The sequence below is a fragment of the Ursus maritimus genome, unplaced genomic scaffold (assembly GCF_017311325.1).
Source record: "Ursus maritimus isolate PB19 unplaced genomic scaffold, ASM1731132v1 scaffold_35, whole genome shotgun sequence".
NCBI classification, from domain to species: Eukaryota; Metazoa; Chordata; class Mammalia; order Carnivora; family Ursidae; genus Ursus; species Ursus maritimus.
In genome coordinates this window covers 1,284,403-1,356,491 of record NW_024426119.1, presented here as the reverse complement: position 1 = coordinate 1,356,491, position 72,089 = coordinate 1,284,403, and the positions used below count along the sequence as shown (strand labels likewise).

The following is a 72,089-nucleotide window of genomic DNA, read 5'->3' as shown; positions in this document are numbered from 1 at the left end:
TTCATACGACAAGTTGTGTGGACTGATGAATCACTGAACTCTACCTCTGAAGCTGATAGTACACTATAGGTTGATTAATTGACTTTAAATAAATAAATAAATAAATAAATAAATAAATAACTAGAAGTTGTGTGGCTTGAATTTCTATTTGAGCCCTACAGTCACTCTGTGAAGCAGATGTGACAGATATCATTGTCATAACACACACAGTGAGGCTAAAGGAGACCAGAAAGTTTAAGGTGACCTGCCCCTGATCACACAACTAGTGAGCAGTATAAATGAGACTCAAACCCAGGTTTCTGGACTCTCAGTTTGGTGCTTTTTCTACTATCCCACTATAGCTGACAGTCATTTTTTAAATGAAGAAGACTAAAGAAAAAAAAAAAAACACGCCATAGCAACATTTATAGTTGGATAGAACTTTAAATGCAATGTGGTACTATACAGAGTAAAGCAAGTGGGCTCAAAGCCATGCCTTGGTAAAGGTCTCTCGTTTAAATATGAGTTTTAGATTTCTATGTTTGGTTAAATATTCAGGATCCTACATGGGACTATAACTTACAGGCAATGGGTCTGCAAGGCATGTCTGCTTCCTCTTTGCTTCTGCCTGTTCTTATGGAGGGAGACCATACTGGTGTTAGATATTCACAAACTCACGTTTACCATGGGGATCAAAGAAGGCCCTACTCAGCTCAATTAAGTGTCAGTTCATAAAATCTGCCAAAAAGGTTAGTCATTTTGAGATGTTTTTTGCACAATACCAGTAACTCTAAATACAGTGATCCTTCTTTTCTTTTTTAAAATATATTTTATTTATTTATTTGAGAGAGAGAGAGAGAGAGAAAGAGAGAAAGCACGAGCACAAGCTGGGGTAGGCAGAGGGAGAAGCAGACTCCCCACTGAGCAGGGAGCCTGATGTAGGGCTCCCTCCCAGGACCCTGGTATTGTGACCTGAGCCGAAGGCAGACGCTTAACCGACTGAGCCACCCAGGAGCCCCTAACTGCAGTGATCTTTCAACAAGGACCTCCCAAGAAAGGGATAGAGTAGCTCAGCAAATGCATTCCAACCCAGTTCATGTCTGTTTCAGCACAGACAGCTGGGATCACCACTGCTGTCTGGCAGGCTCCTTTTCCTTAGTTCACCAATGATGAGGCAGGAAGTTAACAATTTGGGGACAGTCAAAATCCATAAAAATTAAAGACAGAGGAGTGCTAATAAAATAGGCGGATTCATACCTGGTTGAGAAGGAAGAAGAAGAAGAATGAGAACAGGAGGAGTACATAGATATTGGCTGACATCTTAATCAGTTCTTCATCAGTGCTAGGCTCTAGGCTAAGTGCTTCCTATGCCTCAGTCACTGATTCTCATTGTCTTATGAGATGGGCACTAGTAATTTTCCCATTTTACCCATGAGAACCATATAAGCTCAGAGAGGTTAAGCAGCTTGCCCAAAGTCACAAAGCTATCAAGTCACAGAACTGAAATTTGAATCCAAGTCTGTCTTAAAAGTCTGCACGTCGAAGCTACGAAACACTGCATTTCCTAACACTCTAGGGAGAGATCATGAATCCGTTATGGGAGACCCTCAAGAGAGCTCTAACATCTCTATATAAGGATTATTTATCTTCTCTTCAGAAAAATACAGTTAACAGATTGTGGCTATTAAGCAAGTACATCATGGTCTGGGTGCCCCTTAGCCAGAATTTAAATTATCCGTCTGGCAGCAAAGAAAAAGATCTAATTCTTGCAAAATTCCTGGTATGAATTCCTCTTTGTCCTGAAAAACACTAGTGCTCATGGCTTAATATTTCTGTTAGGACCTAAAGATTTGTCCCACAAATGCCCCAGAGGAGATAAGAAAGGTTAAACTGGACATTAGCATTACATTTGCCTCAAGTTAAGTAAGAATTATGATTGAATGTCAGTAAGTTTCTACCTCCGGAGATGTAATAAAAAGTGTCAACCCTGTCCATTCCCCACCCCCACGCGGACTCCGAGGCAGTCCTCTCTGTGCTCAGGAGCTAGGCTGTGGGTATGGACCCTTGGAATCCTGTTGGCTCAAACATTTAAACCAATCCCACCTTGGACAGAAGGCTGGAAGCTGTACAGAGAATATCTAAACGACATCTAACTAGTCTCCATCTTTTGACATCTGAATTTAAAAGAAAGTCTCAGCCACAGAGGGTAATTATTTTATCCCTAATTTCAGCAGCTTTTAAGACACAGACCCTTTATACCATTGTGGCTGCAGACCCCGAACAAAGGAAACAGTACCACCTTGGACTCAAAACACATCTTCCTTTAATAAACTGAGCGGCTCTGAGAATTCCCCATGTGATTGCCACTTACAATTTCACTACTTTATGCAATAATATCGTGTCCACAATTCCTACAGCATGATACGTCACACGGAAGATGTCTAACAGTTCTTTCATACCATTTACATATGATTTTAAAAGCATTTTCAGATGATTCCACAAGCTCATTCTCAACAATTAACTGATCTCAACTAAAAGGCAAAAACATAAAAAGGCTATTACTGTATCAGAAATAAAAAATCCCAGCTATCCATATGGCAGGCTTGGAAAGAATAAAGGTGAAGGTAAGTATATGCATGTATGAAACCGATGGAAAAGCCAAATTTTTTAGTTACAGATGGTTGCCCTGGATAACTTGTTATAGCAGCCTCATGTTACTTCTAGAACTCTCTTATGTTCCCAGGATTCAAAACATAAAAAAATTCCTTTGAAAAACATAACACAATTAAATAAAAACACTTCAGAATCTGAGATTGCTAAAACTGCTAGGTAGACAGAAGAAAAATATGCATAATAAAAAACTGATAATGAATTTGGAGGCAAATGGCTGTTGTTTTGATTCCTAAAGTAAAGAATGGTAGGTCTCTCCCTCTTAACAGCACACAAGAGAACCTCTGGGAACTAAAGGGCTCTGAGCACAGTTCTGATATCAGGAAAATTTTACACTGCCTGTGGCAAGCTTCAAAGGTAGTTTGAAATAAAAGCAAGTAAGTACTAAGTACAGCAAATGGATCTGTGATGGAAGAATGCAGAAGAAAAGGAAACTGAGGTCTAGGTTTCCGTAACTTTTTACAGCCTTTTATGAAAAGTTGGAATTGGCACAAATTTCTGTCTCACAAATAGCAAAGTAAATCTGTGAATCAGATGAGGCCACTAGGGAACACACTATCAAGCGCACTTGTCATCAGATGTTCCCTAAAGTGAACTTGTACTGCGTGATATATCAACCTTCCATTCGGGAGGAATCTGAGTGATTAAGAGATCAGGATTCACCAAGGAAATCCTTCTTCTTTTTTTTTTTTTTTCCAGAGAGGGAGGTGGAGGAAGGGGCAGAGGGAGAAGGAAAGAGAGAATCCAGCCGAAATCCAGAGTCGAATGCTTAACTGACTGAGCCACCCAGGTGCCCTACCAAGAAAATCCTTCCTTCTTAAAGGGCCTGACATCATCAGAAGAAACACCATTTGGTTGTGTTGGGGGCCTGTTTGAGCCAAAAAATCTACAACATACAAATCATTCTTCTAAGAAGAATGTTTCAAAATATGAAATATTTGAGTAAATAACATTTTATAACATAAATAATTTCAAGGCACGCAAATTTAATTCAACCAATCATTCCTGGAATTTAATTATTCACGGAGGAAAAATGATCCATGGGGTTTTCTTAAATCTCGATGTTGGAAGACGGGATACAAATTTCCCCACTCCTTCTCTTCAATCTCAATTGCTTTGCCAGAACCCAAGAACTACTAATATACCCATAACCACAGCTAGTTACTCTTCAATCCTAAAATGTTTCAGTAAAAGGTACACAAGAATACTGAGTTCACAAATGGAATTAGAAATGTGGTCATTCGGGGCGCCTGGGTGGCACAGCGGTTAAAGCGTCTGCCTTCGGCTCAGGGCGTGATCCCGGCGTTCCGGGTTCGAGCCCCACGTCAGGCTCCTCCTCTATGAGCCTGCTTCTTCCTCTCCCACTCCCCCTGCTTGTGTTCCCTCTCTCGCTAGCTGTCTCTATCTCTGTCAAATAAATAAATAAAAAATCTTTAAAAAAAAAAAAAAAAAAAAAAGAAATGTGGTCATTCATACAACCATTTGTTAATATCACTAGCTGCCATCATGATGCATGGTGTGTAAAACAATCATTCAGGGGCACCTGGGTGGCTTAGTCAGTTAAGCATCTGCCTTTAGCTCAGGTCATGATCCCAGGGTCTTGGGATCTGCGTTGGGCTCCCTGCTGGGTGGGACTCTGTTGGTTTTTCTCCCTCTGCCCCTCCCCCAACTCATGCTTTCTCACTCGCTCTCAAATAAACAAATAAAATCTTTTAAAAAACACACACAATGATTCAAATGGGAGACCTGTATTCTACAACTAAGATACAGATTTTATAGTTATTAGTGGAAATCTGACACCATTACAAAGAGGTACAAAGAGGTGGAACATGTAGATTTATGACTAAATCATCAACCCTCATGCTAACTCAAGGTTCCATGATGAACTTGATGCCAGGGCCACTGGTAATCTGAGTGACCTGGAAGAAGGATGACCAGACAAGGAAAGGTACAATCCATGATGCAGGAGTGTTACGTGGATCTGCATGCAGTGATGAACCACAGCCAGTTGTACAACTAAGTGCAACTTGTCACCAAGAGATGAGACAAAAAAGGGAACAAGGAGGGGTGATTGACTCTGGTTATGTGGTTTGACACTGAGTTAGAAATGCTACAACTGTTAACTCATTTAATTCTAGGAGTTATGTTTTTTTTTTTTTAAGATTTTATTTATTTATTTGACAGAGATAGAGACAGCCAGCGAAAGAGGGAACACAAGCAGGGGGAGTGGGAGAGGAAGAAGCAGGCTCATAGCGGAGGAGCCTGACGTGGGGCTCAATCCCATAACGCCAGGATCACGCCCTGAGCTGAAGGCAGACGCTTAACGACTGCGCCACCCAGGCGCCCCAGGAGTTACGTTCTGTCTCACATGGTGATCTTCATTTTATAATAATGATGTCATAAATGAAGTTCACGAGAAGGAAATGGCGGAGTTGGGCTTCAACACAAGGTCAGTCTAATCCCAAAGTCAATATAGCACATTTAATTCCACAACACCCAGAATTTGGTCTACTGACACTTAAGAGATCAGACAGTGTCTCTAGGCCAACAGTAGCTACTCGATTCTTGGGAGCACAGGATCAAATGAGCAAATGTCAAGTAGTTTCTCATGTCCCCAACTCCCATGTTGTGTGAATGTTACTAATGATGGGACTGACAGTAGGACTGACTTTCCTGTATTTGAACTTATAGAATAGTTGGGCGATCGGAAATATTCCACACGACACACTTCAGGGTTTCCCAAAGCAAAGTTATGATTCGATTGCATCATGATTTGTTTCAAAAGCTGAGTGCTGACCCATGGGGCTAAACGGGGAGCCTGTGACACCATGGAGAACTTTCAGATAGGGAGAATTATTTCTACTATATGTTTGTTTTAATTAATAAAACTAGATTCCTCTCAGAGGAAGGAATTATTCTTAAAGAGCTAGGATCTCAATCACGGGTATTCCTGCAGAAGTTCTAGAGAGGGGAACTGACATTCTGGAAGAAAACACTCTCTGTCTCTTAAGTGTCTGGCCATCTATTTTCTCCTTCCATTACCTCTCTTTTATATGAAATTCAGGAAGGCAGGAAGCTCCTAATTTTCCATATCCCTTCCCCTTCCTTTTGCTTTTAAACAAAGAAGTGAGTCTTCAAAAGCTTAGCTTGGACCACTGTTGAAGAGTACTGGCTATATATCTGCTGGCCTGGGAACCAAAAACCAAAAGCTAGTTATAGCCCCGATGGGGTCCAAATTTAGTACACATCAAAGCAGAGAAACCTTGAAAATACCTACCCCATCTTCTCCCCGCCAGACACTTGGCACTACCCTCTCATGGAGCCAAAAGCATCAAGAAAGTCTCATCCATACATCATCTGACTCGAATGAGAGGTTCAGTCCTGGTTGGAATATTTATTCATTATTGTCAAAGTTGAGCTGAGGCTACAATGCCATGAAATTCCACAATGCCTTCTGCTTTCTGAAGGAATCTCACACACATAATCTTATCTAAACAGGCAATTTATCTGAAGATTGTAGAAGATCAGCATTTGAGACCCCGCGGACTTTGCTGAGGGAGGTTTGAGAGAAATACCTGGTTGGAGTGCTACCAAAACAAATGGCACATTTTCCATTTAAAAACCATTCCATTTAGGGGCGCCTGGGTGGCTCAGTCGGTTAAGCGGCCGACTCTCGATTTCAGCTCAGGTCATGATCTTAGGGCCATGAGATCAAGCCCCTTGTCAGGCTCCACCCTGGGTGTGGAGCCTGCTTAAGATTTTCTCCTCCCTCTCCCTCTCCCTCTCAGTCTCTCTCTCTCTCCTCCCCCTAAATAAATAAATAAATCTTTAAAAAAAAAAAACCAAACCCATTCCATTTAAAAATCCAGCTGTATGTCAGCCATTTTTCTCTGCACCACTCTAGATGGATCGTTTGTCTTTGGCATCTCCAGCAGGCTTCTTTGTGCTTTCCTTCCTCTTACTTGTAATGCATTCTCTTTCTTGTCCTTCAAAAAATTCACTTTCAAAATATGACTGTCTATAAGTCATTGAGCTTTTGACTACAGATGTTAGTCATCCCAGGAGTATTTTCACTTTCAGGGTTACCCTGTTGAAGGGAATGATAAGCTGTGGAGTCAATTTAGGATACGCCAGCTTCACCTAAGTAGAAGTATCAGTAGGGTCAGAGGTTTTCTAGCACTGACAAAATCCTAATGCTTCTGCCTGCAGCTAACACATGACTCACGACTACCGAGTATTTCTAAGCAGTCTATGTCTTTAAATAGTTCAGGTAATTATTATTGTTTAGTGATCACTCACCATATACCAGGCACTCTCCTTGAGGCTTTACCTGTTTCAACACATTCATTTTCACGCACACACACACACACAAGTCTGTGACGTAGATACTACAATCATCCCTATTCGACCATAAAGAAACTGAGGTACAGAGAGGGTAGGTAACTTGCCTGGGGTCCCGCGACGAGTAAGTGGCTGAGCTAGGATCTGAACCCAGATGGTTTGCCCCCAGAGCCCTGACTCTGAAAATCCCCTACAGGACTGACCAAGGACACTGAGTCTCATTCGGAAGACAGGCCCACACATTTACTAATTCCTCTTCTTTAAGTCAAAGAATATGGAGCACTCACCCCTGGTGTAACTGGTCCGGGTCTGGTCAGTCTTCACGGGAGATGGTTCCCCCCCGAGGCAGTGCAGACCAAGGAAAACACAATGAATGCAGAGTGAGAAGGCTTGGACTCAAGTCCAGCTCTGCCAATCACTAACAGTGATCTTTTGCAAGCCACTCGACCCCTTTGTACCTCTGTGTCCTCATTCATAAGACAGTTTTTGATTCTCCCTATTTACAATGCAATTCCACAATCCCTCCTGCAGAGAAAAGGAGCCCACTCTCCGAATTCCTTTTCTAGGTAGACAGTGAATTCAGAGTACATGTGGGATCAGAACCCAGACTCCTGAAGCCAAAAGACACCATGGGACAGAAAGGGGTGGAAGCAGGCAAAGAAAATGGCGTAAGAAACTCATAAGTAGGAAGACAAAACTAAACTTTCATTAGTAATACAAGAACTAGAAGGAAAGCAAGTGAAGTGTTGAAAACAAGTAACACCGAATGTAAAATTAGCATGGGTGAAAAAGAAATGCATTGATCAGGGCTTATTATTTCCACCTCTATTGTAAAAGAAAATTCATTATTAAAGAGAGACCCAGGACACAGTGATCTCTCCACCCTGGCATTTCTAAAGCCTTCTCTCCCTTTGATCCAAACCCTTTATTTGGAACTTAACTTTGGTAGTGTAATCACTCCTTCCTGGCCCATGCTCAAAGGCAAAAATCTTCAACTCAAGGCTTTTCCCAGGCTCTTACCAGTCTAAACCAGCCTATCATGTCTCCACGTCCTGCTCCGGGTCTCAAATCTATTTAGCCTTGTCTGTCAGAATATTTGACTCTGTCCTAATTGGACCCATGATCTGTTTTCAGATGTGCTTGGGCTCCATGCCTCACAGTCTTGAGGGCCAGAGGGTCTCTCCCTCCTACCTCTTAGCACAGCTTTAGGAACTCTACTGCCTAGGTTCAAATCCCAGCTCTTCCACTTAGCGTGGTAACCTGAGATGGCTACGTACCCTCTATGTGCCTCAATTTCTCATGCCACAGCTATAGGCAGTAATGATACCTGACAGACCTGTACATAGTACGTATATACATCGGGGCTCTATCAGTAATTAGTATTATGTGTTTCAGATCCATATTATCCAGGAATAGTATCCCAGTGCACCCTGTTTCCTACCACCAATTAACCTTCTGTGATGTATTTTTTTCTTGCTTGATCAAGAGCTCCCTAGGGAGAGGGCTTATCATCATCACCATCTTTATATTCCCTACAGTATGTGTCTTAAAAATGGAAGATGTTCAGTAAATAGTACACCGAAGTACCATTATCTGAAGATAAAAATCGGCCCTGTGTCTCTGCCTGAAAATTTAAGCACCTTATTATTTGTAGTTGGCAGTAATGTTTAACAATGGCTTGAGTTTACTTTCTAGCAAACACACAAAGTAGACAAAAAGTCTTTATCAGGAACAAAACTGGCCTTCTATCACTAAACATGGAACAAGGAGAGAAAAATATGAAAAATACAAAAAGATTAGGGAGTAAACGGCTAGATGAATAGTAAAATTTCCATTAAAGATCAGATGAAAGTGATAGTAGGGAATGTGACAAGTGAAGAAAAGAAATGTTGTTAAATATTCCAAGATCCTAAACAAGGGGGAGAATGGATTTATGAAACTTTGAAAAATGAAAGATGTGGCTCCAAGATTCTACCATCAGCCAAACATATATATATATATATATATATTTGTTGTTCCCTTTGCCTGAACTACCTCCAGAATCTTGACAACTTAGTCTCTGGTCACCTTCAGGTGTCTGCTCAAATGATGCCTCACGAAAAGTCTTCCTTGGTGACTCAATATGAAAGAGTGCCCATGGCCAGCCCTTACCCTGAACTTGTCACCTGCCACATGAAATACATATATATCTATTGGTTTCTGGGTCTCTCCCCAAACACTGTAGCATATAACCACCATGAAAGGAGTTTGTTCCAGGCTGTGTCCTGTGCTTGAGAAATTAACTAGAAAACAATGGGTGTTCCATAAAAGTCTGCCAATGTGTAATCTATTTATTGATATATTAGTAAATATGCATGTATAGTGTTTAGAGTTGTGCCTGGCGCAGAGTTAGCTATTTCCAGGAGGAGGAGTGGTATTCCTCCCTCAATTCTTTTTGATGGTTTAGTAACAGAAGTCTTCTTTTCTGGGGGCTGGATAAAGCGGGAAGAATTAGATAAGGGGACAGATCTGAAATCTAAGAGTGACGATTTTACTCTATCGGTGGGGGGCCACCGAGAACTACTAAAGTGCCCTGTAGTCCAGCAGGGTCCAAAAGCAAGCTTTCGTGGGACCGGGAGGCTAACGGCATGGAAGGGAAAGCAAGGCTGGGACCAGGATGGGGGGGATAAAGAGACTACATAGGAGCCCAGGCTCAGGGTGTGTTTGACAGTGAGCAGAAGTACAAGGGACGGCAATGACTTAGTCCACCTTCTTACCTAGATTGACCTTCGCTGGGGCAGGCTCCAGGCTTTGAGATGTCAAAAACATGACGCCACCAGGCCTGTGTAGAAAAAATAATCCAGGCTTACCCGAAGCAATTGCACATTAGGGTGTGTGTATGTATGTGTGTTCCTGCGTTGTCTGTATATTTGGGGAAACCAATTCTAAGGGGCTTTCAGAGAAAGGGAATCATGATGTTAATCCTCTTTCTTCCAAGGCGAGTCGAAGGACGAGAAGATCCTGCATCTCTCCTAAGACAACTCTAACCTCTCCCCTTGAATGACTGCGGAGAACAGGATGACTGACTGTGGGGCTAGCCCATGCCTGAGGAGTTTCCAGGATGCAGGCCTTTCGGTGCTGGCTAAAACCAGTGCTGGTTAGCCACCCTACTACCGCGGTGCCCTCCAAACTGGTCTGTGTTCGTTCACCTGCTGCTCACACCGCAACCAGAGCAGTCCCTTCAAAACAAAAATCTGACCTGATCACCTTCGCAGCCCGTCACACGGTCAAAACCGCTCAGTGGCTCTCTTGTTCTTAAAGCAGGTTTTAGCCCCTCACCTGGCCTAAAAGGCTCTGTGGGATCGGGCCTCCGCGTCTTCCAGCTTCATTTCAAACTCTCGCCACAGTGACCTGTCAGAGGCTCCATGCCTGCTGCCCCCTCTGCCCAGAAGTGACTCCCGCCCTCCTTCGCGTGGCTCCCTCGCGCCGTAGCTCCATCGCCATCCTTTTTCAGAGGGGTCTTTCTGGACTTCCCTCTTCTGAGCCTCTCGGGGTTCGAGGCCACCACCGCCCGTGCCTGCCCTGTCCCCTCGGCGGTGGTCTGCCCACCCCGCCTGTGACTTTCTGTCCGCTGGCTTTGGCCCGTCCAGAGGACACCCGCCCCTACACGTAGGCTGGTACTGGAAGAGAGGGGAGCAGTGGACGGGAGCCAGATCAGGCAGGCTTTGGGGCCATGACTTAGAGTCCAAATGTGATTCTAAGTCCAAGGGGAAGCTGGGGAGAGACATGACCTGATTACATTTGCCAAAGGTCAGTCGGGCTGCTATGCGGAAACTAGACTATGAAAGGGCAGGCATGGAAGCAGAGAGAGACCGGGACCAGATGGGAGGTGAGGGCAGCAGGAAGGGATCATGGTGGAAGTGGCTGTTTGTTAGCACAACAGTTAGAGCCTTCAAGTGTCAGGTCAGCTCCTGAGAAGGCCCTCTGAAGCCTGCTTCATTCAACGTGGTTCTTGGGAGAGGACTGAAAATCTACTTTGTGAGTGTCTGTGTGTGAAGCAGGGATAAACACAGAGTACATAACAGATAGGCAGTTTATCTGTGGCACTAACACGCCATGACGGGGAGCCAATGAGGGAAAAGCCTAAAGGAGAGGGGCAGTGAGAAAAAGGTTGAGGAACACTGTTCTAGAACATCAGACAGTCTGCAGGCTCCTTCTTCAGACCATCAGGTGCTCTTAAGCTGGCGTGGGATGGCCCCTGGCCTCCTGGACCGATAGTCCTCAAGCTGCCCTGTCACCTCACATTTCCTCGGAGCCGTACAGACACTGACTAATTCACCTTCGCAGCGGGAAGATGCTCTAGTAAGATACGAGGGTCCATTTGCAAGTCGGCCTTTCTAAACACAGATACTCCTGTTTGGACACTCCGGAGACGAGCAAGCAAAGGAAGGAAGGTTCGGGAGTTAATTAGGGTAATACAAATATGGTGCGTCTAGGGAAGATCTTCGGTCCTATGATTCATGTTTCTCTTTCTGCCAAGACTCCGTCTACCTCTCATTTGATGAACTCCTATGCTTCCAGCAGAGCCCAAACACAAGTGTCCTGAAAACCCAGGGGACAAAGCGAGTCCTTCCTTTGAGCATTCAGAGCACTTTGCAAAAATAAGAGTAATGTCTACTCTTTCTTGAGCACTTGCAGCAGCCATTATGTTATGCATCCTACCTGAGTTACTTCCCTTAATCCTCCCTCTGTTAGTCCCATTTTATAGATAGGAAACTGAGGCTCAGAGAAAAGAAGGAGCTCACTCGATGTCAGCTAGCAAAAAAAAAAAAAAATCATAGAGTGGAGATGCCACGCCCAGCAGCCCTTCAGCCTCCAGACTGTACAGACACTACTGTATTACTCACTCATGTCCTATAAGCAGTAGTTCACGTGCCTCTTTCCTCTGTTACTTCCAACATAAATCTATGACCCAGGCCGGGGGTCATGAAAAAAGAATGAACTTTACTGTGAAATCCTGTTGTATAACTTTGGGATATTATTTACTGAGACTCAGTTTCCTGAACTATAAACCAGAGACAATAAATGTCTACCTAATAGGTTTGTTGTCCAGATAAAGTGAAATGTCACTTTTAATGCACTTCCACGGTGTCCGGCACTTAAAGGCCCCTTAATTAAACAAGCATTGACTGAGGGCCTGTGAAATACCAGACCTTAGGATGGACACAGGGGATAAGGAAATAATAAAACAGCTCTCATGGAGCCAGCACACTAGGAATTTAATACATTTCGGTTTGCCCTCACTTCTTGCGGGCTGGGATTCTAGGTTATTTAACACCAAGTTTTAGTTCAGCCAGGTCTAGCACCAAGTAGGCACTCCACGGTTTTTTAGTGATGAATGATAGTGGTTGACACAGTTTTAGACCCTAAGTATTGGAGATCATGAATGACTGTGTCAAGTTAGTGGGTTATCGTTTATCGAAATAACTGAAAGTAAAGCACAAGGATACCATGCCCAGAGCTGTACGCATTCAATTCATTTAAGCATATGGCTACCACTAAAGGACTCTCCAAATATGTTTACGTAGCACAAAGGGACACTCTAATCTGAACAATGTAAAAATAATAAAACATCTAATAATACTCAGGACGTGGGAAGAGGAAAGGGGGAGGAAGTTTCAAAGCTGTTAATCTTTCATAAAAAAGGAAGTCAATTGATACTGTCTCAAGAAGAAAGTTCATAAAAACAGCAATATAATTAATGACAGTGCCTCCAGCTTTTTAATACTTTCCATGACACTTTAGCCAGTGAGAGATATTTTTAAAGAAATAATGTATCTGGAAATTAGGTACATTTATTTGAAGTTTGACTATTCTTTAGTTTCAATTCAGTTTTTTAAATTGCCTAAAAATTTTAAAGAATTATTTTTGTTGTAAATAGCATCTCTATTTATTTTTATAGAAGTATTTTTACCTAAATATCCATCCAGATAGACAGATACATAGGTATAGATAGACGTCTGAAATTATGTTATCTAAGGTTAACAATGGGAACTGTATTATTTGAGATGATTTTTTAAAAAATTCTTACCTTTGTAATTTTTTGCCTTATTTGAATTCTTGACAATCAACATATGTGATTTTTTTTAAGATTATTTATTTATTTGAGAGAGAGAGCACAGAGGGAGAGGGAGAGGGAGAAACAGACTCACTGCTGAGCAGGGAGCCAGATGCGGGACTCGATCCCAGGACCCCAGGATCATGACCTGAGCCAAAGGCAGACACTAAACCAACCGAGCCACCCAGGTGCCCCAACATTTGTGATTTTTTAGAAGTGTGTCCCCCAAAAGTAGAGGGAATATGGTATACAAAATATGATGGGAATATGGATCATTGCTATTTCCTTCTTTGTACCTTTTTGTATTTTTCATATTTCCAAAAATGATTTTTAAAATGGCTTTACCTCAGACTCTACATTCATGGTTATGTTTCTCTCCTTTTATGTTAGACTCCAAAATACATAGAAAATATGTTTTCTACTTATGTTGCTGATGGTGTCTTTAAAATGACTTGAGAACCCAATTTGCAAAGCAGAAAAGACTGGATTCTTTTGAATGCTCTTAATAAAAGTAATAACAAACAGAGAACAAATGAATGGTAACACATATGCTTGCATTTTTAAGGTTTTTACAAGAAGAGTGAGAGAATATGAAAGAGATTATGAAAATTGTCTTGTTGGACTATGTCTGATGGAGTCTTTAAGACCAGGATTTCAAACTAAGTGGTTTTCCTTGTCCATTCTTGTTTAAGACATGATTATTGAATGTCAACATCTGCTTGCTGCAATAAATGACAAACTAGAATAATCCAGTTCTTACCCTCTAATTAAGAATAATAATCTAAAATACACAAATGGTTACGTAGTTATAAAAGGGATGAGCTGATGCGAGATGTCTTGGGGAGTGGTGGATAAAACATCTGAGCTTCCTGCTTAGGTCTCACAGGAGGTAACATGGTAACATCTTTTTCCTTTATAAAGGCTTGGGGAAAGAGTGGAATTCTGATTTCCTCCATAAAGTAACTCAAGAAATCTATTTAGTTTCACGTAGCCTCGAAATTCAGACAGAATTCAGCATTCCCTGGGTTTTGCATGCTTATGTTAACATTACAGAAAGTTTTTTTCAATTCAGTGAACCACCTGGATGTGAAACGCTTAATCACTAACAATTTAGAGAATGGAAAATAAATTTTTGTTTCTCTTTGTGAAAATGTCTTCTCTCAATGATAAGTTATAGCCTATGGGTGTGGGGTTTTTTTCATATAAAGGAAGAAAAATGTTATAATATTTGTGAACTGCTTTAACTCCTATTACATTCTGTCATGATGTGGGTTGGCATTTTTCTAGTCTAGGAACGGACAAAATTTATAGGGAAAACGATGGGATTTTAGATTTAAAGAAAACTTTGAAATTATCCATTCCATCCCATTTGTGGATTTTCTCTTTCACTAGAACTCTTAAACGGCAAACTGCTCTCTAGCCCACAAGGAAACCTCATGGCCTTCAGAAAACTCTAAATGTAAAAAAAATAAAAATAAAAAAATTCCCTTAATCCCAGCCAAAATCCATTTCCACTGATACCTTCCCATTGGTGCTTGTCCTTACTTGCAGAGCTTATAAACCCCACTCCCCTCCTGTCCAAGGGTCCTTTGAACACCTGAGACATCTTCTCATCCTGACTAAGCCCCCCAGTCTCTTCAGCAAATCCTCAGATGGAAACACTTCCATTCTCAAAAACCCTGCACATCACCTGACTGTTCATTAGTGAGTCAACACCTTACTCCAAAGCAGTGCCCGCAGTTAAAAAAAATAGTTCCTCAAAAAAATGCCAAAAGTTGTTCCAGGATCACAAAGATAACTGTTGCAATGGTTGCTTTAAGTCCTTAGAGGAACACCTCCTAAATGGCTAGATTCTATCTTACTATCTCTTTGCCTATCTTGAGTGTCAGTTTCCTCTTCACCAGGTTTTTCTGCCTTTGCAACTTTGAAGACCATTCTTGAATTACTTTTGGTTGCAAGCAACTGGATGTTAATCCAGTTAATCCAGTCCACTGATTTGGGCTACCTTAACAAAAATAGAGGCATCTCCAATTCCATGAAATTCATGGATTTCTGATTTCATGAAATCAGAGTAAGGGTAGAAAAGCCAAGAGCAGGAGGCAGAACCTTCCAATGTCCTCTGGGACAGGGCGCAAAGGCCATCACCCTGGAGTACTTCCCTAACGGCGACTTAACTCCGCTGACTCTTAGTCACTGCCATCCTTCAGTCCTACACTCTCATTTTTGGGGAAGGGAATTCAACTGGCCCAGCTTGGGTCAGATTTCTATCCCCGGTTTAAGTAACCCTGACCAGAGACATGGTCTTATGTACATGAAACCCATACTTACATATTGGGGTTATTTGCAGAGAAGGGAAAATGGATGTGAACAAGACAAATATCCAAAATCACTGTCCTTCTAAAAAGGAAAGTAATGTTCAAAGATAATTAATCTGTTTTTTTTTCATTTCTCCTTGTGTTTTCCCCTTTTGCTTAGCCCCCAATAAGGCAGATATCAGAATTAGTGTTCATTGCATCAGGAGAGGTCAAAGGCAAGGGGAAAAAGAGAAATAGCCTGAGATTATTTCTGGATTTTGTTTTCCAGAATCCCAAGCACTTAGAAGAATATAGTGAATTTCTTGAAGGAGGTAATAAAAAGGAATGGAATGTATGGACATGAAGAGCCTTGAAGCAACATGGAGAATTATCTCCCTCCAGCTGGTGGAAAAGGAGGGAGGGAGGCTTATGAACCCAGGAGGAAGGAGGAGCAGGCCTTGCTTTCTGGCATTGTCCCCAGGGAGGCCACAACCCCCCCCCACTGCCCCCAGAGCTGTGTGTGGGACATCTAGGCAGAAGGAACCATAGGAAATGTCACCAAAAGTTTTTTGTGGTCCGAGGATGACCTGGACACCTGCAGCTGAGCGAGTTACATGAGCAGAAATACGGTACTATAGTGTAACCTGTGGGATCAGATGCCTCAATGACCAGAGGGTCCCTCTGCCAGCGCTGCTGCACTGTGCCAGCACCCCGGAGCCTGATACAACTCTGGGGGAAGCTGTGACCCTAAGCAGGACTGAGTAAGTCTGAGTAAGTCTTCTACCTTTCCAGAAGGAAGGGGCTTGAAACAAAATGAATATGATTTGAACAATAGTTAAGAGAGGAGATACTTCTTATATACCTGTGTTCACAGATGGAGATTCTCACCTGCTACTCTTGCAGAGAAAAGACAGGAGCAAAATAAGAATGAAGGATCTCTGCTTCCTCTCTCTCTGTGAACCTGACCTCATCTTTTTCAAGTAGCAGCCTCATATACTGCTTATAATATTAAAAGCCCTCTTTTATAACAATTGGCTTAATTTTTCTCTGATCCTCTTATTTATGACCTTGGTTTTCCTGATGTGATTCCCCTGGACCCACGCCATACCTCTCTGTAAGTGAAGTCTTAGGCTATATGCCGCCTTTCCCCTCTCCTGTGTATTTTGTCCTTGTTGGATGTGGTTTGAGCACAAGATCCCTATGCAACTACTTTGGACCCTTCAGCCACTTTCCCTCTCGCTGTGTCATTTGCCCAATTTGTGATTATGATATCAAAATTATGTTTACCTGTTTATAATTATTTATTTGAGTAAGAACGCTTCACATGAAATCTATCCTCTTAACAAATTAAGTGTGCAATACAGTGCTATTGTTGTTCTTCTTAACAAATTCTGCTTTAGTTAAGGTCTTAAATCTAGCTAATAGTGAGCAATGTGGCAGCTGTTGATAGGTTTTAACCAAAAATGGAAAGAAAAAATTAAAAAGGCCCAAAAACCTGAGTCTGAGAGTGGTGTCCCATCCTTCCATTTTTGTGGCTGGCAGGGCTCTTACTTCCTGAAGAGAGGTTGAATGATGTCATAAACAAAGCCCAGGGAGTCGGGTGACCTGGATCTATTCTTGGCTGTGCCACTGACCGTGAGTGACCTTGGGCAAGTCACTTATCTCCCCATCTCAGTTCTCTCCACTGCACACCTAAAAAAAAATATCTTGTCACCTACCTAGAGAATAACTTGGGTACCAGAACTATAGAGTAAGAAATAAAGGTAATGCTTGAGAAAACAGTAAGGTTTTTGTTTTGTTTTGTTTTCAATCTGCCGCAGTTTCTCTTATGACACTAGGGTATCAGGGAGTTTCAGCTCTACAAATAATCATGACAATTAGAATTGATCTATGTTTTCAGAGCTTAAAAGGAATCAGGACAGCTTAAAACAAATCAGAAAGTGACTCTAACACAAGGACAATACCCCCTCATTACGTGTGGTATGTTCTCTTCATATTTGTGTCAATGGGGATTAGATGGATCGGAAGGCAGGCAGTTGGGCTCCTATAGGTAGAAGGCAGAGACAGAGATAAAAGGAGATGAGGACATTGGTAAATGGGGACAGGACAGATGCCAATTCTGTAGACGAATACCATTTTCTGCAGACCTGTGGGCTTTCAAAAAATTATTTGCAAAGCTTTCCAAATATGAGCTAGGCCTAGAAAATTTTCTAAAGTGGCTGTCTTTATCTAAAAAGAGAAAGAGTAATCATGTTAATGCCTAAAAAAAGCAACTCTTGCTTTTCACTAAATCCATACCCAGAATACAGCACTATATTTATGGTTTATACTGCTTTGAAAGTTTAACAAATTTCAGAGCCAGGAGCGTTCTCTGTGGCTTACTAGCGCAGACAGAAGGTGGAGTGCAAACCCAACAGGTAGAATAAATACTACCCAGATTCCATGGAGAGCCGTACCTTTAAACAAGCATATTGACCTCTCTGAGCCCTGAATTGCTCATCCATACGAGAGATAAACTACCACTTACCCACTGCACAGATTAGGTAACTAAGGGAGGGAGTGTAAATCTCCTGCATTAAGCACAGGACAGGAAATACACTTTCTGTCTGCTCTTCGAATGGACTTTGAGGACATTTTTCTCTAAGTAGAACACCAACAACCTATATGGACTCCTTGGCGTCACGGTGAGAAATAGGCTTTATTAGTACTCGCAGGGCTAAGACCCCAGGGATGAGCTTTCAATCAGTGAACAGATCAAAGCAGCAGTGCACTCTCGGAGAGGGCGATGAAGACTTTAGTCACTGCCTCCTGGGGACTGAACACAGTTAACATAACAATATTTGCCCAGTGTAATCTCACACAGGAGAAAGATCATTAAGTGCTATGACAACTGTCATTCCAAAATACTTTCCCCATCCTAGCTCAGCCATCTTTACAACATCAAAGACCAGAAAAGCAGCTCTGTAATACTAGAAGAAACCAAGACACTGGAAAGAGCACCTGGGGCTCAGGAGACTGCACGGGGACCATCTATGAGTTACTCAGAAGGGTCTGCTCTCAGCCACAGATGATACGATTCTTCCAGCAAATTTCGTTGGAACTTCATTTGTGCAAATGTCAAGGTCTGGGAAGCTTTATGGTTTCCCAAATCACCACGGTGAGTGCATCACCAGAGGGAGTGTCTCTTCATAAGTGGACAAGTTTCCCCCCTCCCCCCCGAAACATCTATATTTTTCCTTCCACGTCTCATAGGGGAAATCACTGCAGAAAGCCTCTGCGCCTGCCTGAGTGCGGCCATCTGGGCAAAAATAGGGCAAGCATACCTGGGAAGAGCAAGCCACACACGGCTGTGTTGGGTAGCTTACTAAACACTGGTCCTCAGGTCGTCTCCCAGACTCTGCTGATTCTTTCATAGAGACATGCTCCGGAGCACCCCTCCTGGCATGTCAGCACCAGCACCCTCACGGTAGCCACGTAGTGGTGCTTCCTGCCCTCCCCTTTGGCCTTATCTACCCACCCCCCTCCACCTTCCGGCTGCTTCTGCTGCCTGTCCGTGAATGCCCAGATCCTGATGACCAACACAAATATGAAAGTCTTGCCCATCCAACCTTTGTTGTTGTATAAGGCCACTCAGAATGTTCACCGCAACACCAAATGCCATCACCAGGAACATTCAAATTGTAACCCACAAAATTCATCAGACTGCCCTTGCCTGTCCTAACGCCGCCATCTAAGGATGCTGTAAGCCCAACATTTAGCAATCTTATCAACCAATTGTTCTCTGGACTCAAAAACTGGGTGTAGAGTTTGTTCCAACCATTAGAAATGGGTTTTGTCTCCATAGAAATGCTCCCTACTAAATGGCTGGAGGCTTACGCTATATAGAGACTATAGAGATTGCTACGCTACATAGAGACTATAGAGATTGCTACGCTACATAGAGACCATAGAGATTGCTACGCTACATAGAGACCATAGAGATTGCTGAGCTACATAGAGACCATAGAGATTGCTGAGCTACATAGAGACCATAGAGATTGCTACGCTACATAGAGACCATAGAGATTGCTACGCTACATAGAGACCATAGAGATTGCTGAGCTACATAGAGACCATAGAGATTGCTGAGCTACATAGAGACCATAGAGATTGCTACGCTACATAGAGACCATAGAGATTGCTACGCTACATAGAGACCATAGAGATTGCTACGCTACATAGAGACCATAGAGATTGCTACGCTACATAGAGACCATAGAGATTGCTGAGCTAGGTGTCTTACTCCCACCTATACCACTGTCTCCTGAGATAACTGTTGAACCCGACTGGCCGATTGCCAGGACCAAGACACTGATTTAATAAGATGGGGCAATGCATTAAAATTTGTCCTTTTCTGCTTTCTCATCCTTGTTCCTTTGCTCTCTCTCTCTTTCTCTCCCCACCTCCCCCTTTGTAGATCTCTTACAACCTGAATCTCTCTAGAGCTATATACCAACTTGGCTTTTGATAAATGAAACTTCTTTGTAAAAAAATGAAGTTCCAAAGGGCAGAATGAGGGATATCAGAATATGTTACCCTCCTATGCCTCTTTGGCATATATACGAGTATGAGCTAATGGCTATTGAGATCCAGGAAGATGCAGTAAAAGCTATAAAAAGAAAAGTGCACAAGCTTTCTTTTTGTAAATGAAATGTACATTATAAAGGAAATTTCCACTTGTAAAAAGTGTCTCCTTCTCCCATGCCAGGAAGAGGAGCATTCTTAGTAACTCTTATTACTGGAGAAGGCACAGACTTAAACCTGCATAACACACCTTACTGAGCAACTCTTGTTTAACCATACTTTTCTTGGCATCTTCCCATAACTTGCCTCCCTCACCCAGAAGCCCCAAACTCCCTTCCTTTGGCCTACGACGGTGTTTAGCCCATGTTCTCACCACCCCTTGGAGCTGCTTACATCTGGGTACGCCCATGCGTAAGCATGACGTACATGCTAATAAACTCTGTTTTTTTCTTGTTAAAAAAGGAAGTCCTGCCTACCTCCAAAATATCCCCCACAATAGCCTGTGAGTCAGAAGACCAAGGTAAAAAAGTGTTTAATTTGAAACATGTTCGTCTTTACTAAGGATCTATGACACTGCAGAAAGGAGAAATAGGTATAACCCTAATAAGATGGAACGCAATCCAGGTCAGTTTTGCTTAAGGTAAGGAAACAGATGAACTGGCTTTTAAAAAACAAAAACAAGAACACGATCAAAACCTACCCAGTAGTCTGCTTCCTACAGAGGTGAATTACAGAGGTCATTTGAAGGTAAGGGTAAGGTGAGGTAAGGCCCAAAGGGAAGACCAACCCCCCCCCCCACCAGCCCTATACTATGGCATCATATCTTCAAAGCCTAAAGAAATATAGAAATACACATTATCCAGGGGCATGTTTTATGTGTAGCCAGAGAACGTGAGAAACCTAAGTGGGACGGAATGGCCCATTTCCTAGAGCTTTCTTTGCGTTTATATGTTGACAAGGTAAGGAGGTTCGTAGCCTTCTTTCCGTCTTCCCACTTGGTAATTATTATGTTACAGGGCATACAGATGACTGCTTTGTCAGCACTCCCGCTCAGATGCTAAACACAGGGATGTTCCAGTTCCCCCACAAGGCCAGCCTGTTGGTGCAAGCTCGTATTTACTCCATGAGGATACAAGGCCCGTGGTTTAGCATCTCTACAAGACCAAGCAAATCACATGAATGGCTGTAACTCCGTCAACACACAGGCTGGGACCTGCTGAGAATAAAGCTGGTTTTTAACACAGAGACTATGAGCCTTTGAAAATCACGGCTCCTGTTAAAACAAAGTCCCAACAAGAGAGTATGAGTGACCCCCAAATGTGATTTACCAACACTGGGATCACTGTATATTATTAAGTAGCTCTGGTGAATTTTCACAATTATACAAGTGAAGTTTTAATTAAAGAAACCATTAAAGGCAAAATCGTCTAAAATACACTAATGCCTAGGATCACATGCTCTGAGTCCAAAGCTTCAACATAAAACTGGACTTTAAGCCATTGTATGTGAAGGAGAGAAGGATTTCTGAGTCCTCATCATCACATCAAGCTCCAGGCTGCTCCCCTTCCTCCTCCTTTGGGGACAACTCCACCAATTTTATGGGGAGAGAGGGAAGAAGACTAGAATATGAGATCCACTCCCAGACAATAATAGGACTCACAGAACCCCATTCCCTTCGCCAACACGTTCATTCTAGGCAGGGTTAAGCCTGTGACCAGGTACTGATCAATCACAGTTCTTCCCCAGGCTTCATTGTGGAGCTAGAGGAGACAGGAGCTACACTTGGCTTACAGAGCTAGACAGATGTGAATCGAGAGCCTACGAAGACACTGAGAGGACAAGGTCTGTGACAGGAAATAATAAGGTTAGGAAAGAGAAAGAGCAGATATAAAAGACAGAACAGAAAGGGCCAGAGACAAAGAGATAGAAATCAAGCTGGCAAACAGGAAAAGCTTCTCAATCTCAGGACCAGCTTCCTCAGGAAGACATCACAGTGTGGTCATGGCTCGGTTATGGTAGTCAAAAAACTCATTTTTGCTTATGACTGTTTCTGCTGGGTTTCCATCCCATACAACAAAAAGGATCCTAACTGATACAATTGACAGTATCCTCTAAATTTCAAAGTATCCCCAAAGAGCTGATAAGCCAGTTCACCTCTCTTTCTAAATGAGAAAATTGAATCACATCAATAATGCTTGCTGTTTTCGACACTGGCAAAGAGAAATATATTATTCTTAGAGAAGAAAAATACTGTAAAACACAAGTTCTTCCATGCTGGCAAGTTAGGTTTTCTTCAATTCCCAGGGATATTTGAAGAAAAGCAGTTTTGCTTCTCCCGGGCAGAAGCCAGTGCATTCACTAGTGATTCTGGAAAAAGCACAATTTACCAACTCAGAGCACTGAACAGCCAAGGAGAGCGGAGCAGCCTAGAACAGGCCCAGAGGCCCAGAAACCTCCTCTAAAGCTGCATTTTTAATGCATCTGAAAAGAGCTTGCTAAGCATTTGCGCAGCCCGGTTGGAGAAATGTCTATCAAACACGAGTGGCTTCAATCAGTGCTACCCCTCCAAGAGGGAGTCCTATGAGGAAACTGAAGACTGCCATTCCCCATGAGCATGAGTTTTAACACCTAAGAGGGAAGCAGAAAGACAATGGGAGGGCGGAATGCACATTTAGGGAGAGAACACTAGCCTTCATTATCTTTGTTGGCAAGTATTATCAAGAACAATTACCATTCAGTCCCTACTTACTATGTACCAGGAACTACTAAGCCTTTAACTATATTCTTTCTTTAATCCTTTCAACTTCCCCTAGGAGGCAGGTAATATCATCCCCATTTTATAAATAAGAAACTAAAGGGCAAGAGAGTAAATGACTTGCCAAAATCACTCAGCTTGTAGGTGGTTCATCCAGAATTTGAATTCTTGTGTCAGGTTTATGGGTTTAACCATTATGATATACTGTCTCCCAACTTTTATCCATTGTATCCCTCCAGTGAGGCCACTGCTCCTTCGTCCCTGCAGTGTATCGAAAGGCACTGTATTCATTGGTCCTACTACTGGGCTATAACCACCGTTGAGAAAAAGGAGACTAATGGTTAGATATGTCTGACCAAGACCGAAACCTCTAGACACTTTTAAAGCAGTGTCTTCCACAATGACAGTTAATCTGGTAAGCAGCTCTCAGCTGCACTGTTTTCCCCTCCTGAAAAAAGGTTAATAAATGTGAAATTCAAGTGATCTTGTAGGAAGCCCTAGGAACACCTAACAATGGCTGCTGAATCCCAGTCCTGTGCTCATAAGATACTACCCGCTACAGACAACAGAACATAATTCGCTCTCCCAGGGACTTTGATCCCCCAAGGTGGCAGGGCCCAAGATGCGTATGCAAACGTGGATCGTGCCTTACTACAGCTGCAGCCACTGTGGAAGAAAGTCAGACGCTAAGCTAGTTCACCTGGTCCTCTGAAAGGCTTGGGTCTGGACCTTCCCCTTTCCGTGGCTGAAGCACCCATACTGCACAGGCCTGGATCACAGGTTGTGGACTCTGCATTCAGCTCATCAGAGTGTGTGACTGACTGCCAATGTCAAACACTCCCTAGTCAGCCAACAGCAGTGTGAATGATTAAAGGAAAGGGTTTTCTGTGGCAATCTCAACTGCAAATAGGGATAAGGAAACTCTCCCCTTTCACACCCCACTCCCAGTTCCTTGGCTGCGAGTTAAACAAGGATTTGGCTCCTCCGGCCTTGGGGAGCAAGGGCACCGCTTGTTATTTGGGGGAGTCAGCACTTACATGCCTGAACAGTCTGCCTTTGCAGAACTTGAAGAGCTCTGATGGAGGAAGAGAAATGTTGATGGTGATGGTCGTGGCGAAGATGTTGATGAAAGAAGAAAACGGTGGTGGTGAATGTCACCTACAAATATAAGCACAAAGCAGCAACAGATATCCTTCTAGTCATTGCCAAGCACCATCATGAAGCAGCTTCCGTTCCCAAAACAACCCCACTAAGGTATTCCCTCTGTGAACTAAACACGTCCAGCTTCAAAAGGAAGCGCTGCATCCCTCCCTTCCCCGCCCGCCCTTCCACCCTTCCTGTGCCAAGCTGGGAAGGAGACTGCACTGGCAGGTCACGGGAGGGGGGCCTGAGAGTTAACGACAGTTCTGTAGTGAGGAGCGTTAGGGTGACCCGGGAAGCCCCACTGGCGCACTTCGGAACCGCTTGGTTGGGGAGCTTGAGGAACGGACGCCGAAGAGGAAGAAGGTAAGGTAACGGGGCAAAACAGATTCGGTGCCTCTTTCCGAGAGCCCTGAGGGCCCGAGAGGCGGAGCAGGCAGCCTGTGGTCGGGAGGGAGAAGAGGCGGAGCAGACGCCAGCAGGACAGACAAGGCTCGCTTTACCTGACCAAGTGCAGCAGCCAGCCGTAGCGGCTGCAGCGAGGATGCTGCGCTGGAGTCCAGAGCCGGAGCCCAGAGCCACCGCGGCGCCAGCCTTCGCCGAGGCCCCACCTCTGCCCCGCCCCCGCCCCGCCCCCCTGCCCCGAGACCCCGCCTCCCCAGCACGCGCCGGCCCGGCAGGCTGTTTGGGGGAGGTGAGCCGTGGACTGATCGGCAGGGATGACGACCAATGGAATCGTGCAGCGGCGCCCGGGGCGGGCAGATGGCAAGGAGGAGCGGGAAGGGACGGTGCCCAATCAGCAGCCGAGCCGCTGGGCCTGGCTAGGGCGCGGCGAGGTGATTGGGCAACTCAAGCCCGCGCGGCTGGGTTGCAGGCTGCGTTGGTTAGGCTAGGTCAAAGGTGGACAGTCAGGGCAACAGCCAATCCCCGGCTCCGTGCCCCCAGCTCCCCGGCTCCCGGGCCTCTCCGAGCGCATGCTCTGGACTGGTTCGAAGCGATGGGGGAAGGGAGCGCATCTGTTCCCACGATTGCCGAGGTTCACACGCCTGGGAGACCCTGCAACGCTTTGCCGCTCCAGTGGTCGGGTCAGCGCCTCCTGCCCCTGCACCCCCAGCCTAGCCATTCTCGGTAATAAGTGCTTAAAGCAGCAAAGGAGGAAAACTCAAGAAACAGAATCCACGTAAATCCAAACCCTGACGTTCGTTTCCCCCACGCCCCAATGCGGCCTCCAAATAACTCTTTAACCAGACTAACTGGCCGATAAATTACTTTGATTACTTGTAGTTAAGAGCTGAAACTTTGGGCAAAAACATGAGGTAGGGCCTCGGCGATCTGGGGAAAGGAGGACTGAGTCTGGACGTCAAGAGGGTGGGCCCCACATGAAGGCTACCTGCTTGCTGGAAAACCACACTTCAAGATCACGTTGCCACCTTTCTGTGCCGGTGAGTCAGTGTGCACTCGATGCCACGGTAAATTATTTTGCCCCCCCAAATAAGTGTCTAATCATTACTGGGAAGAACTGCCTCCAAACCTTTCAGAAGAGGATTTGAGATCTTAATAATACGGTGATTTGGTCTGAGATTTGAGTGGCATTTCCATCTGTTCCAAGCAGCTAGGCAAGAAAGGGCATTGCCTTTCATCTGCTCCCTCTTAACTGCAAATTTTGTCTATCCATTATTTAAGAAAAGAAACCTACCTTGAACAGATTCTGGTTTCAAATAATAAATATGCGTGACAAAAATAGGAAGATATTCTAAAGTGATTTTTCCCCTCAATTTTTCTTCTAGAAATAATAACTGATGGGAACTCTGATTTATTCCTACTTATATTACCCAAACACTGGTAGGCACTTTATATGTAATTATCTCATTCAATATACATATCTACCTTGTGTAAATTCCACCTTATTGATTAGAAAACAGAGGCTCAGAGAGGTCAAGTGGTTGTTCCAGGGTCACATAATTAGGAGCAGAGTCCACACTAGGTCAACATTTCTGTTTAAAGCCCATTATTATCAATTAAAAGAAGAACAAGCAGCAATAACACAACTCTTCTTTGAAGTTTTGTTTGTTTCTCATCTGAAAAACTATCCTAGAGGGACCCAGTTACCACGATACTGACTGCTTAAAACTGTGGCTTCAGAAGCACTTCTAAGAGTGAAGCATCACCTCTGCAAGGTGTTAGGAGCAACTGCAAGTCAATTTTGCTCATACAGAGGAGCTGTAATTTGATATTGATGGGAAGTAAGTAAATTTTTCCAGGGCATGAGTCTAACTAGTTTTTCGTTGGTGTAGGAATCTTTTAAAGTAAACCGACAAAATAATATCGTGGCCATTAGATCTTAGTCCTAGAGAGAAAGAAAGAGGACAATAACCCAAAACAGCTCTCTGAAGAGACTCATAAATCCTATGCTGACCTTTATTCAAACCTGGAAAGATGTACTAATTCTAAGGTTGGGAGAGAGGATGATGTATGCGGTGGTTTAAAGGGAAAGAAGAAGAGGAAGAGTAGTGTGTCAAAGAGGCTATCTATAAGGTCAAAATATAAATAAGCTAAAGGTTGCAGATCAATACAAAGGTATACACTGATTAACAGGTTAGTGGTCTAGGCTTGTAGGGTTGTATGTGCTCCTCATTTAATACATACTTACTAAGGGCCTAGTATATGTTGGATGCCATACTAGATTCTGGGAATATTCATTTCAATAAAACCCATTTCCTGACCTTGAAGCACAGCCAGTTAAGGACACAAATCTGGATCAGGCTTGAAGAGATCACTTTATGCGCGTAATTACTAGTCTTCACAGCCACCCAGCATGGTCCGTATCAGCCCCATTTCACAGATGAGGAAACTGAGACTAGAAAGAATAATAACTCGAGTTTGTATGGTTCGGGAAAAGTCTTAATCCCAAATCCTTCTGACTCAGAAGCCCCCATTTTTGCAGTACACTGTGCTGCCTTCCCAGGGGAAGAAGCTACCTCTCGTGATCTAAACAGAAATGCACCCCTCTCTGAAACATACGATGCAATGCCTGTGAATCTGAAAATACTGAATTCAGTCCATTTGTTTATCAAAGTACCCTACTTTGTAAATGGAACCAAGAAAATATAAAAGATGGTTCCTGCCGTTGACTGTGGTTTACCTTTTCACCTTTGCACTGCCTTGCATATGTAAGTGATCTGCTTTGGTTAATTGAAATCTCTGTCCTTCCCTGCGGTGGGTGATTTTAACGTATGACCTAGAAAATCAGAAGATGTATTTAAAAATGAAGCAGAGAAACCGGTCACAGAGGGGAAAAAAACCCACACAAACATTTGGTAGTTCCATCTGGAAGGACTCCAAGTCAGGCAGGGAAAAGAGGTAGAATGCGGCAGGTGGCATTGTCTGTGACAGCAGAGTCCCAACTTCCCATTATGTGACCAGTCAGAAGCAAGGAGCTTTTTTGACCCAAGAGCTGATGCCACAGAACAGCATTCTGGAGAACCCGGGTATGGATGTCAGGGGGACCGGCTGGAGTAAAGATGGGGACTAGACACTCAGAGTGAATGCTGGGAGTGTGAAGGGGACCCCACATAGGAAGAGCACCCCAGTGAGCGTTCCCAGGGGAATGGACTTTGCTCTCCCACAGAGATGGACTATGATCTGACAGGATATGACCACATAACAGATAATTCTAGAAAGGGCCCAACAGCTCATCACACTAACTAGTTCTGTCCCCAGCCCAAATCACCTTAACCAGTCTGGACCTCAGTGCATTATCCATCAAGGACGCAGCATAACAAAGTTATCCCCGAATGCCTGCCACAGGACCACTACTGTCCATGTTCTGCTTTGTTCCTGCTGGGCTAAATGTATACATGCAGCATTCTCCGGGATAGATTTTTGTATTTAATTCAACCCCAAAACAAACAATCTGTGCGAGAGAAACGCTGTCCACAGGAGGCAATTCAACGGGAAACCAATGATCACATCCCTCTGAAATGTAGGACACTGGGAGCAAACCTAATCTCCAAGATGTTTCCACCTCATTTGCCCTCAGCTGTGTAATCAGCTTTTCATCTCAACGCCAGATAAATGCAACTTGCCTGCTGCCACGTTTGTCCTGACGTAGATGCTATCCTATCAATCACTAGCTTCTCGTCACCCGCAAATGTCCTGAAAATACTTAATGGCAAAATTCTGATCTCTGCAGCATATCCGGGGATCTAAGACACAGAAAAACCAGGCTTTGTGCTGCAACTTTGTCACTTATGTGGGCTCACAGCCTGAGAAGAGATAAATCAGGCCATGGCAAAGTCAGAACTTAAATAACAATAGAAAATACTTACTCAAGCCACCAGAACGATAGGTCTTCAGTGTGAGGGGCTCAGTCTCTTCCGAAGCACATCCTTATTTATTTATTCCCAAACTCCTTCCAAAAAGGCTTTGAAATGACAGATTATCTTTGTAACACTGCAATGTGTAGGTGAACGTTGTGGAGGCTGGTAAAATGTTTGCAGACTGACGAGATTTTTTTAACTTGCCTACAGAAGTATCAAAAATATCTTAAATGCCACCTGAAGCACCATATGGAGGAATTACTCTCACTTAGCTACAACCATAATTGCATTTATGCTGTCAGTTTATAGGAAGAAAGCAAGTACTTGAGTCTCAAGCTGAAACCATTCAATCACTCGTTAATTCCCTGAAGCAGTTTAGGTTTAACTAACAGGAAAAGTCATTGTGACTGTAGTTCTGTTTATATAGGGGAGCGGAGTGGAGTGATGCGTGAGGGTTTCACGCCAAGAGACACCTCCTCAGACACTGTAGCCGAACTCGCACTCAGGAAAATCTCACTGTCTTGTGATTAGCATGCAAGGCAGGCTTGGTTTGCAGCTTCGTCAAGGGGTCTTTTGCTGAGTCATGAAAGCCACCCCGGGTTGTACCCACCTGAGGGCAGGAGGGAGATAATAGGAGTCAATCACCTGCTTTATGGCCAATAACCCAAAGGGGATGGGCAGGGAAGAGTCACCCCATCTGGGGCAGAGTTTCAGACAATGCAGTCTAGTCCTGTTCCAGGGCATAAGCTAGTCTCTGAAGGTAACACAAAGAAGAGTCAGTGCCAAAGGTAGCAGGCTCTGCAGAGAACAGCTGTAGCCTCAAAGGAAAGGAAAAGCTTTTTTTTTTTTTTTTATGATTTTCTTTTTATTATAAGAGCATCACATGATCATGGTAAAGTGAAACAGACAAGGAGGCACAGAGAAGAAAATAAAAACTGACGGTAATCTCCCCACTCATTTGTTTGATCAGCCAAGTATTTCTTGATCCTCTCCTACATATCAGACCCTTTTTTAGGCACTGAGGTTGGAAAGGTGAACATAAACCCGCTTTCTTAGAGCTTAGAGTTCACAAAAGGAGACAGATGAATAATATAATCACACAGAGGAGAATGGCGTGATTTACTAGGCTGAGTGTTACACGGAAAGGAATGCAGTCCCTAAAAGCAGAATATAAGGGAACCCGTCCAGACTTACAAGGTAGAGGCAGAGGAGTAGTGGTCTGAGAAGACTTCCTGAGGAAGTGACCCTTCCCCTGAGATCTGAGGGATGAGGAGGAATTGATTAATCAGAAGAGAGATGAATAGCGACCAAGAAAAATAAATAAATAAAACAGAAAGAACGACACTGTACACGCTCCCTGGCAGAAGGGAACGTGGAGTGTGTGGAAGAACTGGGAGAAACCAGCGTGAATAGACTCAGAGCTGGAAGGAGAGGGTGGGACGGGAGACTGGAGCAGTAGGCAGGGCCAGACTGTTGACCTCCATACAAGTCCTTCAAATATGTTATTTATGTATATGTGTATGTAATATATGTGTGTATATAGAATATGTGTATACATAAGGTGTGTGTGCACGTGCATGGTTGAATCGTCACCACCAGATCGCCACATTTACCTCCAGAAAATATGCATCAGTTTGTACTCTTGCACTATGAGTGTCAATTTCACTTCCTCTTCAACAACCCCCATTATCTTTTTTTAAAGTTCAGAGTTTGATTAGCAAAAAGTATATTATTTAAGTTTTCCTTTAACAGTGAACACCTATTTTTCACTTGCCTCACAGAGAGCAGGACTGTCTTCTCGATGAAATAAGTACAATACTGTTAATGTCGGTCAAAGGCAGCTGAAATAGCCCCTCTGTTGGAGATATCTCTTGCAAAGATTCAGCCTGGATACCTAATGTTCCCTCCTTCCTCATCCTCGAGCTGAGGCATTAAAATGTGAGAGCAATCCATCAAATTTGTGTTAGCCATTAGTCTTAGTTTATATTAATGCCTGAGATGAATTTCCTCCTAGCCAATCACATAGAACAGCCCCGAGGGAAAGAGAGAAGTCAGCCAAGACTTGTTGAGAAGAGAGAAAAGATTCAGGTCTGGGCTTGATGGGAAATGGGCCGATTTGAAGGAGATAAGGAATAGCAGGACCCAAAGCCTCACGAGGAGGCTTCATGCCAAGAAGGGATGACCAGTGAGGGAATGGGGCAGTAGAGAGAAACATCTGAACACAGGTTTGACAGCTTTACCATTCAGCCTCGGGAGGGCTGTGTTCATTTGCGTGCATCGTCTGCAAAAACTCACTGGCCTCCCTTTTATCTTCAGGTCTCTTCTGAACAAACAGATCTTGATCTCAGAAGATCAGGACTGTGAGTGAGGGTGTGTGAGGGCTGCAAGGGCTTATGCCTAAGTCACATGTGGCCTATGCAGCATCCCCTGGGACCGAAATCGGCATCTCTGGGGAGGTCTGAGGGGGCGTGGGAATGGGGCAGGAGATTTACCTGTTTCCACCCACTGCTACATCAGGATCTTGACAGCACCAGTCAGGAGAGAGTGCAGAGAGCTTACTGCAACAACACTGAATTAAGTAGTTTAAGTTGAGAAGTTTATGAAATGAGGAATCAAGAAAGATTGAAAGCAGACCACAGCTTAAGTTCTACGTACATTTTACTGTATAATCTATATGCCACAGTCTACAAAAATGATGAAGTGTGTTTCCTAGATAAATGTCCGGTTCCAGCTGACCAAAGGGCCTGGGGGGGGGGGGCAAAGCACATTCTCTCTTCTGGCCAGTGCTGGATTCCTTTAGTTTTGTCTGGCTCTTGTTTTGTAAATGAACTTGTGTGGGTCTCAATTCCATATTTATGGCATATCCAAGTCCAGCTTCATGGGCGTGGAAGCTGGGCAGTCGCTTAGGACGCTGAGGGTGGAAGAGCCCACACTTTGATTAATGTTCTGTCACTGTCTTGAAATTCTTAATAACTTCTAAACAAGAGAACTTGCATCTCATTTTGCTCCAGGTCCCACAAATCTTATAGCTGATCCTAGTCATATCCTGTTCCCAAGACTCCTGTTGCCAGTACTGAAATGTTTTAGAGATTTCACAGAATAATATTTTGGTTAGGTTGTGTTTGGAACAGGACAAACCAGGGTTCCCGGCTTAGTTCTGCCACTTCCTAATGGTGTGATTTTTTTGGAGATAGGGAATCTCTCTGAGCTTCAGTTTCCTCATCTGTACCCCCTTCCGAATTTGATTTTTTCTGGTTTTTAAAAATTTAAGTGCAGCAGAGCACTTGGCACTCTGTTGGGCACAATGCGTGAAGATACCATCAGTATGTGATTATACCGTACACGTTTTACTTTTATTGCATGTATCTTGCTATTTAATGAAGACTTTGCCTCTTCTCTCTAATATAATCAGCAAAATATTTGCCACGAATTACCATAGTAACAGCTAGACTGTGTGGTCCTTCAGTTGGCCGTCTGTCTCTGTCCCCATACTCTGCACATGCAATCTGGTCAGTGGTTGCCGAGTTTGCTCACTTGTCTTCTTCTCATATAGCATTTTGCCTTCTCTTGGTGGCCATGGGAGGCTTGTTTTTATTCTGCAACTTTAGGCAGAAAGAGTAACTCCCAGATTTGGATCTGGACAAAAAATGGATTCTGAGCTCCCAAGTCACTCCTCACCCACTTCACCCACACCCCGTGACAGTTTCCATGTAACGCCATCAAGCATGGGTCCTACCCACAGCAGTGCAGCGTTACTATTTACCACTTCATACCCCAGACAGAATAAGCTCAGACATAGAAGCTTTATTTAAAACACACACACATACACACACAAGTAAATGAATAAAAATAGATCAAGCTAGAGACAAAAATGGGCAAGTCAGAGTGTCTTAGAGAAAGTATACATGTGTATATGTGATGTCTGCAACTCACACCGAAATGCATAAAAATTAAAATGACTGATGGATGATGGGTAGAGGGATAGATAGATGAATAAATATGTGATAAAGCAAATAAGCTAAATGTTTCCTTTAGAAACTGAAGAGTATATGAGCATTTGTTGTAGAATTCTTCTTTTCTATACATTTAAAATTTTTATAAAATGTTATCCAGGGAAGTCTAGTCTGCTGAAAATCAGGAAATGTCATAAAATCCAGATTCTTATCCTTTAGAAATCTAAATTCTGGCAATACTAAACCTACATGCCAACAAGTGGTTGGGGCTAAGAAACAGGTGCCTTTTCAAGGGGCGTGAGACCACTAGGTCTCCACGTCCTTATCCTCTCCTGTTCTCTTGCCCTGTGTGCCCCTTAGGTTTCCTGACTCACTCTCACATTTGAGTTGTAACCCCTGTTGTAAATATGCATGTGTCAGTGGATTGATTAGGGAATGATTCACTCTGTAGGAGTGTTCTTCCCGAATTCCTTACCCAGAGAAGTTTCACATGAGGCTTTTAAGGTTCTCCTTTAGCAGATCTATATATCTAAAATTATATGTACGTGAAAAATATTGTGCCTGTGTCCTTACATTCATTTTTCTGGAAAGATAGCCTGTAGCTTTTGTTTTTGTTTTTTCTTTGTTTAAAGTAGGCTCCACACCCAGCATGGAGTCCAGTGTGGGACTTGAACTCACAACTCTGAGGTAGAGCCCTGAGCTGAGATCGAGAGTCAGATGCTTAACCTACTGAGCCCCCCAGCCCCCCTTCCCCGCCCTGTGGCTTTTTATTAGGTTCTCAAAGAGGTCAATGACTCAAAATAATTAAGAACCAACGTAAGTTAAGGAGCTATACTAAAATATTTTAAATAATTCAAAATTTTAAAGATTCCATATACATATAACCAATCAGGTACACTGTTACCTTGGGACCCATGTTATCCTGGAAAATAACCTGTGTACCTCTTTCTGAACCAGAAGCATTCATGGCTCTGTGTGTGCAAACACAAGTGAGTGAGTGAGCGAGTGAATGTGTGTCTAGAAGGTAAGGCAAGATTCACTGAAGATGAGGGACCGGCACACATAGAGTTCCCAAATGCTCTCTGTCATCCCAACGTTAGAAATCTGTTTCATGTGTGTACGTACGGGCTGGCGATCTCCGGGAAGCTCTACGTCTTATGTGTACGAACTCCAATAGAACAAAGTGATTTGGTGAATTTATCTTGGATGCTAACGGTTTCAGTACTGTCTCCCTCTTCACTTAAGTCCTGTCTCAAAGAATGGCCAGTAGTATCTTGCTTCTCTCCAAAACTTGACCCCAGGATTTCCCGGATTTGTATAGATAGTGACAGTTTATTATTCTAAGGCAGTGCTTGCTCACGTATCTTTCCCTCCCTTCAAAAGCGTGAGAAGAGATAGTGATTAAATATAGATAACCTTTCTTTTTTATAGGCAGTTTTTCCACCGGTTTGTCTGACTTTTCCATAATTCTGAGTGAACACAAAGTTAGAAATGGATTCAATTCGACAAATGTGTACTGTGAGCCTACCATGTTTCATGCAATGTGTTAGTCTCTGGGGCTACGAAATATGACTCAGTCCCTACATTCAAGGAACATTTGTTATGGACACTATTGACTTGCTATTGGTATAAGTGACCCAGAAAAGCCTTTAAGATGATATAATTTTAGAAACCAAGGTTTTTCCTGGGAGTTCTCATATGGATTAGGAAAATTTAATTTGCTGGTCCTGAGATTTTGCCTTTCAGAACTCTTCCTAAAATCTCTTTTCTCCAAGGCTGGCCACGCTGAACTTGATGTCAGGGATTCCCTCTCAGTTAGCAGGGGGTTCAGGCACCTGTGATCATTAGAGTTTCTCTGAGCCTGGGCTTGGGAGTGTGGGTATGTGGAGGGAGGCAAGGAACAGAACAAGGGCCGTGTCCAGGGGCAAAGTAAACATCAGAGCCAAGTAGAGGTCTCGGGGCATCATTCAAAGGTGCTGGGCAGGAAGGTAGAAAGTGGTAAGGAATCAACAGCAGGACGTAAAGAGGGGGTACCTGGATGGAGGGCTAAGTAGAAATCTAGAGAGATTCTGTTAGCTACGTCAGGAACTTCTCATAGGGCAAAGGGAGCTGTTAGGGTTTGTGGCACATTTACATGTATACCTCTTATATAGACAATTCTCTAGACCTTCCGGTATCCCGCAATCAGTCCGCCATTAATATTTGCCATCTCTTCATTTCTGGGGTGTGAGTGCTTTAATACTGAGTATATCATTTAATCTGTATCAACTCTTTAAAACTCAGAGAGAAAAATCTGAGGTAAGGCCACAAAAACTAAGACTAGAGCAGAGGTCTTTCATTCCAAGATCAGGGTTCAATCCACCATACCCCACCTACCTCCAAACAAGTACTGACATGTTGGGCCAGGGTTCTTTGGATTTTTCTCTTCAGTGCCAATCCTGCTTTTCTAGGGACCAGAATACACATTAAAGTCCTTCCAGATTGCTCTCTTTGATTGTGCTTACTGCTTTAGTAACTCAACTTCACCTCAGATAACCCAACTCACGCATCAGCAGATACCACTCCTACTTACTGGATTTTTGGATGGATTTCACAACAGGCCTTCCTTAGGCCAAGCTGTTCAGCTAAGTTTTTCTCATTTAGCACAGAAGCATCTAATGCCTGGATACTTGGAGTCATGTGGGGTGTGAGGATGCTTCCAGCCAGAAAGAAGACAATGCTAACTTCTTGAGCTAGAACTTATGATTCCCTGGGGAAAAAGGAAAACAGGAGCAAGAGCAAGGCACACCTAATGGGAATCCGATTCTCCTGCCCATCCACACTTGTTATAGGGCACTGCCACTTTCAAGCTAGCAGGTGGCTTCGCTTTTTGTTGCAGTCAGAGTGTGTTCCTCTCATATTGACAGGCCAGCTGTTTTACTAAATGTGATCATTAACAGAGATGCAATTATTTTGTGGCACCATCTCTTAAGTATTATGCCTCAAAGGATTAAAACAAAACAAAATGAGTTCACACCCGGAGTGGAGGTAAGACTAAGGTGACCGGATGTCTCTGCTAGTCACTGGATTTATTATCTTCCCTGGTCTACCCATCTGGCACCTGTGCTGGCAGAGAGACTCACTGGCTCCTGGCCAGGGGACACATGAATTGAATAACCCTATCTTAATTCTAGAATATGAGAGGGGGAAAAGAGAGTAATGTATAGGAAGATAGTCTTCACCCTTGGAATTTCCTTTCCTTTATTTTAGGGATTTGCATATCATTGGTTTAAGGTAGCCTTCTGCAATTCGTTTATCCTGAATAGTTAAACTGTACAAAACAAGGATAGAGACTTAAGACACTATCTTGATATATTTACATTCAAGAAAACAGGAGAGGTGGAAAGGAAGCTCCTTGTTTTATTTTATTTTTTTCAGTAATTTCCCTCAATAAACGAATTGGGTTATCTTTGACAAATTAAAGAGCTTAAGCAAATGTAAAAAGAGTTCTTATAATCTGAGTTCTTGGACGAAATGGCTGGGGAGGCTTATAAATTTTTTAAAAAACCCACATCAACAAATGGTTATTACATAAAGTTAATAGCGGGCTGAAATTTCCTAAAAATAAACATTTTTATATGTGTATAGATACAAAGTCCCACCATTGAACTTTTACCAGTAGGCAAAAGTTTTCATTTTAATTTTTTAAATTAAAAAATTTTTTTAAAGATTTTATTTTTAAGTAATCTCCACAACCAACGTGGGGCTCACACTCACAGTCCTGAGACCTAGAGTCATGCGCTCTACTGAATGAGCTAGCCAAGCACCCCTCAAAAGTTTTTATTTTGATAAGATCATTCCATCTTCCTCTCCCTTTAGCCTCATGATGATGTCTAAGGGAAGGTGCTGCATTTTTTTTTAAACTCTCAGGAACCTGGGATCTGCCTAGAGATAAACCTGGTAGAATTGTACCTCCACCCCTAAGGCCTAGGGCGTTTGACCACACCAACAATCTGTGTCCCAGTTGGGGTAGAAAATCCAGGTGAAGTTTAAGTCAGGTGTCCCACATCCTTCACAGAGCAGATTCTGGAAATGGCCCCAACTTGCTAATCTGAAATAAAGTCACTTAGGCCAGAATGAGAAATTTAGGAGAACAGGCATGCCACAATTTCACTCAACTGAGTGGAGCTAGGCTCAATTTTGTGTTGCTTTTGTGCTTAGCTTCCTTTTTTTTGTGTGTGTGTGTGAAAAATGGTTTTTCAATTGTAGTTAAAAAGAAAAACCCTGAGTAACTTTAGATCAGTCATTATGGATTGTACTAAGGTGTAGGCCCTGAACATTTGCTTAAGGTGGAGGGAGGATTCGGAAGGGACAATCTTATGGTGTTAACAGAAGCATTTCCCAGTACCCTCTGAAACCAATGTTCTCATCCAGAGAGGCTGAGAAGATGGCCTCTCAATTAAGATTAACATCACAGCACATAAAAGATAACGATTTAATTGAATATTTAATTGTAAGGAAGCTTCTCTCTTGTTGAAAACACCTTCTCAATCTCATAAGGATGTTGACATTAGAAAGTAAGGGACAAGATAAAGCACAGACTAGACCAGTTTATAAGAGCAGAGTGGAGAGGATCCTTATCATCTTGTGAAGTTGGAGAGGAAATCCAAGAAAAAGGAGATAGTGGTTGCGTTTAAAAGTGTTGTGTGTGTGTTTTTATAAAACCTTCAAATTAGATCATAGACCATAAAAGATCTTATTTTAGTTGTCTGGAGAAGTAATTTTTGTCCATTCCCTTGACTTAGAAATCATTCTGGAAGCTTTTTTTCTAGTTTTGTATATCCAGCTGTCTCCCTTTGAATTTTTAGGTAGGTGGTAGATGATGAAGATTTACCTTCTCAGCCACATTTGTAGTTCTTTCTCTGCATCTCACACTCATTGTGTTTTCAGAAATCTGACTATATTTTGGTTTCCTTGAGCCATTTCACCCTGTATTCTACAGTCAGCAAGCTCTCTTGCTCAACGCTAGACCCCCAAAATTAAAACCAGGAATAGACAAGCCTGCGTAACTCACGCTCTAGCTAAAATCCATGATGCTCATTTCCTACTGCACTTTGAGGCATTGACAAAGATGTTTTACAATGACCAGAACATTCCAACCCCCAGACCAGAAAAGCCCTGATAGCAACAGAAGGCCTAGAAGACCATCCCCACACATCTCCTTCCCTGCCCATGATCATGGGCTGAACATATACCGACCCCCACCTGTGATCACGCGCTCTCTGACTACTCACTTGCACGTACGCCCTGAACCTCTCCTGTAACACTCTGGGTGTCCATCTTGCCGGTGGAGAAGTCAGTTGTTAAGGCTTGCGCCTACCACCTCCCCCAGCTGCTGGCACTGATAAATCTCTCCCTTTCTCTCTTCCAAACCCTCATCTGTTGAGTTACTGGCTTCTCTTGGACAAGTTTACCTGAGTTCCATCCGCAACAGTGTTGGCACACCCAGCCAGAAGCTATGCTCTCAATTTGTCCAGCCCCCTCCAGGTTTCCGGGCTGGAGCAGTTGGCCTTGGCAGCGCCAGGGCTCACCCTCTCTTTTCCTGAGTTAGCAGCTGTGATAGCTCATTCTGTAACACTACTTTCACATTTCATACTTATGCAGTATTAAAAAGAATAGTTTTCTAGAGTAAATTTATTCAAAGACTTCTAGTTCTTATTTTCTTTGCATCTTATCTATAAATAAGTCAAACACTCCAGAGTTTTCATTTTACTGGAGCTTAACATCAAGTCTGTTCGTGCGAGTGGGATATCTGTGCCCCTGATCGTAGATCTTTGGCTCCACCATTTGCCTTCCCAGAATTTTAACTAGGGTGCAACTTAATCACGAATCATGATCATCACCTGTGGCTAATATTTGTTGAAAACCCACTATCTGCCAGACACTATACTTGTTGGAAGAGGCAATGTGCCAGTCTGCCAGGCAGTCTGCTCTGTGCATGCCTGTGTGTTCTTGCTAAGAACGCAAGGCTCTGGCCCCTCGTTAGCCAGGCCATTTCAGAGTTGTGTTAGTGGCAAATAACCTTGAGGTAGGAAGCGGTGTCTCCCCTGGACAAAAAGCAGGCTTGCTTCTGCTTACGAGAAAGTGATAAATCCTCCCCCTTAGTGTTCCTGTCCTGTAATTGAACCTAATGTGAGTAAAGGTATCTATCACAGGCCTTGTGTTGCCCCCATGAGACTTGGGGGGCTTAGAGAACCAGTGCAAATGAGCATGAGACTCTGCCTACTGCTTTTGCTGTGAGTTCTAAAGTTCTTTGTTTCTGGCCCAGGAGTCTATGTCTTTTGCCGGCATCCTGTGGCAGGCTAACTTGTCAGCTCGTAAGTAGAGTACAATTGCAGACCCAGCCTGCAGAGTTCCTGACAAGTTTTGTATGTTGACTGTCACGTCTAATCCTCACAAAGTCCCTAGGAAATCCTTGTCTCCCACTTTTCTGGTTGTCACACTATCCTTCATCACTAAGACTGGATCCCACTGTCAATTCTCTTGTCATTACCTCTACTTCTTATGCTTGCCTGGCAACCACCAGGTAAAACTCACAAAGCCAGACCATCCTAGTGAACCTTCTCTACACCTGCATTGTAGAGAGCAGCCCCTTCGTCCGTGGTCACTGTGATTCACAACACACAGCCTCAGCTGAGCCATCTGTGACCTCTCTTTGCTTCTCCCTGGCAGCTTCACCTCGCATTCGCCTTAGAGGTCAAACTTCACTCTTTCCTTCTATCTCCTTGACTTCAGGGTTCTATTTCATAGAAAGCCTAGAAATTCCCAGGAAGGGACTCCATCAACTCCCCTACACACAGATCCTTAATGGTGTTTTTATGAATATGACCCCCATAACCTCTTTCCTTAAAAACCCCAACTGTTCAAGTCAAATGTGTCCCCCCCCAGCCCATGCCTTTGATACTCTCTGCCCATCTACAGGCAGTCCAATTATGCTTGTATTCCCCTCAGCCACAAACATTCTCTAGCAAGAAAACCAAAACCTTTCCTCAAGACTCCCCCAGGATGTTGTACATCTGAAACTAACGTAACATGTGTGTCAACTATACTTCAATTAAAAAAAAAAAAAAGACTCCCCTAGCATGTCTTCCTCCATTTCTCTCCTTTCCACAGCCAGCATTGCTCCCCACTTCTGCTCCTCCTCTGGGCTTCCCATCCATTGTGTCACAGAAATGCTCTGGCAAAATTTAGCTAAGATCCGCTAACTGCCCAGTCCAGCGGATCACTTTCTTCTCCACGCACCTGAGTCAGAGACAGAAGTTGACCAAAACCAGGGAAGAGCAGGGCTGGGTGGTTCTGTCCTGGTCGAGGGACAGCCGGGTGAAGGTAGCCTCTCAGGAAGTAGCCATGAGAATCAATATCCTGTTCTCACGTTCCTCTCCCCTTATCTGGTACAGGTTGGTCCTAACCGAAAACAGGGGAACTCTGCCGATGCGGTTCCTACAAGCCACCCTCCAGAGCAGGTAGGAATGGGTGATGGTTGGCGGAGAGGGCAGGGGGAGGGCAAACGGTACAACCTGGCACAGCGCACTGTCTGAGAAGATCGTCACAATAGTTTTTCAAAATTTTAGTAAACAACCTAAATTCTTGTCTTAGGGACAAGAAAAGAGAAGGTGGCGTATATGGCAATTAAAACATGGCACAGAACACAAAAATTACAGATGAAATAAATGGCTTTAGATTTTCTCCACAAACATAGGCAAAAGCACCACTTATATTTTAAGATGTTTTCAAATCATGCAATAGTGTGTTATTCTTAAATGATCATAAGATGCCAAGGTTAACTCTGGTGGGAGTTGACATTTGAAGAGGCTAGTGAATTAATAGGTTATTTGTAATGAACGACTATCAAACAGGATTTGTTGGATAATTTGCTATGTAGGGAAGAATGGGGCAAAATCTTCTTTTTGGTTTAAGGTTAACTCACTTGGGTCATTTGGGGATATTTTCATTGTGTGCTTATGTATCCTGGGGTAGTGTATAGATAGCATTGAAATCACCATTTTAATTTTCTTGAAAACTTAGATATTTATCTTAAAGTGTAAGAACCAAATATTCCTTGGCTCCATGACTTCCCTTGGCTATACTCTGTATTCAGTCATTTGGCAACCCCTTTCCCCATGATGTCTGCCAAGGGCAGAAACCAAATGTAAGAGTGGAAAGGACCTTGAAGATTACTGAGTTTGACACCAAGATTTTACAGATGAAGCTAAGATCCAGAGATGCCACAGCAATTACACAAGGCCAAGCAGCAATTATTAAGAGAGATTAAACAAGAATTCGAGTTCCAGCAACAATAATACATTTGCTGTCATTGCTATGTCTCCAACTTTGTATGGGGCCACTCAAAATGTGGAGCAAATCTTCCCTTAAATGCTGACCCATTGCCCAGAGGCTCGTTCAGCCAGAAGCATCGTAGAGAGGTGCCCACTGCACAGTGCTGAGCGTTCAGACACCGTGTCAGAACTGGTCTCTGACCCGACAGCATGTGAACCCTTGGGCAAGCGCTTTTTTCCATCTGGGCCTAAATTTTCCCCTCTGAAAAAAAAGTGGTGGGGAGGGGAGGGATAGAGGGAAGCTAGAACAAAAGATTCCCAAGGCCTCATGCATATCTTATTTTGTATAAGAGCATAAACTAAAACTTGGGTGACTGCTGTGGAAATTTGTTTTTTGAAAATAATGATGTCGTTGTCTTGTATCTGGAGGGCATTTTAAATCTCTTTGCAGATATTCAAGGAGATTTCTAAGAATCACGGTTTATCATCTAAGTAGATTACATTCTTATTTCTAAAAGAAGGATACTTACTGGACTTTAAAAACATCAGATAAGGATCACCAAAGATACATCCACTTCCAAAATAAACACATTTTCACCCAGATTTTAGATTTTAGTGACACCGTCCCCCAAGGTCTAAGAGAGAAGGAACTGGCTCTGAATTAATTATGTCTATTTTCCCATTTAAAATATTTGGAGGAAAATGGTATAAAGAATTGTGTGTCCAGGTCCTCCAAGAAGCAGACACTAAGATGTGATTAAACATGCAAAAATGTTATTAGGTGATATGCCTATGAGAGAAAAGACTGGGAGAACAATCAGACTATGATGCCAGTTTGACCATAACAAAAGGAATAGGGGAAGGAAAGTTGGGTGGAAGGATCCTAGACTGCCAAGCAGCCCAAGAGAGGTTCTGCAAGGACATCCGAAGTCTTTGAACCAACCTTGGCCATCAGAAGAGTCCTATCTCCAGAAACAGACTTGCCTTAGTATACCTTTTACGTGCAGGAAAAGGGGATAGAGTATGGAAATCCGTTCAGAGCTTGAGTCCTTGATTTATTAAGTTCCCTTAATTAAGGTCTTTGAGGCACATTCTCAAGGCCTCCACAAATTTTTATTCCTTTGACTTTGTAGTATCTCAGGAAGTGTTGGCCCTAGTCCCATTTTCCTGGCCTTCTCCTATCGATGCTCGAAGAAAAGAATATGAATGCTAATTCCATAATTCTGCTTAACCTTCTGCAGTTAACTTTTTCCACGTGTAGTGTTGACTTTCCTCGTTGGTCTATTTTTTTTTTAATTACCATAAAACATAATTGAAAGGACTTTGTAGAAAAAATATTAAGAATGGGTGATACTACAAAAATTTTCGCAAATATGTTCTTGTTTATTTGGTGAGTTAGAAGGGAGTGAGTATGAAGATAATATTTTCCTTCATGTCTTGAGAGCTGGGTCTCGCCTGATATTTGCTCACAGCCCCAAATTCTAGGAGCAAAGACTCCTGGGAATGGTTGGAAAGAACACTGTCCATACTTCTGTAACACTTCACATGTCCATACTTCTGCCTACCCCTCCCAAGTGTCAGTTCCAGTTCTCTTCATAATAGAAGCCTTGTTGAAAGGGTGTTAGAACCTCTTATCTAGACTTCTGTTCTCGTTCCATATCCCTTCCATTCTGGGATGGTCTTTCCCTCATATTGGAGAATTTACTGCTAATTGCCAGAAATGTGCATGTTCTCATGCAGTTAGTCATGTTCAAATTTGAAATCTAGAATCCTCATCTATATTTAGAGAAGGTTGCTTTCCCCCAGTTGTTCTCTGTTAAATGCCCGCTGTCAGTTTTTTGTCACTAGGGAAATGTGTTGCAAATGGATATAAGCCAATTTAGTCATGCAAACTCGCTCAGGTTCTTTTTAGCAACAACAATAAAAAAAAAAGTAGTCACTAAAAAGTTGGAGGTGGCCATGGATTAGCAATCCTCAGTGGCTGGGAACAGAATGAATTTGGAATCAAGTCTTGAGTTCCATGTATAAGGTACAGCCTATATACCTCATTGGATTCTTATACTCTCTTTTCAGGAATGAATAGGGAGTAGATTAAAAATATTTTGTCCATTCTGCAAGATTGCATACCCTTAATTTCACCAGTAAGAGTCAGCTTCCCAATTTTCAAACATATTAACTAGCCATGAATTTTGTAGATGAAACTCATTTTGAAATTCATTTCATACAAAAAAAAAAAAGAAATTCATTTCATTACCCAAGCTTCTGGTATTGATTAATAGATAAAAGAAGTTCATGCACTTGTTGCCTTTAGAGCATAGGCTTTCTGATTTGATGCTACCTGACTCTCAAGGCCAGCTGCATTCATGTTTGGATTACCAGCTGAAGCCAGGCTGCAGTTTAACCGAATCTATACGGACGCATAATGCCACACTACCTATGCTGAAGTGTCTCAAGGATATTTACAGACACTGTAATTAGATGATTTCTCTTTCTCTTTATGGGATCCTAGGGCTCTTCTTTCTGTCAGCGCCTCTGCCTGCTGCAAGGATGTGAATTGGCCCTTAATTTACTCTGGCTGTTGATGAAAAATTCCTCTCCTCGCTAGCCTCCCCATCTCCCCCCATCTCTCCCTTCCTCCCAGCCCACTCTTAGCAAAGCCAGGGATTTCCACCTCAAGGCCTTTGCCCTTGCTCTTCTCTCTTCTTGGAATGCTTTTCCCTTGGCTCCTTGCTTGCCTAGCTCTGTCTCATCCTTTAGTTCTCAATCCGAATGTCACCCCAGCAGAGGAACCTTTCCAGTGTACCCGATCTAATTCAGCTGACCCTTCTCCCTGTTACTTTTTATGACATCACCCAGAGTGTTTCCTGTGTATCACCCTTCATATCTGTTTTAATTTTTTGGTTATCTATTGTCTTGTTAATAGTCCGTTGTTCTGTTTCTTATTCATTGTCTTGTTCTCTTTTAAGGGCCAAGAGGTCAGGCATTGCCTTGTTTACCACTGTCTCCTCGGTGAGTAGAGTAGTCCTTGCACATAGTAGATGCTCATTAAACGCTCGCTGAAAGAACATATATGGCCTCACCTCTGGGAGGGGAGGTGGACCGTATGATCCTTCTCCTGTAACACTATTAAACACTTTGGCTAACCTGACCCAGAATACTCCTGTTCATTCATTTCAGGTCACAAAGGCATCTTTGGGGGTCTTCAAAAAAACAGCCAATCCTTTACATATCATTAGATCCTTCCACCTTCAGTCCCCACAACCTCTCTTCCCTTCCTGCGTGTGAGAGTAGGATTGCTCAGCCCCGCGTGCGGGGGTCGTGCAGGTCCTGCTCCGCCATCCATTAGGTTTTTGTGCCAGTTACAGGAGATTGACTCTGAACTTCAACTTCATCCTTTTTGCCTGCTCTGTGAAAATGGATCATGGCTCCTAAATATTGTTCCTCTGCTGGTTGGCCGAGTGTTAAGCTTTGTTAATAGAGGACGCTGGAGAGGAGGAAAAGATTTTGCGTCCTGGTTTGCTAGGCACAGATTCACTAGACCCAAGTAACCTTGTAGAATGTCTGTTTATCCAGGCTGTAGACAGGAGGCACTGGATAAATATTATGGTAGAACAGCACTGAGTTCCTAGTCTTAAATCGTGTCATGGGGATTCAGCACCCTAATAGGACTGTCTTGTCAGGGTGACCTTGTGCCAGATTATTTGCAAACAGAGTTTCTTCTAACTTGGCAAAATCTATTGATGCCGTGTCAGGGAATGTGTGCTCTTGGTTCTTCTAAAAATTGCCGAATTTGTAAATAGCTCTGAGAAGCACGATTCATTAAAAGGAATCTATTAAGAGCCCCTCTGTTATAAGTCTTCCAATAGGACAAAATGAGATAAATCAGAGCTAAAGCTCTTCATCAAAAGTAGAACGATTATAAGTGACATAGCAAGTGCAAAGCGACATACTGCATCGTTGAGCAGATAAATGGATAAACAAATGTGGTATAAACATAGGATGAGTAATAGGATGAAATATTATTCATCCTTAAAAAGAAATGAGTGAATGAACTCAAAGACATTGTACTAAGTGAAATAAGCCAGACACAAAAGGACATGTATGATTCCACTTATAGGAGATATCTACAGTAGTCAGATTCATAGAGACGAAAAGTAGAGTGATGGTTGTTAGAGGCTAGGAGGAGAAGAGAGTGGGGAATTATTTGCTTAATGGGTACAGAGTTCCAGTTGGGGAAGATGAAGAAGTTCTGGAGATGAATAGGGTTGATGGTTGCACAACTGTGAATATACTTGATGCCACTGAATTATACACTTAAAAATGCTTAGTAATACACTTTATTATATACATTTTACTGCAATAAAAATATTAAAAAGTGACATATTCCAAAGTGAATACCTGAATGGGCATCATGCCCTGACCCCTTCCGCTTCCAACAACACACACACCCCCCACCCTCCCTGAATCTTGTAGATTTTGTGACATCATCCTTTCTGCTTTGAAGAAAAGCACAAAATCACTCCGTAACTCCAGAATTGTGCTACTTTACCTAATAGGCAGATTACCCACGTGCTTTAAGGCAGTGCCGTCCAAGAGCAATAGAATGTGAGCCACATGAGTAATTTTAAATCCTTAGAAACCACATTAAAAAGTAAAAAGAAGGAAGCAAAATTGATTTAATATTATCTTATTTAATCCAATTAATCAAAATACTATCACTTCCATGTGTGGTCAATACAGAAAATTTCTAGTGAGATGCTTAACTTTTCTAAGATTTTTTAAAAGATTTTTTATTGATTCATTTGAGAGAGAGAGAGCGAGCAAGAGCACGAGCAGGGGGAGGGTCCGAGGGAGAGGGAGAAGCAGGCTCCCCACTGAGCAGGGAGCCCAACATGGGACTGGATCCATCCCAGGACCTGGATCATGACCTGAGCCGAAGGCAGACGCTTAACCGACTGAGCCACCCAGGCACCCCCTTAACTTTCTTTTATTGGCATTTTCACCTACTTCCCATCTCGTTTTGGACTAGGCATATGTGGCTAGTGGCTACCATACTGGACAAGGAAGCTTTAAGGGCTCCAAAGAGGAATTTTTTAAAGTAAAACAGGTTTTCAAGAATTTAACACTTGATTTTTCTACAGAACAATGTAGGAGTTATCACATGGAAGATTTTGTCTCATTTATTTTGTGATTTTTGAATTAGAACTAGAAATGGTGTGGTTGATGACACACATAATTTAATTAGCTTTTTTCCCCTAGTTGTGCCTGCTATAATGGTGCATCCAACAATTAGTGACATTTTAGATTCTGTTTTGTTTTTTAAGATTTATTTATTAATTTTCGAGAGGGTGAGTGAGGGACGGAGGGAGAATCTTAAGCAGACTCGGCTGAGTGTGGAGCCCCAACAGGGGGCTCGATCTCACGCCCCTGAAATCATAATCTGAGCTGAAACCAAGAGTCAGAGGCTTAACGGACTGCACCACCAGGTGCTCATGACATTTCAGATTCTAAGAAATACCAGTCTTAACCCTCAGAGTCTTTGGTTCTTCCTCCATAAAAGGGGCAGTAAAGGACATATAGAACATGGTTGTTGGGAGGATTAAGTAAGATAATGTGTGTAAAATATTTAGCAGCTTTTAGAGGCTGCATGCGTTTCCTGGCTCATGGCCTCCTTCCATCTTTCATCGCTTTGACATCTGCTTCTGTCTTCATAGCTCCTCCAGCTGACTCTCTTCCTTTCCTCCTTCGCTTGTAACAAGCCTTGTGATTGCACTGGGCCCACTCAGAAAATACAGGATAATTTCTCCATCTCAAGATCTTTAATCCCATCCGCAGAGTGTCCTGTGAGGTACATACCGACAGGTCCCAGAGATTAGGATATGGTATTTTGGTGGGGCCATTATCCTTACTTCTACATCCGGAAGGGGCAAGTTGCTGCTTTATCCTGATCTCTATCCTCTTTCCATGGACTACGAAGGACCCAACATGTAAAGATACTTCTTATCAAGGCAAGAGAGGTGAGAGCAAATGTAAACCCAAAGATTTGGAAATTTGCCAAAACAGCTATAAATATGAAGAAAGAAAAATCAGAATGGGTGCCTTCGTGTTGAAGTGAACTCTCTTCTTATATAGAAATGTCCCTGCATCTTCTCACTTATTTTCCCAATTTGGAAATAAGCTCTTCCTACCCCTCTCTCATCTTTGCGTAAGGAGTCTGGAGGTTACTCTAAACACTTTTAGAGCAGCTGTTCTCAACCGTGGCTGTATATTGGAATCACCTGCAATGGGGAGTTGGGGGAACAGGGGCTTTACAAAAATATCAGTGCCCCCAAATGAAATCAATCTGGGGTTGGAGCCCAAGCACCAAGATCTGTAAATATCCCCACGTGATTCTAATGTAGGTTGAGACTCTCTGGTGTAAAGGAAATACCTAGGTTCTTCTTTCTTAGGCCCACAAAATATTCTTTCTCTTTTCCTTTCCTTTACTAATTAATGTTTCACTTTGGTCTGCATGTTTCTGAAAATCAGTGGCCTTGAAATTTTAAGAATTTAGGAAGTTTCACCCAGGAGGGTGCTAGAAGAGGTCATTGAGAGGAATCGACCACTGGATGACCCATGAGGTCCACTGGGCAATTGGTGGCTCCTCCCCCCTGCCCTGTCCTTGGAATGTGCTTTCCATCTGCTTTCCCAGCACTAGAAGCTGCCTCTAGGATATAGATTTGAGAGAGCCAAGTGTTGTTGAGATCATCTGGCTGGAATCCTTCACAGAATCTAGTTAAGGTCTCTATAAAACTGTTAAGATTCTGGCCAGCAGCTGAAGAGATCTACTCATTTTGCAGGCACCCAAGACAAGTGTCATGGCTAAGTTCCCTTGGTTACCAAACTTGCCACCTACTGACCTGGAGGGGCCTCTTTCTTCTGTCTTTCCTTGCCTTCTGTGTATGTGGGCCAGTTTGCAAACCAATAGAGGGCCCTCACCATTATCTGGTACATTCTTCTCCCTCCAGTCCCATCAGTATCTAATCCATTGGAGACACAAGCTTATTGAATCCATTTTGAACTTTCTTGCATACCAAATGTAAGTGAATAATTAATAATGTCTCTTGAACAATTAGTAATCAAGTAAGCCCCTGTTAAGATTTTCTCTCCTGGGAGAATTTTCTTTCAAAATTCAAAGGATTAGTGTAACTCTGTGCTCTCCCTGGGCAGTTTAGATTAGTCTATTTAAAAGCCTGGGGGAATTTTTGGATTATTGTTTCTCACCTCCCCTCAGTTAGGAAGCTCTTCCTCCTTGATCTTCAGGGATTGAAATCTTATCTCTCTGTCAATGTTTAAATCAAATGACACCTCCTCCATTAGCTCCTTCCCGTTCTTCATGTTATCTTTCTTTCTTTCTTTCTTTCTTTCTTTCTTTCTTTCTTTCTTTCTTTCTTTCTTTTTCTTTCTTTCTTTCCTTCCTTCCTTCCTTCCTTCTTTCATTTTTTCTTTTTGAGCCTCCCTGGTACTCTGTATCTTTTTCTTGGTGTTTAATTTTTCCTTGCATAACAGTTACTGAGTACTTTCTTTTTTCCTTGCTAATAGATTATAAACTTTTTTTTTAAAGATTTTATTTATTTGAGAGAGAGAGGTAGCGAGAGAGAGCACAAGCGGGGAAGAGAGGGAGAAGTAGGCTCGAGCCCAGGACCCTGAGATCATGACCTGGGCCGAAGGCAGCTGCTGAGCCAGCCGGGCGCCCCTAAACTCTTTCAATGTAGGAATTAGATAATAAAATACACAATCCTGTTGTGCCTATTTTTCCTAGCACAATAGTGCAGGTAGGAGGGACACTAAAATTTGGTGAATTGAAATTTTTTCTTGTAAGGTTGGTCAGTGGTGATCTTCTCAGTAGGACAAAACCTTGCAGAGAAGGTAAGTTTCCCATTTCCCAGGAAGTCACTGGTTAGGCTCCAGGCTTACGTTGACTCATCAGGTTCCTAGACCAGAGATACTCACACCATGCCTGGAGAGGCAGGTGGACCTTTCAGCACCTAATCTCAGATTTACCTCTTATTTCCAGACTGCAGTACTGATGTGGTTTTGTTTAAAGGTGAATGCAAATATAGTTCCAGGTGAAACTGGCCTGGAAGGTAAAGAATCTCCTAACCACCTACATTTGCAGCAGGAAAATTCTAGCAAAAGGAAGGAAGGATCCATAGCCAGGAAATTCATCCCCTTTCCCATCAGACCCTCTTGGACTTTCTCCTTCTGCCACATGCCCTGTCCCTCTCTGCTCTATTTGATCCACCCCATCTCACCACCCCCCAAATTGTCATTCTCCTCATAACTGCCAGAAATCACTGCTTTTTCATTTTTCTGTGACTTAGCTCAGTGGGGCTGAAAAATTCAGAACCTAAAAAGCTTCCAGTTAGACCCATGCTTCACCAACCTGCCAACAAAGCTCCCAGAAGCAAAAGAAATCCCAACTCCAAGCAGGGGGTCAGGCTCCTACAGACTGCTGGCTACACACGGGGGCAGCTTTGCCCCCTGAGAGCCACAAGGAGAACGGCAGGGAAGCCTTCCACCAGCTCAAGCAAGCGGAGGGTGCAGCGCCTGCCCATTCATGGTCTCTGTCACAGAGCCAGCAGCTCTTGAGCTCGGGGACGATAGAGCCTTTCAGGATCCAAACTCACTGAACTCCCGCAGGGACAAACTGATGCTGCTGTTTCAAGCTGGCACCCACACACAGGGAGTGATGACCATGGCATCAAGGCAAGGATTTCACTATGTGGAATGTGGGAAAAAGACCCACCATGAACATTTCAACTGGGCTTTGCAAAAGAGCAACCTGCAGGGGACAATGGCACCCCTGGGTTGGGTTGGATTCCCTGTAAGTCCAATTTTGTAATACTACCAGCTGTAACATGAGAGTGACATGGCTGTGTGGGAGGACCAGAGCTTTTTTATGGGCTCCTTACAAGCCACTCCAGGCAAAGCTGCTCTTGGGGGAGTCACCATCCTATGACTCCCTCAATTCAACGCCCTCACCCACCTGCCGGCGACAGTGGCCTTAATATTTCTTTCAGGACCCCCCAGTAGAATCCAGTTCTCTCACCTTGTATTCATACTAAGGTATGGATGGCCCATGCTGCCTTAATAAAGCATTATCCAATGCATTTTTAATTTTAATCATTAAACTAGAGGTAGTATTGAGCTCCAAAGTAGAATGTAACACAGTGACTGGAATGATATTGGATCTCTGTGGTAACTTTAAGCAAGTCATAAAAGAGAGAGGAAAATAAGTAACTGACTACAATTACTGATTCAGTAGTTCTATCTAGCAGACTAATATTGGATTTGGAGATGACTTCAAGGGTCTTTATTACATCCGAAACATGAAAGGCAACTGTCCTAGGGAGTCAAGAGGTGGCCCATGCGCCCTGGTTCTGCCGTATGCTAACTGGATAATCTTGGCCAGTTGACCAAACTATGAAATGGAGACCATATGGAAGTATGCAGTGCTGTGTCTGCAACACCGTAGGCGATCAATACATGTGCTATGGGTATCTCTGAGCCCCAGTTAAGCCAGCGTCTATACTTCAGATAAGCTTCGGAGTTACCTATAACCTTGATGTTGAATGTTGGAATCTGCTGCAACATCCAGAGTCTTTGAGAGACGGTTTATTGCTTATGTCTTGAACTACTCCCCCTTTCTTCTCTGCCTTCCAGTACATTCATGTGCAGTGCCTGGCACATACTAGGAACTCATTAAATATTTGTTGAACCAGGCCTTTAAACCAAACTTCTTTACTCACTCTTAAGAAGTACTGTTTCTTCTCAAGATGATAAGAATTACAGGAGCATCACCCCCTGAGACTCCTGACAAGGAAAAGTGAGGGAATCACTGCCAGTTTCCAAAGGGATCGCTTGGGAAAGGGGAGAGGCCAGGAAAGGGCTGAGACCACTGGGAGGGATGAAGCCTGACAGGCTTGGGAAGGTTACTCCAGGGCTGTTTCTCGCTCATGCAAGGACTTGAGTGGAGGAGTTACGGAATCAAAGAACGTCAGCATGGATGGTGTTAGAAAGCACCCAGAAATCAACCTCAGGCCCAGAAAGGATGTGTGGCTTGTTTAAAATCAGAGAAGTAACACAAAAGCCAGGACCAGGGTCCAAGTCTTGACACCATATTTAGTGCTTTTTTTCAGGCAACACTGGGGCTGGCAAAAAGATATTATAAAGTGCCTTTTTTTAAAAGAGGCATTTCTAATGCTGTGTTTGGAACAGGAGAAATGAAAGAGATATGCCACTTCTTAGGGCATGGGGTGTCAAGTTCATAGATAAGGGTCCTATTTCACTCAACCTTCCTTATCAAGGAAATTGATCTTTTGCATGATAAAGAGGATAGTCTGAAATAGTTAACAGGTAATTAAGTTTTAAGATAGGTGAGAAGATACAAGGAGAGTACCTAATCCATTTAATTGAATTCAAGCCTCCAGACCCAAAGAAATTCCGTTTCAGAATACTTACTGGGAACTTGCAGCTGTTGTAGCAGGCTCCTGGGGGAGAGAGAGGTTAGCCACCTTCAAGAAAGGGTTAACTAGCTGCCTGGGGTCAACAATTATTATAAGACCGAAGGAGACTTCACCCCCAAGCCTCCCTGCTCCAGCAGTTTCTGCTCTACCAGGTGTCTCTGGCATCTAAACAGGCTAATTTATTCCTTTATCGAACTGGGGTTTTGAATGATTGCAGTAGACTAACCTGAAGATGAACCAACAAGATGAAATTGAACCGAGCACGTGGTAAATCCTGCATGTAATCTCTTAATCTGCACAAACACGAAGTAGAGGAGATGTACAGTAAGAATATTCATGTTCAAAAAGGTTGAGGATCTCGGCTGAGGGGCACCTGGGTGGCAAAGCCGACTAAGTGACCGACTCTTGGGTTCGGTTCAGGTCATGGTCTCGGGGTTGTGGGATTGAGCCCCATGTCGAGCTCCCAACACTCAGCACAGCACAGAGTCTGCTTAAGATTCTCTTCCTGTCCTGCTCCCTCAACCCCTGTGCTTGCTCTCACTCACTCTCTCAAAATAAATAAATCTTAAAAAAAGGGGACTTTGGTTAACTCCAAGCATATAGCTTTGTTTGATACAGATGCCAAAATGGCTAATGAACTCTTGGGACGCATCAGGGCTCTGAATAAAGGAGAAGAGAGCTACTGTACTTTGTCAGCCAGACCTCATCTGTAGTATTCTGTTCAGGTCGGTAGGTGTCCAGGGAAGGGTGAATAAGATAATGCAATTCTAGAAGCCATGTCACGTGACAGCTTGAAGGACTGGGGAACGTTCATTGGGAGATGTGGCTTTCTAAGACAGAACTAAGATTTAGCTACTGGATAAAGGCAAACTTGTATCCCATGTAAGGGAATGGAAGCTCCTCGTGGTTGAATACCCTCCGTGGACCTTTTGTGGTGCTAGGCGCTTGGGATTATTTTGTTAAAATCTCTCAAAACTGATGAATTTGGTGGGGCATGGTAAGTCGGATGTCCAGCTCAGCACTGGTCACGTAAAGTAGCAGTGACCCCTCTTCTGCTTCTCAGATTTGGGAATGCTATCCAGGCCGGGCCCCTCTGAGCCAACGTCCTGCTTGGAGGCAGGCTATCTGGGTGGTAGAAAAGCCCATTTGTGCTTTTGCAACATGGCTTTTCAACACAGCTTCAAGTTTCCAAGTCCCCACTGGATGCCGACTGCAAGCATGGGGCTACAGTGTCCTTGTTTCCCAAGCTCCCATTTCGTAGCCAGTCTTGAGTGTTGGGATGCTCCCACGTCTACCTAGGATGTGTCTGTGGGAAGGGCTGGGCACTAGAGGAGAACCTGGGAGTTCCGTGAACTTATGAGGCATTGCGTGACTGGAGATGGCACAGGAATAATACTCTGGGTATACGTTTCTTGGCCAGTTGCAGCCATTTTCTTCACATATATCTACAGTCTTAGAATCACTCCAGTGCTGAAACCCTCCAGCCTAAAGAATGCTTCTGCCAGTGAATAGTATCAGCTATGGTGCTGGCAGAAACCAGAATTGAACTTGGAGAATTCCAATGAAGAATTTAATGAGGGGACCGTTCGTTATAAAGGTATGAGCGTGGAATCAGCAGAGGAACTTCAGATGCACCAGGCACACTCCAAGGTCAAGGCTGTGTACTTGCTGTCTCCCTGTCAACTACAGCACAACCTCCCCACCCTCCAAAGCCCCCGCCATCCACATGGCTTCCTCATCTCATTCAGGCCTTGGCTATCTTGCTACCTTGTCAAGTGATCATTGTAGCTGCTGCTTCTCGTCATTCCCTCCCTCCTCCCCCACCTAACCTTTTATAGCACCTAATATCATCTGTCATTTCTATATTTTAATGATCGATTAATTGCCTCTACTCACTAGAATCTGGGCAGAGATTTTTGTTTTGTTCATTGCTATAATCCCAGTGCCTAGAACACTGTCTGGTCCAAGGAAGAGTCTCAATAAGTATTTGTTGAATTGATGAATACTAATTGTACTTATTAAAGCTCATAAAGAGAATTGTCCCCAAAGTGACAACAGATCCATCTTTTTGTTTCAACTGGCCGATCACATTCCTGCCCTCTTAGGGGAAGCCCGCTGGAACGCAAAGAGCTTGTGTATGGCCACAAGAGGGCGCTGTTGATCAGTTTTTCATTTTTTAGGGGTCATCCTGAGACCTTTTTCACCTTCTCCTTCCCAGACCCCAAAAGAAAAGGTGGGGCAGGGTCACGTCTACAGCCAAAGCAAACATACAGTGTATCTCTGCCATTCTGGCATTGCTGTGCAAGTAAAATGTGGTTAAAACCTGTGTCAAGAATGGTCTCGAAAGGACAAAATGTCATCAGAAAGCGAGAGCCTGACGAATGTATAGGAGGAAGGAGAAGTCAAAGGTGCAAAGAGTATTCAGAAGAAGGCAAGTGAAGCTGTCTCAGGTCCGGAGGGATCAGAGGAGACATTATGGGAGAGATGGCATTTGAATTAGGATTTGAATGATAGGAATGATAGGTAGGTGCAAAATCGTGTTTTGCTGATTTTACATACTACATTTTATATGTCACTTGAATTTTAGGGTAATTTTCTTCTCAGTTGACAATGAGTAACCATCTGTGCACATGAAAAAAAAAAAAGATTAGCTTTTAGGGACATCCACTCCTCTAATACATAGTGAGATATAAAAACCTTTAGGAAGGACAATAGGTTGTTAAAATATTGACTGAAAGCAAGCCTTATACCCACCCCATGATCCTCAGCTGACTAGTCTGTGTGCCCACTCCAGAGGACGTGGGGAATGTTACAAGTGAGGACAAGATTTTTCTCTCTACTGTTCCTTCAGTGTGGAGCAGAGAATGCAAGTCCTCTAAGTGCAGCTTTTCTCAAAACAGGTGGAAACTGTGAATGTCTAATGAGGCCCCAGGATTCCAGACCAAATTCACAGACCAACAGAGCGAACACTGGTCAAACATATTCTTTATTTAATAGAGAGCCACTGCAAAGGGAAAGCAAGGGAATAGAATGAAATGAAGATGTCAGATGTCCAAGTCAAGGCTCCCACTTCCTTCTTGACCCATCCCCGATTCGGGGCTACAGCCACGTTCCCCTTCTCCTCTGGGTGCCATGTGGAGCCCCCCACATGACTTCAGACTAATGTGGTAGAACTTCTTCCACCTCTAGAGTGAAGAAGGGAAATAAGACCTCCCTCAGCCTCTTCAAGGCATCCCTGCTCATTACCATGGGGAGGGCATCCACAAGAAGGTCTGGGTTTATGTACTGCAGGTGGAAAAGCGCATAGCCCAGCAGCCTAATGAAGATCACGACCATGAAGACTAGACACCTGAAATGTCTGAAAAGAGACATTCTCGGTTAGCCCGGGGGAAAGGGACAGCCCAGGATGCAGCTGTAGGAGGTGAAGCTCACATTCATAAATAACTGAATTGCTTTCTTCAGGCAAAACTGATGGGGAATGGAGACACAAAGGATGAGGGTAGGGGATAGGTGATCGCAGAAAAAGATCAGTGTCGTGGTTAGGCATTGCGTATGGCTCTCCTGACATGTAAGCCCTCTGACGGAACAGATGTCCATATAGAAAGAAGTTGGAGGTGCAAAAGGAGATTTTCCAGCTACTACATATGGGGCGGGCCTTTTGGGGGTTGCCAGAAAATGTTCAGGACTGTCACACCAGTGAGTCTCATGACCAGTGGTCCTCTGCTGGTCTACTACCGCAAGCAGTTCTAGAATAAGATTGAGACATCTCTGAGGTGAACATCCAGGCAAAGTCTTTAGGATAGGTTCTTTCTAAACATCAAGTGTCAAAAGAGACCAAGTTAAACAATAAAAGGGGTGTGTGTGTTTGTGTGTGTGTGTGTGTGTGTGTGTGTGTGTGTGTTTTCTTGTGTGCTCCCAAGAAAATTTCACACTGAAATCTGGTCTAAGGCCTTCAGTCTTTAGTTATATTGAAATGTCATAAATTGAAGCTTTTCATTAAAGTGCCACATGGAGCACTTCAGAGTTTGTCCCCTTGTTTCAAAAATTGAGAAAGAAAAGGCATAGAGAGTTTAGGTGATTTTTGTTTTCTAAAATGTTACAGCCTACAGTAAAAGAACTGAGAAAATTAATGAGCCTGAACTATCTTCCCAGCAAAGATATAGCAGAGATGATCACATTCAGGATCTGAAAAATAGAAAGGGGTCATACCAAGAACCATAAGACTGGAAATGCAAAGTAAAATGCAACCTGCAGCCGTCATATTGAAGAGACAGCTACTTTTTCCAGCCACCAAGTTCTGCGTAACTCTGGTGTTGAGGAAAGGAAGGGAAGAAGAGTTGGGAGAAATCTGGGGCTGCCTGGTATTTTCTGGTTCGTGGGCATTTTTATCCTATTCCTTATGCCCCTACCAAGTCACTCACTCCTGCAGAGTGAGTGTGGCCTACATTGGGTAAAAACCAAGATTCTACCACTTACCTGTACCAAAAGATTCTCTTCTGTTTCTTAATGATGGTCTTCTCCTATGGGAAGTGAGAAAAGCCACAGCTGTGCCTGTCCATGTGGTCACAGAGAGGCAGTGTCGCAGGGTAGCCAAGGGCCACCCAGGAGTCAGGAGCCAGGTTGTCTGGATTTGAATCCTGACTCTGCCACTTCCTAGCTGCCATAGTGTGGAACGAGGTACTGAACTTCATGATGTCCTAACTCTAGGTTTATTAAAAAGGGGAGGGGATGTGGGGAGCAAGGAGAGAGAAGCCAGGGGAGGGAGGGAATAGGGGAAAACTCCGGTGTGGGACAAGGAAGACTTACCATGTTGCTTTGGATGGTCTCTACCAGAATTGATCCAGGTTTCACTATTTGGGAAGAGTTGTTCTGGGCTTTGAATCTGGGTGAAAAAGATCAGATCCAAGAATGATATAACATAATCTGAGGGGCTGATGAAAAGTGCTTTTCTAAGTCATACAACATTGATGATTTATTTCCCAGATTCTTAATAGCATTCATAGTGTTCAACGTTCGAAACTCATAACTGCTCAACATGCAGAGATACCAGGAAAATGTGGCCCATTCTCAAGGGAAAAGACAATCAATGAAGAATAACCCTGACATAACCCTAATGTTGGGTTGAAACTGCAGAAAGTCTCACACATATATGGTCACCTGACTTATAAAACAAGGCACCACTGAAAATGCATGTTCTCGTAAATAAATTGTGCTGGGTCAATAGGCTTTCCCCATACAAAACCATGATCTTGATCTCTACCTCACACCATAGAAGAAAACAAATTCCAGACGAATGCAAATCTAAGTGTGAATGGTAAGATAATTTTAAAAAATTGTAGGGGAAAGCATAAGAGAATAGTTTTATGACCTAAAGAAAGGACTAAGCAAAAAAAACCCAAAAATCAAAAACCCCAGAGAAAAACAAAAACTGGTCCGAGAAGCCCTGCGCCCTTTCAAGACGTCCTGGGGACCGTCACTGCAATCTAACAGGGATATCATTTTTCCAAACTTACACTTCTTTTTCAAGAAGCAGCACCTCTTTTTCCTTTTCCATCTGCCTCAGAATTTCCTGGTATTTCTTCCCATGGAAACAGAAAAAATTGTTATGATGAAGAATTTCCCCATATCTCCTCACGATGTCATTGATGATCTTCCTAAAGCTAAGGCCTAAAACTAAGTCCTAATACTCCAAATAGTGCATGTGTGAGTGTGCAAATAGTGCATGCATGAGTGTGCAAATAGTGCATGCATGAGTGTGCATACACGAGCAGGGAGGTGCTCTGATATAAATTGGGAGATACTGGGAAGATGGATATATATGAAAAGAAAAAAAGAGTTCTTGCTTTGTAGTCTGCTTGTATTCAGATCCCAGCTGTGATGCTTACTGTTGTGTTCTCAGGGCACATTACCTATCTCCCCTAAACCCCAGTGTCCTCTTATTATAACAATATCATCCCCGTAGTTTTACTGGACAAATTAGTGTAGAAAAATACTCTATGTTGAGAGCTTAAAAATTATGTGCCAATGCCTGGCACAAAGTAAATCCTTAACATACATCTGTTTTGTTGTTGTTGCTGTTGTATAAAAGGCATTTTCCCAGGTGGCAGATTTTAGCCTAATGAGAAACCAAGGAACCCGTGTCTTTGGAGAAATTCTGCCTCTACTCTGACTCGCCCCTGCAGGCAGTGTACCTTTATGTAGTGGGCCTGGTCCTCACAGAGCTGATGCAAAGATTGGTAGTCGCTTTCTATCTAGAAAGAAGAGAAAATTAACAAATTTCATCAGAACCGAGCCTGGGCTGCTTCTGGGGACCCTAACTGGTGCATTGGACATTTGGCTGGTTACTTAGCAACTTCTAATTTTAAGGGAAAACAAGCATATCACAAATCAGTGATCTCATCATTCATGGGCACGGTATAATTTTGAGCCAAACAAAAATTGTTTGCCCAGGTTTTCATATCCCAGGTTTGGGATTCAGCAATGGTGTTTTGAATATTGGAGGTAAAAGGGTGTTTAAGAAATGGTGAAACCAGTACTTCTGATATAAGCTTTCTTGCCCTTCACCTGCACGTGAATCAGAAATTCCTCTGCCAGGTATTCTTGCTCCTCCCCATCCCATGCCTCCGGCTGTCCTATTTCTAAGACTTGGGGTGCTCTCCCATTTATATCCTGGACAGACCCTCAGTGAGGAGACACTGCCTCTACCTTGAGCAGTTCCTTCTCTTGCTTTGCACAGGATTCTGTTGACTTTTGTAGTCTCACCTGGAAGACATCAGAAGGTTAATAACACTCTTTTGTGGAAGACAAATGGGTAATGATTACCCTCTCTCCAGACCAGCAAATAACACCATAAAAATGGCCATGATGTATTGAGAGATTGAGGACACATTTTCACAATCTGGGATGGGCACTATCATTAGCCCTATCTGATAGAGGTGGAGACAAAGGCAAGAAGTTAAGTGCTCAGCTTCTTTAAAAATCACATGATGGCAGAGCTGACATTTAAGCCTTGGTCATCTGACTGCCTGGTCTCTGAGCCTTACCACCCTCCTTCCTCTAGCCCAACTGACCAAAGCTCACAGGCCTCTTTCTCCCTCTTATCTTCCAGAGGGTGCACTCACATAAATCTGCTGAAAGTTTCCCAACAGGGTTTCTGTCCTCTATGGGGCATCCAGTTCATTCATTCATTCAACAAATATTGAGCACCTACTATTGCCAGGCAACGTTCTAGAAAGAGGAGTGAGCAACATAGACAAAGACTGTCGCCCTCGTTGGGTTTACCTTCTAATAGAAGAAAAAGATAAACTACATTTTAAAAGTAAAACCTTTTTGGACTGTAAGCCATGGGTCGGACAATGAGATAAGATTATTGACACATCTCTGTATAATTATGGAAGTTCATATTCTCATCCTACCTGAATATCTGTATTGTTTGTCATTCAGAGCCTAAGCTTCCTGGCAGGTCCTGATGTGCCTTCAGCACGTGTGTTCTAGTGACTGATGGGTGATGAGGTCTTGAGCAATCCCCTCTACTTTGATGACATTGAAGTTACTCTGCAGTTACCTGAATAGTCATGTTATGACTGCCCCACAGGTCATGAGGTAAAGGAGAGGGAATGAAAGACATTGGCTTTCCTCTGAGAAGCACACAGACATACCTAGCCCGGGAGAGTCCTTGAAAGCAGTTCCTCCCAAACCTAGACACATCTCCCAGAAGATCTCTAGGTTTGCTCTTCTACTCACCTTCAGTTCTGCCAACATCTGCTTTAGGGTTTCTTTATTAAAGCCATCGTTCTTATGTCTCCTTGAAATCTGAAATCCCCAAAACCATGAACTGAGTGAGGCACACAGACATTAAAAGCTAGGGTAGTGGCAAACTTTGGGGTCTCGGGGCTATGGAATGGTGGTGGTTAATGAATTTAGATCCCAGGTAGAAGCTTGATAGAAGAGTGTCTCCTTCGTGTTGTGGGAGCTGCCTGACTCCAGGCTGGCGGGATAGACCTTTTTGTTCCCATAGGCCATGAAAACAACTGCCCAGGGAGCAAGGAGGAAGACAGGGAAGAGAGGAGGAGGCAGAACAATTGGGGGAGGGAGGGAAAAATCTTTTCTCCTATAGTCAGTCTCTTAGCTCTCTCAGCAGATCTGTAATCTCAGGGAACAAATGGGGGTGTTCATCAGAGTTTGTCCTAAGAGATGCAGTGGGTGGCGGAGGGGACAGAGCACACCTACGTAGCCGGTCACTACTTCTGGGGTCTTTTTTTTTTTTTTAACATTTTTTGTTTTTAAAGATTTTATTTATTTATTTATTACTTATTAATTATTTATTTAATTCATTTAAAGATTTTATTTTATTTGAGAAAGAGAGAGAGAGCACGCGTGCCCAAGTAGGGGGAGTGGCAGACAGAAGGAGAGGGAGAAGCAGGTTCCCCACTGCGCTGGGAGCCTGAGTCGGGACTCGATCCCCTGGATCATAACCTGAGCCGAAGGCAGACGCCTAACTGACTGAGCCACCCAGGCGCCCCATTCTTGGGTCTTTCTGACTAGAGAGTTCAGGAGTTCAGATGGTTCTGTCAAGATTTCCTAAGAAATGAGCCTCTATCAAGCATGGCCCACCTTACCTTCTTCTGAAGCTCCACCACATTCCTGCTTAGAATCTTGTTACTTTTTTCCTGTGGAAAGGAAGAAGTGAAGTGGATAGATCAGCTGTTTCTGTACTTTCCCTCTCCGTGGGTCTCTACGATATGGTCTGGGGGTAAGTGTATCAAGGGGAAAAGGACACTCTGGCCCCACACAGAGGAAATGGGAAGAGAGCCCAGGCCTGGGGCCCCCATGCCAAGTGCTTCGTTCTCAGAGCACTCTCGTCTGATTTCTGCAGACACAGCAAGGGCCATGGAGGATGATCCCCTGGGAAAGAGAGCAGCAGCAAACTGCAAGCCAAATGCACCACAGGGTCCTTTTCTAGACACCCTCTCACCAGCTTTGCTGTCTCTGATTCCAGGGTCCTCAAGGTTTCCTCCTTCTCAGACGCGATATGGTTCAACTCCTCCCTCTCCTTGGCTCGTCCTAGTGACAGCGCAATCTCTCCTTCCAGACTGAAAAATATGGACACTCAGATATAGATTAGTCATAAGGAAGCCTCCCGCACCCCAGCTTAAGAAGCCAAGGTCTCGGGGGGCCAGACTGACTGCCAGACGCAGTGGCAATACAATGTCAGTCTCATGTGGAAATTTTAATGCAAAAATCTATACATAAGGCCTCTGGAGGCATCAGAGTTCATGCTTCAGAATTTAACACACCAAGATTTATCAACAAAAAGGAAACCTTCCTCCCACCTTCTCTTTAGTCCAAGGGCCATTCAGTTAAGAAGAAGCCCTTCCCTCACCAACTGCAGAGCCTGACCTTTGAATAGCTTCTTCCTTCTCTTGAATTTTTCTGAGAAGAACTTGATTTGCCTCATCCAGTCTCTGCAGGTCCTTTTCAAGGTCTGAGTTCAGGTAGTCAAGGTTTTGTTTTGTGACTTCTAATTTCGGTATTTCCATCATCTCCTGCCTACAGGAAAATCATCTGTCTTACTGAGCTCAGGACAGGAAAACAGAGGAGCCCTGAGAAGATTTCCCCTGGTAATCTCATCATCCCCCATCTTCTGCTGCTACTATGTCTAAGCAGCCCTATGTTGTCATTTTCTATTATAAATTGATTTCTGTAGTGTTTTGCATAGAATAAATTCCTGGAGTCAGATCACATTTTAAAACATTTTTTAAAGATTTTATTTATTTATTTGAGATAGAGCGCGATCAAGAGAGCAGGAGCAAGGGAGCAGTGGGAGAGGGAGAAGCAGACTCCCTGCTGAGCAGGGAGCCCAATGCGGGGCTCGATCCCAGGACCCTGGGATCATCACCTGAGGTGAAGGCAGACTCTTAACCACTCACTGGGCCACCCAGGTGCCCTTCAAATCACATTTTAATTTTAAATATTATAAATGGAACCCATTAAAACACAAACCTTTTATAAAGCAGAAGAAAAAATTTTTTTCATATGAACAATTACGTTCCAACTTACTTATTTTTAAAAATTTTTTATGGAGTATGCGGAATCCAAACTCCACCTATAAAGCGTTTCAAGATCTGCCAGGGTGAGGGGATTTCTTCAGTTCCCTTCTGTTACAGCCCCCTGAGGAGTTTATGCTGCATATTTTCTACCCCAGTCAAGTAGGCCCACAGGCTGGGTGGGAGGCAGGGGGTGGGAGAGGATCTTTTTTCCAAATAAGACTGACCTGCTTTTTGAGGCATTAGCTATTTCTGAAAACCCCACCATTATTAGTATGAGGAAGTCCAAAGATCTGAAACTGAAGTCTTTTCTCCCCGGGAAGGCCCCCGGGGCCTGAGGAGATATGTCCTGCATCATGGAGGTTCTCCTCCCTACTGCATGGGGCAAATCCTTCCCATAGTAGCCCCTCTGCTGAACTTCATCATCCTCATTACTTACACATCACCCAGTGGGTCCTGTCCAGCCGCTTCCATTGTGGGTTTCCTAAAATGTTAACACACACACATTTATTATGGAAACATAGCCCCTAATATCCAACATGGTAACATTGCCCCACACTGGCCCAGGAAGGAGCAGGCAAAAGTTTGACCAGGCAAGACAGAACCGAGCAGACACCCATGCCTCCTAGACCCTCCTGCTTTCCAGGATCAGCTGCAATGTTTTACTGAATTCCAGTAATCCAGATTGTGTTTTAACTTGAAATGGCCTGAGCGAATCCCACTGGAGTACAGAAATCTTCTCATTTTCACACTTTTTCACATTTGGCTACCTTTCCCTTTCCTGGCCTGCACTTGTCTGGTCACAGGTAAAGCACTAAGGGCACTCGAGCTTAGGTCTACTGGCAGATGCACTGAGAGTTTAGTTCTAACCCAGATCTCCAGGGAAACTTAGGAAAAAATAATAGAGCGGAGCCAGAGGGTGCCGTAGTAGAGCTGGCTCCCTGATTTCTAGGTCTATTGCCATCTGAGTTCTAACAAGCTCTAGATGTCACAGGCTGAGTCGATTCTGAAATAGCAACCAAAACAGCACGGTGGACAGCAGGACACAGCGACCAGCAGGAAGAAACAAATGTTGGGCTCCCAGGGATGGTGTCTCCTAACCACTGCCCCAAAACTAAAGTTCAGGACGGAAACCAGTCCAAGAAAAGCAGAGTTCCAACCCCCTCCTCTCATGTGCCACCTTCTCTTCTTTTCTCTTTCCTCTGAAGCTTTTTGGCTTTAATTCTCTTTTTCATTCCTTCTCGCACCTCCCTCCCTTTTCATCACTCCCCTGCATTTGTCCTACTCTCTTTACACACGAGGCATCCCAGCGTTTGATGATGCCCTCTGAACTCACCGTCTCTTCCCAACTGAGGTTTCCAACCGATTGTGAGCTTTCAGAAAAGGTATCTCCTTGCTGATTGAGTTCTCCACATATCACCAGATCCGTCCTCTCCAGCAGGGTGGGGCAGCATGTCATAGTGGGTGGGGGTGGGGGCGGCAACAACTCCCCGTCACCCCGGTAGGCAGCGTGGGAGCAGAGTTCAGAACTTCAGGGCAGGGGCGCCTGGGTGGCTCAGTCGTTGGGCGTCTGCCTTTGGCTCAGGGCGTGATCCCGGTGTTAAGGGATCGAGCCCCACATCAGGCTCCTCCGCTGGGAGGCTGCTTCTTCCTCTCCCACTCCCCCTGCTTGTGTTCACCTCTCGCTGGCTGTCTGTCTCTGTCAAATAAATAAATAAAATCTTTAAAAAGAAAAAAAAAAAAAGAACTTGAGGGCAGTTTGAATCTCTTCCTACACAACAGTGAGATCTGTGGAACACATTTCTGGAGACAGGGCAAATCCCTTCTGAGATGGCGGTCAGCTCTACAGAACACGTTTCTTCACGTTGCCAAGCCCCTAGGCCTAGTGACAGTTGAGATCACTCTCATTTCTCTTCCTTCTTCGACTCCTTGTGATATGTGTGCAGGCTGCTGCACCCAAATCCAAACTCTGCATTTCTCTTGAAGGCATCTGAGAGCTCTGGGGTATGGGGTAGCAAGGGCGGAGAGCAGGCCCGGAGGAATCAGAGACGTCTTATCTAGGGGCCAAGCAAGCCCTCCTTCTCACCAAGTTGGACTCTCGGGGCTACAGAACAAACTCCTTTATGTTCCCTGAGCTGGCACGGCCAAGACATCGGGAAGGAAAGGTCTGCTGTTTCAAAGATGGAGGGTATGGAGGTGGAAGGAGGAGCGTTAGGTCCCAAAACCTGATTCCACTGCCTCCTCCTTCAGAATTCCTCCTCATTTTCTGGGGTCTTAAGTTACTGGAGCACTGGATGGGACTTGACACACAGTGTCACCCTGCTAGGCAGTTCGGGATCCTCTGACTGAGGTGAGGCAGTATGCAGAACTGGAGAGAGATCAGTGAAGGTGTGTACTTGGCTTTCAGATCCACCCACTGCTGTCCCTTGCATTCATTTCACTCCTCCATGACGTCAGTGTAACCTTTTCCGGCAGAATTGTGCTAATCTCAAATCCCTGGAAAGGCCTTACAGAACATATCCCTGTCTCTCCAAGAAGTTATCTCTCCCACACAATAATATCTGTCATAATCGTATCCATCCTTCTCAGCTCAATTCAAATGCTGCTGCTTCTATACCTTCCCAGATAGCAGGCCTCCAATCCCAGCAGAATGAATCCCTCCAACCTCTATTCTCCTCTTTTGGTGTTTTATATTGTTTTTAGGAAATGTGCACACACTGGTCTTTATTCCACAATTAGGCTAAAAACCCCTTGAGAGAGTGTGCTTTAATCAAAGCCATTTTGATTTCCCTCCCCAGTTGAGCTCCAGGAGAGCCATTTACTTGGAATTCAATGGGAATGTTGCCCCCTGAAGTTGTTCAAGAAGGGGGTGGCTTCGAAAATGGAGAGTGGAAATAAGCTGGCTAGGGGCAGAGAGCACCTGAGTGTCATTCCATCCTGGCATTTCAGAGTTGTGTTACCTTGAGCAAGTTACTTGATCTCTCTGAGCTCTAGTCTTCTGACCTCTGAGATGGGCATTATTCCTACTTCACAAATTTGTGGTGGAGATGAAATGAAATAATATACGTGAAGCTCTTAACACAGTGTGTGGCACTTAATTCTCTTAATTAAGTGGAAGCGCTTCATTCTCATCCATTCTCCAGCACAACACATTCTCCACTTTTCTGTCTTATATTACCTTTTCACATGGCGTTAAGGTGAATGTTTTTTGAAGAAATGAATGAATAAATTACTCCTTCCACTCCCTTTATCTAGAACAGGTGTTATCTTCCCTTTGCTTCTTACACCTGAGAGGCTCTCACCTGTATTCCCCGATTCGTACACTGTCATTAGCAGCACCGCGCACCATAACAGAATTCTCAACAGAGGGCCCCGACCCCCCTGAGGCTGGACTTCGGTCATCAGGGAGGCAATCTGAAAGCTGCTGCCAAATGCCCCAGAGCAGTAGTTGCCTCTGCTTGAGAATCACCGATGAAGAACATATTTTCTACACCAAACTGCCTGTTTTCCATAAAGACACTGCACAAATTCACCCTCTCCATGAACTCTTCCAATATGAACACTTCTTAGCTTATTGCCCCAAGCAGACAATGTGTACTTTGGAAATGACCATGTTTTCCTTTTTGCTTTGACACTAAGAAGCAAAAACACCACATTTGAAGCCCCAAGTTTTCATGACTGTACTAGACACTGCGACCTGTGTATCTTTCCCTTAGCCCTATTCTCCTATTCATTTTTCATGTCATTCTGATTTTTTATTTATTTTCCACTATTTTGTATTACGTAGATAGGTAGTTCCAGTAGATGTAAACATGGACATAGTTAGAGTTATAAATAACAGCAAACAGATGAAGATTGGGGAAGGCTAGTGTGTTTGGGTGTCATGAGTAAGAACATTGGCTATGGAATCAGACACACTGACTTTGAATACCGGCTCCACCACTCCGCAGACGTGAGGTCCTGGACAAGTTATTTAACCCCTTGGACTTCAGGTTTCTAATTAGAAAAGCGTATTTGGATTGTTCTATGGCATATAAGATACTTTGAAAGTGTGGGTCCCATAGATATAAACTTTTTTTCCTCCCCGACCCCTAAACACAAACTTTTAAGACTAGGGACCATGTGTTCTTTTTCCTTGGTTTATCTCCATATGGTATATAATCTGTGGATGTGAAGCACTCACCGTGAATATGTACCGAAATACTTTCTTTTCTGATATAGTTCCATTCATGTCATCCTAGCAGACAGGAAGAATGATATCATGTGTATATCAAGATGCCAAAGACTTTTTGACACCTCTGTTTTTAAAAATCAGTCTAAAAACAATAGCTAGTTGGATTTCCTAGGGCCCTCCCAACACCTAGCACTTATACTTGAAGTGACTCACTGGGGAGCTCTAAGCTTCGGTAGTTTAGGAAAACAAAGATTTGATGGCTCCTATTTACTGTTTTGAGTTCTGGTTTTTATTCTCAACAACTTAGTTTTATTGAGAACAGCTCCTGTTTTGTTCTAGTACCTGAGGCTATAGGGGATGCCTGTGCAAATTTGCATGGCTGCAGAATTCAGTTTTAACCTTTGAGAAATCACGCAAGTCAGAAGGGTTTGTGTCATTACGCTATTTTAGTTCTCTACAAATATCACATCATGGCAAGACAGATTGTTGCAGTGTCAGAAATTAACTCTGTTTTCTGATTAAGGGGAATTACTTTTCAGCCAGTGGATTTTATACCTGGAAGAAGATAAAAAAATTTGATTTAATATGTGTTTTGAAGACCTTATATTCCTTGCTTTCCATACAAATATTTTAAAAATTTAATCTTTTGAGATTTAGAAGAGATGCACTTATATTGCGTTTTGTATAACTTTTCATAACATGAAGACTAAGTTGTCAATCAAAACCAATAGAATAAAGTAAAAATTTCCCATAAGAGGGAGTTGTTTAGAAGGTAACAGTGAAAATGTACAGTTGGTCATCGAAGTTTATAATACCAGGATGGAAATATAATGAATGGCATCATCACCAAAAAAGAAAAAATATCCCTTCCAACCCATCATGATAAAAAACTTTTCTCAAGATATCCTAAATATCTGGGAGGAATCTACCTGCTAAGAATTCCTGGATTATTTTTAGGAACTTAGGTCATTTAAGATAAAAATAATGACAACAGTAGATTCTTGAAAACTCTAAAATCTGGTTTCTACCCTGTAATACAGCCTATAATAGAGTGTGTTGAAAATCCTGCCTTTCCTGTTAGGTGGATTCATTGAAAACATGAAAAATTCAGTTAGACAGTTTTTGGTATGGCTTAATATTTTATGTGCAGCAATGAGACTTTTTTTCCCCCTAAAACTATTTTATTTTACTTTTTTAAAAATAATTTTTATTTTGTTATATTAGTCACCATACAGTACATCCCCAGTTTTTGATGCAATGTTCCATGAGCACCAAGACCTTTTTAACAACAAAATAATTTCTGTATAAACAATAATCTTCTATGCTGTCAGTGGGATGTAAATTGGTACAATAACCATGGAAAACAATTTAGAGCAAACATCCACTTTGGCCAAACCAGTTTTTGGAAAACTGTAAATGGCAAAACAGAACATGCACCTATCCTACCAGCCAGCAATCTCACTATACAACATACTCAAAATATATATACACACACACACATATACCCCAGGAGAGAATGCACACTAATTTTTACACAGCACTGTTAATAATAGCAAAACATGGGAAGTAACCCAAATCTATCTGTCCATCAACAGTAGAGTGGAGAAATAAGTTGGGGTATACGGCAGAAGAAATAATTTACTATTATACTCAATAACATGGTTAGATCACCTAAACATAATATTGACCAAAAGAAGGCAGAATGTATGCATGCTAAGTCGAGATACACAAAGTTCAAGGGAGATTAAACTGAACAGTATGGTTTGGAGTACATCTGTAGGGAATCAGCCTGTTATGAGAAGCAAGGAAATAATTTTCACAAAGTTCCCAACAGTGGTTAATATTCTGGAAGAGAGGGGATGAGATCAGGATAGGGTATAGGAAGCTTTTGGAGTAGATTTTGCATTCTGGCCTGGGGACGTGAGTGTTGACTGATCACTCCTCCTTAAACACTACGCGTGTGTTTTTACACCATGCTTCTGCTCTACTTCCCATTCGAGCATACAGAGAACGGCAGCTGGGTTGGGTTCTTGAGGTCTGAGGTCCCTATACCTCCAGAGGACGTACAGGACATAGAGTCCCCAGTTAACAGATGAAAGAAAGAGGAACAGCCCTTCCACAAAAGGCAATCCCCAAATAGACATTTTCTCTTAGACCGAATCTAGTGCAGGCCTGTTGAAACAATCACTCTGGATTTGCCACAGTGGGAAAGTAATGGCAAGCACGGCTTTCAGCAGAAGTAGCAAGGAGCCCATTTCCAGTGAGGACGACTTGGTTCGGAGGCTTAGAATTTGCAAACTGCCAGTGTCTACTCATATTGGCCATAGACATGTTAGGTTTGACCCACAGGTGTTTATAATTTTTTAGTTAGTTGCCAGTAACTTTAAAACAGATTTTGTGTGAAAATCTTGAACTTCAGTTCTTCTTGAAAGATCAAATATGATAGCATTGGATCCACATTTAGAATATTCACTCCCAGTTCAGCACTGTCCCCATTAGTCCCTATGGGCTTAGGTTCAGGCTGCTCATTAAATTCATCCAGCTCTGAAGGCGTGTGCAACAACTGACTTGTGAATTCTGTGAGTGGTATGAAAATACGGTCCTTTTGATTCTAGTTTTCCAGATCTAAGACTGGGGATAGCAGAGGCCAAGGTAATGCCGGTGGAGGTGGGCACTAAGTCACGTGGTCCCAGAAGCAGCCGTGAAGGCCCTTGCGGGCAGCTGCAGGGATCTAGCAGAGAGCGGCTGGGGTCAATAGGCGTGGCTGCCCCACAGGCCTCACAGCAGCCGGGACCAGGAGAATGTCAGTAGGGTAAGGACCAATGGTGAACACTTCTTCTGCTTTTTTCTGGATGACAGACGCTCAAGATCCTGGATAACATAAAGAGGGCGGATGGCAAGGAAAGCCACAGAAGTGAACTGATACTGAGCAGCTCATTGCTCTTGAAGACGTGAGCTCAGAAACAGATTTAACTTGATAAAGAAAAGGAAATATGATCTTTTATGGGGCGCCTGGGTGACTCAGTCGTTAAGCGTCTGCCTTGGGGTCAGGTCACGATCCTAGGGTCCTGGGATCGAGCCCTCATGGGGCTCCCTGCTCAGCGGGAAGCCTGCTTCTCCCTCTTCCACTCTCCATGCTGGTGTTCCCTCTTTCGCTGTGTCTCTCTCTGTCAAATAAATAATTAAAATCTTAAAAAAAAAAAGGAAAGGAAATATGATCTTTTTTGCGTTTTGATTACAGTGAAAACATTCATTCCTGCCTTTTATATGGTGTCTTAAAACCACCAATTTTGGTGGGAGTGAAAAAAATTAACATATAAAGACGTACAGCCTCTTTCTCTCCTCCCATTCAAAACCGTGACTCTTTGAGTTTGCTAATTCTTTTCCTTGCTCTTCCTCACCTTCCATTTCTTTTCCCATTAACAGCCCCTGTTCTGGCACGGGCCAGAGCAGAATCAGAAATGGACGGGCAAACAGCTCAAAGGACCGGGTGGTGCGGGGGCGGGGTTGTTGGAGAAACCAAACTTAGCTTCTTAACAAACAGATGGGACTGGGAGAGGGGAGAAGAAAAGGGGTGGGGTGGGGGGAGCAGAGGGAAGGAGGCCAGGCCGGGAGGCAGCAGAACAGGAGAACAGGTGAGTCAGTTCAGCCGGGAAGGGAGCCAGAGGTGAGAAAGAACATTGTAGAGGACAGAAAGGCAGAAAGGTAGCGAGCGGCAGGGGTTGCTTGTCAAGAAATAAGTAGGATGCCCATCATATTCAAATTTTTTAATATTTACGACAAGATGAGATTGGAATTGCTATTGGGTAGATGAAGGGGTACTGTTTGAAATCTTCTCTGGGGCCTGGGTGGCTCAGATGGTTAAGTGTCTGCCTTTGGCTCAGGTCATGATCCCGGGTCCTGGAATGGAGCCCCATGTCTAGCTTCTAGCTCAGCGGGGAGTCTGCTTCTCCCTCTGCCTCTGCCTCTCCCCTTGACTGTGCTCTCTCTGTCTCTCTCTCTCTCAGATGGATAAATAAAATCTTAAAAAAAAAAAAATCTTCTCTGAACTTGATGCTGGTACTGAGAGGAAGAGGACAAGGAGAATGTAGGACTCAGGGTCACCCCATAGTGGGGACTCTAGAGTGAAAGGGGGACTTCAGTCAGGAAGGAGAGGCTTGTCCAGCTTTAGACCTGGGCAGATGAAGGAATGGATTGCAATGGAACCGACAAGACTTGGGCAAAGGCCTGAATCCAAAAGGGGTCAGCAAGGATGCTCATTTCTATACTGCGGCAGGGGTAGGAGGCTCTCCTGGTTGGGAAGACAGTCAGATGAAGGCAGGGAAACCATGCACTTGGTTGCTGCTGGGATCACTAAAAGGTCCTCACTATTTTAGGGAGGATGTTTGGTTAAACATTTTCCACTTATTTTCCTAAACTGACCATGCCTCACTGCTGATGGGTGGGGGATTTATTTATTTGGGATAAAAACAAGTGTTGATTTTTATGATTGCCGTAATGTCGATCAAGCCAATCTAAGTATTGGAATTCAAATATATTCAAATTAAACTCATTTAAATCAACACATATTTGCATAATGCCTATTGTTTCTATAGTATTTGAATTTTGCCAATGTGCCAACGGTGTTCTCTATAGCATTTTTCCTAGATCCAGGATCCCATCCAGGATCACACACCGCATTTAATTGTCATAGGCCTCTTTTAAATGAAACAGTTCTGCCTTTTTTTTGTCTTTCATGACATCAACATTCTTAAAAGTATAAGCCAGTTGTTGCATATAATATTCCTCATAGTACATAATATATACTCTCTATATAATCTTCTTAAGGCTGAGAAAGATACAGAGAGAGAATCTTAGTGCTCAAGGGACCTGTGAAATTATTCCCGAAATGCTTAATTATAAAGATAAGTAAACTTGGGGCACCTGGGTGGCTCAGTAATTAAGCGTCTGCCTTCGGCTCAGGGCGTGATCCCAGAGTCCTGGGATCGAGTCCCACATCAGGCTTCTCCGCTGGGAGCCTGCTTCTTCCTCTCCCACTCCCCCTGCTGTGTTCCCTCTCTTACTGGCTGTCTCTCCCTCTGTCAAATAAATAAAAATATTTAAAAAAAATATATAAGTAAACTAGTCTATAAGCTAATTTAAAATTAATTTTAAAAGAGTACTTCAGAAATTACACTTTTATTAGGCAGTTGGTACATACAGAATGGTTTGGTGGGGGCTGAAGTATATTCAAAAGGTTCCATGAAAAAATCAGGAGCCTGAAGGCTGGTAAACTTGGATACAGGGAACACAGGATGTCAAGGTGCCTCTCAGTGGCAAATTACATTTTCCAAAAATGACCATAATAATAACTCTTTCTAGGATGGGGCTACCCCTTTATCAAGTGAGGAGTCCAAGTCTCTGCTTCCTTGAATTTGGCTGAACTTGTGACTCCTTCCATAAGTAGAATGCAGTGAAAGTAACACTGAGTGGCTTCCCAGGCTAGGTTAGAAAAGGCCACAGTTTCTGCCTCATTCCCTAAAATTCAACCACCATGCTTTGAGGAAGTCCAAGCAGCCCATGGAAAGGAATCAAAACATCTGGCCCCTATGCCTGGCTGAGCTTATGGGCAACAGCCACTACCAACTTTCCAGCTATGTGAGCAAGAAATTTTGAAGTCAGTCCTCTGGCCCCCAGTGGAACAGCCCCAATTAACACTATAGAAAACAGAATAACTGCTCCCACTGGGCCCTGCCCAAGTTGTGGATTTGTTGAAAAAAATGTATGTATTGTAACTGTTTGAAGCATCTAAGTTTGGGATGTAGTTTGTGGTTACATAGCTATTGATAATCAAAATACTGTCAGTTGTCACATGAGAAAGAAGCAAGAAACCAGGAGTGAGGGGCTCAGAATCCCTTTAGATACAAAACAAAAACAGTGTTCCAGTTCATGGACCCTACAACTGAAAGGACCCAATCCCGAAGAAGTTAAATGGAGGTCTCTTTACATGTGCTGGGTGGATCTCCTAAGCAAGAAAGAGCTGTCACACCTGAAAGGTTCCTGCTTTAAAAAGTTCATTGCAGGCTCCAAGCATGGCTCCAAAAAGTTCTGCTGGATCATCCCTTCAACATCCTGTACTCCATCCTAGCCCTTCTCAGTAAACACCATATCCCATCTTTGTCCTGCTTCTCTGCTTTACAGTAACAGCCTCCAGGCCCCTCCCTGCCTCACCCTGAGGGCTTAACTCCAGGTCACTGAAAGGAGGACCTTTGAAAAGTGAAATGCACTGCAAGAACTTCAACAGTATAGACCCAAAGTCAACAAAGACAGTCATAGCCATTGTGCTTAAGATCAACCCAACTCCACAAGAGTCACTGCACCAAGAAACCAGATCCTGAGTCTGTATCAGGAAAGTAAGAGCTACTATATGATAAAGACTTCCCAAAGGCGGGTTAGGATTTTCTCCCATAGGTCAATAGTGGTCCCTTGACAGTCATAGAAAGAGCCTTCAATCTTTTCTAAAATGTGTTAGCAACTCTTTTTCCTTTTCTCAAGTACAGTCTTCCTGGAAGACTTAATTGCAATTGATAAGCTGTAATTAGGGTCTTATGGTTTCCCTAGAGTTTAGGGCCAACAGCTACAGAATCTTATTAGAAAATTTAATTAATGTATCTCCATTACATTTGCATTTACTAGGGGGAAGACCAGAACAGTGATGAAAGGATTTTTACAGAAATTTTAAAAGTTAGGTAAATTACCATTTTTAAAGCCTCATTACAATAGAAAAACACTCTTTTAACGAAATCTTGTTCAGTTGAATGAGTAAAAATGCTTCTACACATTTTTTCTAAAATTGCCTTTCCTTTTCCTAGGTTTAAAACAAATTAAGACCCAAAGATTCCAGCATCCGGTGAAATCAGTTTATCTTAGATTGGGAAAGATATAATCTTGATTAT

At 43.3% G+C, this 72,089-nt stretch overlaps 1 protein-coding gene across 1 annotated transcript; it reads right to left on the bottom strand.

Moving 5' to 3' along the window:
• Positions 1-54,093: 54,093 nt before the first annotated feature.
• Positions 54,094-61,454, bottom strand: LOC103673500 (transmembrane and coiled-coil domain-containing protein 5B-like). Its single transcript, XM_040620665.1, has 11 exons — positions 61,420-61,454; positions 60,334-60,483; positions 59,909-60,026; positions 59,553-59,603; positions 58,678-58,746; positions 57,640-57,696; positions 57,126-57,185; positions 56,448-56,512; positions 55,741-55,816; positions 55,411-55,454; positions 54,094-54,292 (listed from the first exon to the last, which is right to left on the bottom strand). Exons 1-11 carry the CDS (start codon positions 61,452-61,454, stop codon positions 54,094-54,096), a joined length of 924 nt encoding a protein of 307 aa, XP_040476599.1.
• Between the last annotated feature and the right edge of the window lie 10,635 nt (positions 61,455-72,089).

Bases quoted from the DNA above. Each gene is read 5' to 3' on its own strand.
- LOC103673500 (XM_040620665.1), bottom strand. From the start codon at position 61,454: ATGGAAGCGGCTGGACAGGACCCACTGGGTGATGT. The intron at 57,186-57,639 runs GTAGAGGCAGTG...TCTTCTTTCTAG, and splicing joins AAGAGAAGGAACTGCTCAAG to ATAGAAAGCGACTACCAATC. The intron at 55,817-56,447 runs GTAAGTTTGGAA...TTTTTCACCCAG, and splicing joins CTGCTTCTTGAAAAAGAAGT to ATTCAAAGCCCAGAACAACT.